Genomic DNA, 72089 nt, shown 5'->3' on the forward strand with positions numbered 1-72089 from the left:
AACCCAGATGGGAACAAGACCATGCTTACATGCAGACTTGAGTTCGATTGCACAAACAATACAACGGAATACGAAGCCTTGGTGCAAGGCCTATACAAAGCAATCGGCTTGAATGTTAAGTATCTTCAAGTCTTTGGAGATTCCGAAATTGTCATCAAACAGGTACGTAACACCATACATTGCCTGTCAAGTCATTTAAAGCACTATCAATATCTAGTACAAGATCTGACTTCACATTTCATAGCATTCAATATTTCGTCAATCCCAAGACTCCAAAATGCGAGCGCAGACCTGTTAGCTAACGTAGCCTCTAGACTGATTCCCTCTGAAGATTTTAGTCCCGATAGGTTTTCAATAGAATTAATCTTTAAACCATCCATCCCTGACAACATCACCAACTGGAGAGTATTCAATGACGATCCAGACATTGTAAATTTCCTCACTTCTGAAGGATCCTACTCAAATCAAATAATTGACGAAGACCATCATGATCACCAAATTCAGCAAAATAGCACTGATAACGCTATACCTAAATCGGTGGTTAAGTTAGAAGATTTATATGATTTGAAAAGTCGGTTTAAAAGGTCTGCCAATTCTAAACTCTATAGTTCAACTCTGAACTATGAATTAGTGAACCTAGGAACCGATCAGAAGCCGCAAAACGTTAATCTAGGCCACGGCCTAGCCCCTGAAGAAAAATCAGCATATATCCATCTTCTGAGACAATTCAAAAACGTTTTTGCGTGGAATTACGATGAGCTGAAAACATACAACACTTCTATCATTCAACACACTATCCCTATGATTGACAATGAAAAACCTGTACAGCAGAAGCTCCGAAAAATCCACCCCAACTTAGAAAATCAGATAAAGACTAAGCTAAATAAATTGTTGAGAGCCAGAATAATTTTCCCTGTCAGACACTCCAAATGGGTATCCAATATGGTGCCTGTTAGGAAGAAAAACGAAGATATTAGAATCTGTATTGATTTCCGGAATCTCAACAAAGCCTGTCAGAAAGACAATTTTCCCCTCCCACGTATGGAGCAAATACTACAGGCAGTAGCGGGCTCAGAATTAATGTCTTTCCTGGATGGATTTTCAGGATACAATCAAGAGCTGGTACATCCCGATGATCAGTTGAAAACCACATTCCGAACCAAGTGGGGCACATACGCATATCGGAAGATGCCATTTGGTTTGATCAATGCCGGCGCTACCTTTCAGAGAGCCATGGACATCGCGTTTAAAGGTTTGGTCAATAAATCAGTAGTGATTTACTTGGATGATATAATAGTGTACTCCAAGAAGCGAAGCGACCATCTCAAAGATTTGAAACAGATCTTTCAAAGATGCTTAAGGTATGGAATTTCACTTAACCCAAAGAAATCTTTTTTCACATTAAGTGAAGGGAAATTGCTCGGATTCATAGTGTCAAAATCTGGTATTCACATTGAACCTGACAGAATCAAAGAAATTTCCGAAATATCCATGCCCCATAACAAAAAGGCCATGCAATCTTTCCTTGGACAAATCAATTTTGTAAAAAGGTTTGTCCCCGATTTTTCACGTATTATTTCTCCTTTACAAAATATGATAAAAAAGAATTCAAATTTTAAATGGGGCATAGATGAGCACGAAGCATTCAACTTGATCAAACAAGCTATCATCAACGCTCCATCTTTAGCTACCCCAAATTTTTCAGAATCTTTCATCTTATACACTTTTGCCTCAGAGAAATCTTATGCCACGATTTTGACTCAAGTAAATCAAGAGAAGGCGGAAGCTCCAATCGCATTCTTTAGCTCGAACTTACAAGGTGCTGAACTCAATTACTCAGACATGGAGAAACAGGCTTATGCTGTTTTCAAAGCGATCAAATATTTCAGACCTTTCTTACTTAAAGCCCATACCAAAGTCGTAGTCCTGTTTCCAGCGGTAAGAAGCTTGTTGGTACAGAAGGATGTGGGCGAAAAGAGAGCAAATTGGATTACCGCTCTACAAGAATACGATCTTGAGATCAAACCAGCAAACATCGTAAGGAGTCAAGGCTTCTGCAAGATGTTAGCTGGAGCATCGCAAATTCTTGAGAACTCATCTGAAGAGGTACACACGTATGAGGTAAGCCTAAACGACGCAGAATCATTATATGCGGACACCATTTATTATCTTAAGAACGAGTATGCTCCATCACACCTGGATCACACCAAGAAAAGAGCTATGAGGTTGAAAGCTAAACAATACCAGCTCATAAATGATGTTCTGTTTAAAAGGAATTATGATTCTGTACTTCTTAGGTGTCTTGAGAAAACTGAAGCCGAAAAGGTTTTGCAGGAACTCCATGATGGACCAGCTGGTGGACACTATGCTGGAGAGACTACTGCGCATAAAATCTTACGTGCAGGATATTATTGGCCCACGCTGTTCAAAGACTCATACAATTATGTAAGGAAATGCCAAATCTGCCAGACTGCTGCAGGGAAACAAACGAAATCATCCATGCCACTACAGCCGGTCAACATCGAGCAACCATTCAGCCAATGGGGCTTGGACATAATAGGTGAGATCGTTCCTCACTCTTCTAAGCAGCATAGGTATATCCTCACGGCAACAGATTATTTTACTAAATGGGTAGAAGCAGTTCCTCTCAAGGCAGTTAATTCTGAAAACATTATTGAATTCATAGATCAATTTATGATCACTAGGTTTGGATTGCCAATGGCCTTAATGTTTGATAATGCATCATACTTTTCTGGAAATGCAATGACTGAGTTTGCATTAAAAAGAGGGTTCAAATTGAAATATTCTGCTAATTACTATCCGCAAGGTAATGGGTTGGCGGAATCAATAAACAAAAACCTAATCAGGATTATCAAAAGAACAGTCAACCAAAACCAAAAGAATTGGCACAAAGCTCTGGTAAATGCTTTATGGGCAGATAGAATCACGAAGAAAGCTTCAATCGGCACTTCTCCCTTTAATTTAGTTTATGGGAAAGAAGTGGTTCTTCCAACTCACTTAGTCATTCCCTCTTTGTCTTTAGTACAACACATCGATGAAGTATCTACTTCCTCTTTGCAATTAAGACAAATGGAGATAATCAAACTAGAAGAATGCCGAGAACAAGCTAAGAAAACCCATGCTCACCACCAAGCGCTAATAAAATGCTCTTTTGACTCAGCCATCATAACCAGAAAGAACTTTCAGATGGGAGATTTAGTTTTGAAATGGGATAAGGCTCATGAAGAAAAGGGCAAACATATGAAATTTCAGAAGCTATGGCTTGGTCCTTTTCAGATTGTAGAAGTCATAGGCCCATCGACGTTTATGTTGCAGGATTTGGCAGGTAGAAGAGATTCTTTGCTTGTGAATGGATAGATTCTTAAAATGTATTTTCCATAGAAGATCACTCTTCTATTTTTGTAGGATAGTTTTAGTTTCTTTTATTGTGTTTTTCTCTTCCTTATAAATAAAATCGGTTGTAAATGGTCATTGAAAAGGATTCATGAAAGAGCACACTAACTCTCTATCAGATTTTGATTTCACTTGTACAAATAGCAAAATTTTCGAAAAATCTGATTTTTATTATTGACAAATAGAGTTAACTTTAGCCTGAATAATGATATTAGTTTCAACCTTTCAAAAGACTTTGATGAAAGCAACCTTTGGTTAAAAATTGTTTTATCCCAGCACAATGAAAGGTATCATCAATAATAAAATAAATATTCTCTGCAAAGCTGTTATTTTCAAAACTCTATTATTGTCGTCCAGAGCTTTCTTAAGGAAAAACAATGACTTCCTCCCTGCTAAAGGAAACCGCAGCATTTAGAGAAACAATCCGAGAAAACACTATATCTCAAAGAATAAGAGGTCTCATCACGAGCCGGCTTATCATGATCACATATATTATAACTTGCTGACTTTGCCATTACTGTCTATCAAAACAGGGCAACGACTCAAGATTGTTGCAATCAAAAGGCAAGGGGTCTCATCACGAGCCAGCTTGTTCAGCAAAAGTGTAAATCAAGTGAATGACTTTGTCATAATTTGGCCACCAAACCAAGACATTGTTCTTTAGAGAATAAAAAAAAAGAAAAAGTGTCAAAAAGGATTTTTCTCTGAAGTGTTGTAAATAACCTCAAGCAGGAAAAAGGATCATTGCTGGATAACATGGTAACCCTGTCGAGGCTATGGACGCTTGCGGGCAGCAGAGGCTCTACCTACGACAAATGAGCATAGTTTAAAGCCAGTACGCAGAGAAGACCTTATTTTATCTTTAAAAAAGGACCAAGTAATGTCTGGTATGAATGCAAGAACTAAGCCTAAAGGAAGCAGACAATTGGAATAAAAGAAGGGTTGAAACAAAGTATCATTGACAGGATGAGGGGTAATCTACTCTATCTGTCCATAACAAAATTTAGACATATGAAAATTTTTCTGTTTCGGAAGTGGAAATGTCAATAGAAAAGCAGAGATAACTGGTTCTTCACAGTGAATTGCCATTGTTGTGGTCACCAACAACCCCCCTCTTTGTTAAGTATTAGCAATAATATCAAGCAAAGGGGGACCCTTAACAAAAAATCCCAAAAATATTTTTATCCAAATTTTTGTATTTAACTCCCTAAAAGCTATATCGCATCGCAAAAAGAGAGTGAAGAGTTTTCCTATGCGCGTAAATAGGCTGCAAAGAAGCGATGCGAAATTCATCGCATCGCATATTTTTGAAAGCACCCTTAAAAGAAAAAACCTAAGGAATCGCCGATGGTCGATATGCGACGTCGCATATCGCAACGTCGCATAGGCAGAACACAATGACCAAATGGAAATTGCAATATTGCGATTTTCGATCTGCGATCTTATAAACTGCGATTTGGCGATTTGCGATCTGCGACGAATGAGACTATTAATTCCTGCGATGCGAATCGCAGAAACCACTCATCGCAAAGTTTCTTCGGCATGATCTGTAAACCCAAAATTGAGCGCGCACCTTAAGGCAAATTAATGATCGCACGCCTGAATATCCAAAGATCATCGTGTTGCGTTTTTTGAAGAGTCAAGTCATTATGAGTGTCATGATTATGCATTCATTAGAGTTTAAAGCTTTCATGTCAATCTTTTCGTCATGTCTCTTTTCCTTTGCGTAAACTGTAAGGCAGTAACTGATATAAATCTATATGCAGGAAACATCTAAGGAAAAGGGGAAAGCGCCAATACCTGAAGAACAGAGAGGAGATGCCTTCGCAAATGAATACCGCATGTAGCAGAGCCGTGGACTCCAGAGTATCACTCCATAGACACTGATGAAAATAGACTATCCAAGACTCAGAGTCAAAGGCGCACAAAAGCAGCATGTTTGCAAAAGATCCTGAAGCTCAGATTGGATAAAGCAAAAAGAAAAACGCTGAAAAGGGATGATGCTTCAGAAAAGCCTGGAAGAAAGAAGGGAAGCAATTTTCAATATGTAAGATTGTTCAGGCAACAAAATCCCTAACTCATTGAGTCATTCACACGGCCGGAAACCGAAATAGCAATAGCACAATCATTTTGAAAGAAATCTGGTTTATACTAAGTATACACACAGCAAAAAACACCCAGCCAGAGGAAGATTTTCAAAAATATCTTCTAGTTTGTCAGAAAGAGGTGCCAGCTTTTGTTATTTCTACTTTTATCGCCCGAGCAAAAGGAAAAGACAACCAGCCGACTCTTTCCAGGCGAACGTCACATTACTTACAACACTAAGGAGCAGATACAGAAACAGTTAGAAATTAGATTCAATTTTTAGAAATAAATTTGCTTTAGTAAAAGGGCGGTCATTTGAAGCCGTTCCCTAAATTTGTGTAATTAAGATTAGTTAGTTAGTAGTATTTAACCCTTCTCATGGCATTTGGAGAAGGGTCCGGAAATTTGTCAAAAAACTTGTCCTTAGAACATGCACTTTTGCACCCTCGGAGGGGGTTTTTGATGAATGGATGGATCGAGATTTATTTATTTTTACATTTTAATGTCTGCTACTGATGTTTCACTTCTGTACTCTTAGTAGATGTTAGAAGTAAGTAGAGATAAATCGTTATTTCTTGAAGTTTGTGAGTGAAAATCAGTGATAAATGGTACTTTTATCTCTTGATTAATTTATGATCATATTCTTAGAGTGATATACAGCTGAGTTGTTTATATGTTAATGTATGAATGTCTGGATTACCATTTGGCACTTTTGTACGGTGGAATCATTTGTTTGTGCTTGACATATGAATAACTGATTATGCGATATGCTGTTCACGACTGTTTTTCCTAACTTCTTATGCAGAATGGTTTATCTTAATTGATTTATATTCTTATGATAGCTGAATGATCTTTATTACCAGTTGTTGTATGAAATCTTTTTAGATCGCATACCCCGGGTTAGTATAGATTAGATGTGTTGTTTTTGTTAGATTATAGTAGCATAGAGTCAGTTTAGATTCTAGAATTAAATTAGTTTAAAATTACCTTTAGATTAGTATCTTAAAAATCTACACACACACACACACATTTTTTAGATTGGGAAGCTGGTCCCATTATTCCCAGTCGGACCCGCTACACCAAACGGGCAAGGAGCCGCCAACCAGGTTCCCGATCGGGTGGGTATCCCCCTTGTTGTTGACCCGATTTCGGGGCCCTCAACAGGAAACAATGATGCAAAAGTAATAAGTTGATCAAGAGCTTAATTAGACCCCTACTAGCCATGCCAAGCATTTTTTCAAACATATCATCAATAAGTAACCTACATGTGTAAATAGCATAATTAAGTGTAGGGATGTCATACTTATTTGAGAATCACCATGAACCATTATTTCATCATGTCATTTGTTGCCTTATCATTTATTAGGTTGTAGATACATTATCCATTCAAATACAAGTAAAAACACGCTGAGAGCCATTCATAGTTGATGTTACAAAATATACATATAACCAGCATAATAGGAACATAAATATCATAAAAATATCAGCCATAAAAATCCATATATAGATCAGTACATTTACATGGGAAAATCATGGAAATGGACTTCTCATTAATGAATGCAATGAACCAACCGTAGATAGGACTGTCATGTTCCAGCCGACAATAGATTCGTTGAGCCAAGTCTCTCTTCAACCAATCATCCTCGTTCCATATTCCAAGCATGAACATGGGACTCGTAGAACACATCGAAAACACCAATCAACATGGAAGCCACCAGAGTTCTACGCCTACACCATGAGATATTTGAGTGCCTCCTAGTCTTTCTGGCTTTACCGTGCATCCAGAGTCTAATCCAGGGATCACTGGTCCCTACACTGACACATACTCTCCAGGCTTTACCATGCATCCCATCCTAGGATCATTAGGCCCAACATAGAGAAAATCCACCTCTTGGCCTTACTGTGTATCCCACCAATTACTGAAAAGGATTCCTAGGCCCATTGAGTCACACAATATGGCTTTATCGCAAATCGCATGAGTCTTGTTCATGGGTTACTAGGCCAGTAGCTTTGTGATCCTCAGTCTGGTTCAGGGACCACTCAGACCATGTGTTTGTCAATTTAAAGGTCCACCCTACTCAGCTTCAAGTCCAGTCCGACCATCCCACATAAACTAAATCAGAGAACCCATCCCATCAAAGCTATTGAGAAATGGCAAGGCTAGGATGTAAATAATGTCATACCTGGAAAAACCCATGCCATGGTAGAAAAGAAACAAATGCAATCCCATGCATTGCAAATATAGCAAGGAAAATACACATGTAAGTTGATACCTACAATGAAGCCTGCTATAGCTACTTTATCCTGCCTTTCCCTGCTTGATCTTTACTTCCTCTTGCCTTCTTTTCCTTTCTTGCTCCAATTCCAAAGTGCTCCAATAAAACTCTAAGTGTACAAGAGTGAGAGAGAGAGAGAGAGAATAATGAGAGAGATCTAAAACCGAACTGACAAAATCCTGCCCACTGATCCTCATAAGCCTTTCTATCAACGAGGCCTCTATTTTCTTCATTTTCCATTATTTTCCTTCAATTTCCTCCTCACATACAACTTGTGACCTTTCACCTTCCTTTTCTCTTAATTTCCTTTATTTTCATAAATAAAATACCAATAAATTCCTCATGCCTTTCCAAAGCCTTAGCCATTGCCTTTGCCAATTTCCTTAGCCATAAACAACCAAATGAACACCCACACCAGGATGTCCTACCCAACATTCATCTTGGAATACGTGTCCCATCAATCATCATCTTATATCTGAAATTTCATGGAATTTTCACCAGGGTTGTTACATCTGATATCATGGGTGACTTGAGTATGGATTGACGTGAAACTCCCTCAACATAATCTTCTTGATCTCACTACAATTCGATACATATATATTATCCCTGAATCTCACCAAACTAGTTGTCGTCAGACGATAGTTTTCATCCTGATCACCTGTGCATGTACCGGCACTTGTACCTATACTTGTTCATGTACATGTATCTACACCCACACATGTGTCTGAACCTATACCTACACCCATACCTGTATTGTGTTGTAACTTGTGAATAATATCCATGCACTTGACATATCATTGACCTGCTTGCAATATACTATCTTGTAACTCTGTCCCATAAGATCTCATAACTGCTATGTGCTTTACCTGTATCTTCCTGCTAAAAGCATCTACAACTTGATTCTCCTTTCCTTTGATGTATATTATCTCAAAGTCAAACTCACTAAGGGTGGCCAACCATCTCACTTGCCTAGCATTTAGATTCGATTGGTCAAACAAATACCTCAACCCACTGTGATCACTCATCAGTATAAATATCCTACCAAGAAGATAGTGCCTCCACATCTTCAATGCATGTATGATCATTTCTAGCTCAAGATCATGCATTGGATAGTTCTTCTCATTCTCATTTAGTTTCTATGACTCATAGCACAATACCTGTCCTTCTTGCATGAGAAGTCCACCAATTCCTCTCTTAAAAGCATATGTACACACTACAAAAGCCTTGTTTGAATCTACAACCTTTAGCACTGGTGCATGTGTCAACAACTGCTTGAGCTATTCAAAACTAGCTGCACATTATTCTATCTGTTTGAACTTCTTACCTTTCCTCTACAATGATGTGAGAAGATATGAAAAGCATGCAAAGTTGTTGATGAGCCTCCTGTGACCACCCTCCTGTCACATCTACCCAAGTAATTAGCCAACCGAGGTAAACATCTAATGAGAGAGGCCACTATGATATGATTCAACCTCCTTGGCAACCTTAAGGAAATGGAATCGACAAAACACATCAACCATACCTTCCACATCATCAACAACAACCCTAGGAGACATCTTAGCCACTCAAAAATCGTGCCCCTGGGTCCCACTCATCTTTTCTTGTTTTTTTTCCTTTGGATCCTCTCATGCCATAGGCATGCCAATGTCTAGAGACCTTTGGATGCTCTCATAGGCATGTGCGCCAGCATCCAGGGACTTTTCCCAGTAGACCTATGCCAGCGTCCGTGGAATTGATGGAACTTTTCTATTCCATAATTTTGGCCACTGCCCAGAATTTGTTGTAACTTGTGGAATCCATTAAATACATGGTGACAAGACTAATAACGAAAAATGTAACCTCGGGACTAGGCCTGACCATCTCCAATGAGGACTGAGATTCTATCAAATACTTGGAATCAATGGAACCTATAGGTCTAGGATACTACTTGTCTGTATTGCATGAGAAATCCACTAAGTCCTTTCTTGCAAGCATCTGTACACAGGACAAATCCTTGTTCAGATCTACAATCTTTAACACTGGTGCATGTGCCAACAACTGCTTGAGTTGTTCAAAACTAGTTGCACATCTTTTGTCCATTCCAAATTCTTACCTTTCATCTACAATGATGTGATAGGATATGCAATCTGTGAGAAGTTTCTGATGGACCTCCTATAATAACCTTCCAATCCCATAAATGATATCACCTCATCTACATTCTTAGGAGCAAGAGAACCATACACAAACATGAAAAGCCATGCATGTCAAAACCAGTTAGGAAATCACACATGCAATATGTTACCTGCTAGTATTCCTGTTGAAGCTACTTGGTCCTTCTCTTTTTTGTTGATCCTTGCCTTCCTTCCTTTCCCTTTGCTTTCTTTTCCTTCCTTGATCCAAAGCTAGATTGGTCCAAGAAAACTCTAAGTGACCAAGAGAGAGAGGGAGAGAGAGAGAATAATGAGAGAGCTCCAAAGAAAGCCCCTTTTTTGTGCCTTCAATACAAATCTAACTAAAGTCATCTTACAATTATATCTCCATTTTTCATCTGGTGAGAATATTGCCTCATTCTTTAGTAATGGTTTACTTCTAGACATAATTACACTAATACTCTCAACATATGTGGGGCTATAATATATATTAAGAGGAGAAAACAGAGGTCAAACTCAATCTTATTGTCAAACATAGGTAAATATATATATATATATATATATATATATATATATATATATATATATATATATATATATATATATATATATATATATATATATATATATATATATGTATATATATGTATATATATATGTATATATATGTATATATATGTATATATATATATGTATATATATATGTATATATATGTATATATATATATATATGTATATATATATGTATATATATATATATATATGTATATATATATGTATATATATATGTATATATATATATATATATATATATATATATATATATATATATGTATAGTGTATAAATGTAATTCTTACATTGTTGGATTTTTTTGGATTAACTCCACCATTTTATTTCCCCACCTCCATGGTATCATTTCATTCCATTAATTCTTCATCAACTACTTTCAATTTTCTAAGTTCCTTGTCTTTTTCTCTCAATTTCTCTTATGTATCATGCAATTGAAGCTATTGGCGAACCCCCAATAGTTGCGATAAAGGGATTAGGGGATCCTTTATCACAACCATAAACCCTAATGCATTTAATCCCTTAGTCAAGGGGGCCCAAGGGTATATTTGTAAGGGAATTGGGATTAAATTTGGGGGTTCATAACATTAGGAGAAGTTAAATAGTATGAAAAAAAAGGTGGGAGTGGTATCTTTTTGTCTATTGAATGGGGCAAATGGGAAGTCCAAGCATGGTTTGGTATGATCTATAATCCTATCATTAGAGAATGAGAAGGCAACTTAGGACCTAATGTCATATGGGACAAGGGGCATAGAGGGAAGACAACAAGAGAAATCAACAGGGGAACCCCCAATAATGGTGATAAGGGGATTAGGGGTCCCATTATCACAACCCATAAACCCTTAACCAATAGCCACTAAATTCCATATGCCCTTAACCCCCAATCAATAATCCCTTAACCTGTAATCTCATAACTCATAACCCATTAACCCCTTGACCCATTAAACCTTAAGGCACTAACCCCTAACCTCATTTCCACAAACCCCTTAAGCCATCAGCCCTTATACTCTTAACCCATGACCCTTAACCCCTAACCCCCACTAAGACTCTTCTTTGGACTATGATATTCATAGCAATTAAGAGTGGGAAAAGGTACCCATCACTAAATATTTTTGGTAAAGAGTCTTTATCAATATTTTTATAAGATTTTCTTAATTTATCAAATGTCTTCAGGAAGCTCCTGGGAAAAGCATTTATGATTGTGACAAGGATGAGGAGGAAGAAAATATTGAGGATGAAATTTAATCCAAGAAGATGATGAGAGTGATGGGATTTTTTTTGTACCCAATGGATATCTTTCTAAAGATCAGGTAAATTCTAGTGAAAAACATGTTTCATGAGGTTATTTAATCATGAGTACTAAAAATCATTTTCAATCATTCTAATATTTATTTTTTTAAGCCCAATTTTTCTTGGGGGTAATTGAGGGTTCATATGTTCGTAGTGTTGTTGGAATTTACCTCAAAACAGGGTTATTATGGAAGTAAGTATATAAGTTGTCTGCAACCATTTAGTTCCATTGGGGATGTATATGGTTGAAGATATATTTGTTGGCCTTGATGACTCTTAGTAATATTGATTTTATATTGGAGTTTCAAAAATACATAGGAATTATATATGGTGTATTGGAGTTTGAAAAATACATAGGATGTCACAAATAATCCTACACCTCAACTTACCTCATCTTTAAGACACCTTAAAACTCTACTAGTGGTTTTTGCACTAAATGTGGGTATAATCAACTAATAAAAATTGGATCTTAGAGAAAAAATTAGGGTAACGAAACAATAAAACATGGATGAGTTTCTCTATAGAAGGCTCTTCGATGCCTTTGATGTTTTTGCAAAAACAATTAAAATAGTTTAACAACTATAACATTTAAACAAGGAACTACCAATGAAATTTGAATATGATGAATCTATTCATAAACCTCATAAACAAAGATTCTCTAATCAATCATTTGTTCTCAAGTTGGACGCATTCCCCATTTAATCTTTGATTTTCGATCAAATTTTGAATGCAAGATTATGATCCCCAATGCTCCACCTTTTCTTCATGTTCTAATAGAATCTTAATTTCAGTGCTACCAAAACATATAATAGGTTATCAATAACTCTTTTCTTGGATAGTTACATGCCACAATGCTTTGGTGATATAAAATCTTCTTTAGTCTTAATGACATTTCCTTTTCTTGGAATTCTATAGCCCTCAAACATTCTAATCCCATGTTTTCACCATGCATTTTCTATATATGTTGACCTTTTTCAACATTCAAGATACATATAAAACCAAATTACTTGAAATCAATCACCAATCACCATGAAATTAATCATTTGTACATAAAATAGATTGAGAACTAGAGGTAGAGAACTAAACTCTAGTATATAAAAGACATCAAAATGATCTTTCCCATCCTTAGTATAACTCAATAGATCTAGATAAGAATACAATTAAACCTAGTTCACATGAAATCACACAATAATTTTTAGGAACATAAGCTAGGAGATGTGACCATTCGATGGGACTACAAATTTCTTTTCTAACAATTCCCATTGCTACATTATCATGATCAAGGGATTTATTTATACATTATTAGGCAATCAGATACAAAACTCTCCAGATAAATTCAAATTCCCTAAAATCAAACAACATCCTAACTTCTACCTAAAATTGCTAAAATTTCCTATCCTAAAAATGTAATTAAAAATTCTATAGAATTATAGGGAAACAAGGAAACCAACTTCCTCTTCTAGAAATATCTAATATATTCACAAGGACAAATATAAATTTTGAAATAAAGTGTTCAAATGATGCTCTTGTAGCAATAGCTATCAACATATCATCATAGGCCAACCCCTTTAGCAATAGTAATACCAATGTCCTTTACCTTGAAGGAACTCCTTACATAATTCTCTCTTAGATCCTACCAAGCATGACAATTTTTAGTAAAATGAATGTTCACCCTTCAAGATTCTATCTTCATGGCCTAAGATAAGGCATCCCTCTATGTCACCCATGACTATTTCATTAATGGTACACTATTAAAGAGAAACAAACTTTGAATGGATCATTATTTGTGTTGAGTTTCATGGATAGTATAGGAAAGTTTGTTGATCAAGTTTTGTAATTTTTCATCATACTCCTGAGAACTTTCTCCAACCATTTTCTTAATCTCCTTTAGCTTAGTCAAAATTTATTGTTCAATGTTTAGCCTCTAGAACTTAGCTATAAATCCCACCTTTAATTCATTCAAGGCCTTAGCTACACCATAGGGATAAATCTATATGAACTTCATGCACCATTAGAGAAGCTTCCCCCACAATGTCATTAGGAACTTTATCGACTTAGAAACTAGCACTATAATCCTTTTCACCCTCTAGATAAATCTACATAAGAACCAATGTGGTTTTACATCACCATCACCCTTTATAAAGATCTTGGAATAACTATAACCATATCGTTGGTTGGATTATTCACCAAGATAAAAAATTATGGACCTATTTGAATAATCAAGCCTACTCCCCTACTTGAACTAAAATTCAAATGTAACATATGGCACTTATGCTTTTATTTTCACCTTCATTTTGTTTTTCACTAATACTATACCCCAAATACTAAGAAAAGGTGCTTTCAAGTCAAAAGTATAAGAAAAAGTTGGGACTACCTCTATACTTTTAAAATTCATAGGGGGATTGGTTTGGATTAGATCCACTTTTCTTAGGTTGTAGCATGTCTACTACTTGACCTTCCTCTAGCTCAAAAAATTAGAACACATTACCAAGTGTTTCTTCCTCTTCTTATTTTGTGATGATATGTCTCTCCATAGGCTAATAAAAAAATTACAAACTGAAGCTTCCTTTTGGACAACCATGATCCATCTAATAGAACATGCTCACCTCCTTATGTCATCACTGCTCTTTTCTCTTCAAAATTTCTAGACATATTATCACCACCTATTCTTCTCTCCAGGATCTTTCCAATTATTAAATCCCCCTATTTGAACAAATGTTTGGTATCCTCTTGACACCTTTGAAACTTTTTGAACTCTTTTACTTGTGCCTCCATGTTTCCATCCTCACTAATAATCCTCTTCACTACCATAGTATTGTGACAAATCCCCTTCATTCTATTCATCTACCACTTCTTCATTATTGCATTTTGATTCAAATCCTATTTTTCCCTCTTTGTGCATGTGCTTACTACATGACACCTTATTCTCTTAGTTATTCAATATCAATCAATCCATTCTAGGTCACCTCGAGGCATTGGTGCTTACACTTCCATGGTTGGAGAACTAAAAGACACGTAATCCTCTTCCACAACAAAATTCTTTATCCATGTCACAATCTCCTCAACCAACCTTTTATGAGCTCCTTTCTTGAACTACTCCTCTTCTCTTGATTTTAAAGAACTAGTTCAACTCTACTACAATCTCAATATTCTAACTCTATATGGTAATTAACACAATTTTATTTTTCTCCTGGCACTTTCTGATTGAACTACTACAACAAAAGAAAACTATTGGCATTCTACTAGATCTCTCTTCTTCTGTTTCAAGCCTCTACCATGTGTGACAAATCAAGATCATTGAGTTCCATATCCTCTACGACATCTTTCTCAACTACGTTTTCCACTTATGTTATGATTTCTTCATGAGGTGAGGGTTTTTTCTTGTTTTCCATATTATATAGGAGATATAGGGTACAACTATATTTTACATATTAATCAATATTTTTCCAATGCTAATATATCTACCTTTCAAAACCATAATTTGTAGACTATCTTGATTATTGATCGTTGTCCTGATATATCTCTAAAACTTGTACCATTCTAAATTTGAAATTCCCTTATTTTCAATCTTGTCAATGTCAGTTTGATGTCAAATTTATATTGGTTTACTTATTTGTAATGGGTTAATAATGGAAACACTACTATAAAAATACCTTTAGGAGTGTTTTAGGCTTGCGACGGTCTTGTCAAAATAGTCTCTATTTTTTTTAGTGATTTAAGGGAAATTTTTGAAAACTCCCTAGAAAGTTATGAAAATTACACTTTTTTTTAAGGGGCGGGGGGGCACTAGATACATTTGATATTAGAAAATATCACATAGTTATTTTACAACATTTCACCACCACTTACAAGATCAAATCAACAAACATCAGTTGTCACTAGATTCATCTAATTTCATAAATCTAGCATATTTCTTTTACACCATAAAAGCTTCTTACATGAAATAACAATGCTCAAGTAGTTAGGAACTTGTAACTTTTCCTTTACTAGTATATTTCTACATTGGTTTTATCATGAAAAATCATAATCTTGTTAAATATGAATAATACTAACAAATTCCTTCCCAATAGTAACATACATAGCCAATATAGATTCACCATGTGACCTTCCATCTAGGCCAACAACGACAATGAGAATAGTGTTATTTTGATGGCCAAAAGCTACAAGAAATTGCAATCCCTGAGGCAAGTGAAACTGAGGGAAGGACCACTGAAAGCTAAAATACCTTCGAGGACTCGTTCAAAATGTATGCCTAATGTTCATATTTGATTATTATCACATTTTATGTTTGAGATTACCTTGCACAAAAAACACAATTATACAATGATATTAATTTTAAAAAATCAAAATTGAATTATTACCTTTCATAAAAGAAAGTGAAAGATGTATTTTAAAGAAAAAAAATTATACAATGATATTAATTTAAAAAATCAAAATTGAATTATTACCTTTCATAAAAGAAAGTGAAAGATGTATTTTAAGGCTTTATTTGGGTTGGGTTGCTTTCTTTTTAAGGTTGTATGTAAGGTGATTGCCCAATTCATTAATGGTGACGACAACGACTATTTCACCGGGTAGTTTCACCACCCAACAATAGTACTACACCTATGCTTAACCCATCCATCGATCCATATCCAAATCCAAATTCATCGTCTTCCCCGAAGACTGCCAGTGAAAAATCCTCATTGCTCTACGTATCATTCAACATGACTTCGTATGTTTTTCCTTGTGGCACAGAGTAGGGTTTCCAGGTTTACAACTGTGATCTGTTCATAGAAACCTTTAGAAGGGACTTCAACAATGGCGGTATTGGCATTGTGGAGATTTTATTTTGATGTAATATTTCTGCCCTCGTGGGTAGAGATTCGAATCCCCAGTACCCGCCCAATAAGGTCATGATATGGAATGATCATCAGAGCCATTGTATCGGAGAATTATCCTTTTTCTAGGTTTACAACTGCGATCTGTTCAGAGAAAGCTTTAGAAGGGACTTCAACAATGGCGGTATTGGCATTGTGGAGATTTTATTTTGATGTAATATTTCTGCCATCGTGGGTGGGGATTCGAATCCCCAGTACCCACCCAATAAGGTCATGATATGGAATGATCATTAGATCTATTGTATCAGATAATTATTGTTCAGGTCTAAGGTTCGATCCATGAATCTGAGACGATCAGATTTTGGTGGATTGGAGCACAAAATTTATGTGTATAATATCATGGATTTGAAGTTGTTGTATCAGATTAAGATGATGGAGAAACAGAGGGGTTTTTTTGTTGTTTCTCATGCTCCCAATAGCTTCGTGTTGGCCTACCCAGGCTTGCACCATGGGCATGTGAGATGCGAGCACTATGGCCTCAGGAGGATGAAATTCAAAACTTTTATTGGTTGTGTGGGGCCTGGCCCAGGTTCAGCATTACTTAGCCAAACAAATCCCTACACTACTGGCCCTTTTGGCATCAGCCCATGGAGCGCAGACTAAAGTCTCACCCAAAGCAGTATGGGGGGATGTTGGAACCAAGTTTCGGCACCATGAGATGGTAGTGATGTTGGTTTGTACCCTTTGTTCTTGATTTCACATAGGTTGTTAAGTTCTAGGGATCTGTCAGTCTAGCCCTTTATTATGCCCTCCAATACCTCCATGAAGGAGTACAAGTGGCCTTTGCATAGCCCTATCCTATAGTTCAGGTACTTTCTCGCTACTATGACAGCGTATTGTACGAGTTCCCAGTTATCTTTAAGTGTTTTATTTATCTTACTAAACAATCACAATTAGCACCACGTAAATAGATATTCTTACTTGCGTTCAATTAACCAACGTAATTACATACATTCTCACATCACATAAGAATTTTAAATGAAATCCGTACAAAATATGACAAGATGCATTAACATGAAGCAAAGACACAAAATTTGTAGAACGCTTCTCTTTATTGATATCTTCATATGATTACAGACTCTATCCACCCTACGCAAATAGCTACAGGGGCTCGCACACTCAGCTATGGACTTCCACCCTAGGCCTCTGCACACTCAACTACAAAGCCTCTACCTATGCTATGACCCGAAACTTAGACTTCTCTAAAGACTTCCTCCTTATCGCTTAAGATTTCTTACTTCTCAAGCTCTTTAGAGCTTACTCACTTAGCTCTTTTTATGCAATCCCATGGTCCACGGACAAATGACTTTACACTTTACAAAATAATGGTAGATAGCCCTTTAAGACTCATGACACCTTCGTGCTTCATGACCACAAAATGTGGAGACCTTACAACTTTATTACAAAATTTGACCCATAACATGGGCTTTTAGCCCCACAACTGTCCTTGGGGGATCTCGTTCCCAATAGGCCCCCAGCACAAACATCGTGACTCACCCTCAAGTCACTCGGTGGGCGCAAAGATCTTAGTGCAAAGACCTCCCATCTCAACGTGTATGACCGCAACCTCGGCAGTGCACTGTGCAGCCGCTTGCTTTGCTTCTTCAACCATCTGCTCGGTCACTTCTCCTGAACTATTGATCTTAAGCTTTTGCTGAGTTTCCTGTAGAGTCACAAGCTTTCCTTCAATAGAGGCCATAACTGCATAAGCCTCATCCAGCTAAGGCTTCAGTCATGCCTTCGGCACTGCTTCCTTGTGTTGTGCTACATCCACCCGTTCTTTCAATTGCTTGGCCTCTTGTAGCTTTGTTTGTTTCTGTGTGAGCGCGACGGTTCATGCTGTGCCATTGAACTCATCATGAAACTATTGTAGTTCTAGCGCTTCTGTATCTAGTCATTGTACATTAGGGTCCTCCTACAAGATCGTCAGGACCTCGAACAACTGCTCAAAAAGTTGTGTGTAGTCTGCTATTGCACTGTCAACCGCCACTATTGCCTCTGTGACAGTGGTTGCACACTGCTCCTTTACTTCTGGCGAGGTTGAAGGCTGGGCCTTCAACTACAATTCAGTAATCTGAAGGTTCAACTCCAGCTGAATCTGAGCCATATTTGTGTGAGCATCACGCTCCCCTGTAGCCAGCTTGCGGACGTGCACCTCGAATGCTTCTTCCTCGGGAATGGCCAACTCTGTGACCATTCGGCATGCCTCCTCTATGACCTCAATGATTTGTTTGGTTTGAATAGTTAACTCGGTCATGATGGCGGTGGCAGAGTCTCACTGTAAGGCCATCTGCTCATTGTTAATCTGCTACTCGTTGATCACCTATAGGGCGCAGTACTCATGAGCCCTTAACTCTGCAATCACTCCATCCTCCAATAGGTGGAGTGCCTCACCAGGGAGCACTACTAGATTCAACCCTACTCCCTTCAGGGCACTGATAGTGGGCCTGTCAGCTTCATTCTCCATGGTCAATGCTCCATCAGGCAGTAATATCGTGTTAGAGACCTTTGCACGCAGCATCTCAGCAACTTCTAAAGTGCTGATAGAAAGATTGGTCAACATCGTGCCAGCCTGTGATGCGTGGGTCTGCAGATCCTGCAGACCTGTCTAGATAGCCCCTAATATTAATTGTTATTATTTCTCAAACTGTTGTAGGGCCTCCGCGGTGACATCCCGCACCGTGTCGCCAATGTCATGCAAATCACCCTTTGTGAGGGTGATTGGGTCTAGTGATGTCTTAGTGGCCTTGGATTTCTTCCTGGACTCTCCTTTCTCCTACTCCTTTGGACACTTGATGAGGGTGGATGTCACCTATGGGTTCATGTCATGTTGCTTTGTCTGCTCGTCTATCTCTTCCTCTGTCTCGAGTGAAGACGACCTCGCGCCTTTGTCAGGGCCTCGCTCTATTCCACCTATTTTATTCTCCGTTTATTGAGTAGCATCGTGCTCCTTCTGGGCCTTGTCAGTAGCCTCCTTCTTTCTCTTTTTGGGAAGCTGCGTCATCTTGAGCTTGGCCTCCTCCTTCTTGCACTGCGTGGTGGAATTTCTCCCTCCCACCGCCAAGTCTGTTGTAGTGCGCCATTCTGCCAACCAACGATCAAGTACTATATCAATGGCATCATCCATTGCCAAGTAAGACAAGTAATACCATATCTGCACAGGGTCCTTCCGCGCCCTGATGGACACATGGTGAAAATATGCCTTAAACTCTGCATAGCCCTATAGGTTGGCAAACACCTCATGTGACAACCGCGGTTTGTGATTTATGGCCATATGGATGTTCATCTCCATCAAGATCCAGAAGATCTTGTTGTTCTTGATGCATTGTGCATCCTTGGTCACCCACAACAAAGTGTACTTCGCTACTTCTGGTAGGTCTGGTGTGACTGAAGGGAATTGACTATCCTCTGGCAGCTCCCATGCTACCAGCACAATAGACAACAAGAGCCACACGTAGTGGAACGGTTTTCTGAGATCCTATGCCTCGCGTCAGTTCATAAGGAACTCACCACAGAGATAGTGCACCTAATTGAACTGGACTCCTTTGGTGCACTAGGCTACTAGCTCGACGACAGGCATCGACACCTCATCAACGTGACACTTCTTCATCATCTTCCCTACCAAAATCTGTGTAGCCACCTTTATAGAAGGGTCATTTATCCTCTTGACTTCTTCACTAGCTTAAACTTCTCCTTCATGGCCTCCACAAGGGCCTGCTCACCACCTTTCCCGCCAAATACGGTGGCCGAATTTTCTCCTGTGTAGGGAAATTGCGTGATCCTATGGAGCAATCTATTAGTGATGGGTATTGGCTCCTCCAGCCACAGACACCCATCATGCACCAAGCGTAGTAGCTGCTTGATGATCAAGACTAAATCAGTGTGCGGTTGTAGTGCGGTACCCATAGTAGGTTTAGCAAACTCGCCTTGCCTACTCCTCTGAGCCACTTCTATGGCTCTAATGCGGTCATCCTAGTGGTTGTGTCAATAATGTGATGCATTAGCTGCTCGGTTGCCAAGTGCGGGAACTTCTCATGGTCAACTAAGTCCAAGTCTTTGAGCTTTAACAGAGGAGCCCACCCCAAGCGCAGTCTTTCGAAGACAATCTCATCGAGCAGTAGAGGGGTTTGCAAGGGGACCTTGCTCTCATCGATATCTTTTGGCACCTTGGTCTTGCCCTTGTGTGAAGGGATGTACTCAGGCAACTAAGTGGTAGGGTCAGCACCCTGGACTTCAACTTCCTCCACATCTATCCCCAAGTCCTTGTCATTCATCGGGATGTCTTCGATTTCCTCCTCCTCCGGCTCTAGATTGATGGCTTTTCCATTTTATTATGCAGTGGACTTGTCCTTCGGTGGATTTCGTCTTGGCAATGCGTGCACTGGTATTGCAGGCTACTTAGCCATTTTATCCTTTGCGCTCTCCATCGTTGGGGTTGGCTTTGGTCTCAGCATCCTTGGTGATTTTGGAACTTCCGCTAATACTTTGGCAACCTCTGGAGCAGCTTCTTCGACCTCCATAACAATTTCCGGCACCGACTCCTCTACTGTCATTGCTTCGATATCCATAGCTTCTATGGGTGCCGACATGATTTTCTGCAATAACTCCTGTGTCACCTTCGGCAATGTCTCAAATAATGAACTGGCTATCAGAGCTTCGAAGTTCTTGCGGTTCATGTGCACCTGAGAGCTCAACAACTCAATTCTCAAAATGCCAAGTGTTCTTCACTGGGAAGACACCTATAATTTACAGGCCATTTTGAATTCAAATCCAATCATCCCCCCCACATTCGCTTCATTAATGCGAGATTGGCAGCAAATTTTCAAGGATTTGATCCATAAATTTCGTCTTAAATGTCGACCACCCACTCCATTTGGCCACATTTATATCGTCAAATCAAGAACAGTGACTTTAACGGTCACTTTCCGGCTAACCTGCGCGATTTCTCCTTGGGTAGTGCAGCTTCCTTCGCGCTACCATGAACCCCATGACACTTCCTTGATTCACACAATCCTTCAATCGTGTAGCTCCCCAACCTGGGTAGTGTAGTTTATAGTCTCGTGCCTCTTTTTAGCTTCCTAGAGCGCTAAGACTGTGCTACCTACATATAGTCACATGGCCGAACCACTAGTGTATGGCTTCAATCGACTACCATTCACCTTTCTTGGGAAGGGATATCCATTCAATTTGACCAACTGAACCGCTCCACCATTGGTAATCTCCTTAATGACATAAGGTCCTAACTAGTGCATTCTGAATTTCCCTGGAAATTTATCAAACTTACTATCATATAACAAAACCAGGTCATTTACCTTAAAGGCGCACAGCTTAATGTGCCGATCATGCCATGCTTTTTCGCGCTACTTTTGGATGTGTTGGTGAAAACCAACTAGAAATCTCTCTTCCTCAAGCTTAGCCAGTTGTGCGAGCCTCTCTTCCAGGGCTCCATGATCCATCATACCTATGAGTGCTGCTATGCATGGGCTAGGTACAATGTATTCCATGGGCATCACTGCTTCAACACCATATACAAGCCTAAATGGTGTCTGTCCAGTCAACTTCTTGCATGTTGTCCAATAGGTCCATAATACTATGGGTATGTGCAGGTCCCAATCACTTCACTGAGCATTGCAAATGTTGGTCAGCACATTCTCCCGCACTTTATTGAATGCTCCCACTGTTCTGTTAGCCTACGGGTGATAAGGCATGCTCTTCTGGTGATATACCTAAAATTCCTCCATCAGTGCGCTAATCGTCTCGTTCAGAAAGTGTGTACCATAATCACTCATCAAAATCTTTGGACACCCAAATTGTGTCAGTACATACTCAAAGAGGAACATTGTGGCAATCGTGCCTGTGCAATCCTTCAGAAGTTGTGCCTCCACCCATCGAGTCAAATACTCCATCATGGTAATAATGTACCGCGCTCTCGTCTTCTTCCCTTGGGGCTGAATGGGTCCCACAAAATCTATCGCCCATTTCTCAAAGGGTTGTAATGTCATCTGTGGATTCAAAGGCATCTCATCCCTCCATGATTGCCTTCTAGTCCTTTGACACACATCACACACTTTGTAGCAAGCTTTTAAATCCTGATGGAGGGTTGCCCACCACAACCCTGCACGTATAATCTTATGCGCGATCTCTCTCCCTGCATAATGTCCTCCTGTGGCACCCCCATGAGCATCTGCGAGGATACTTCTCCTTTCAATGATGCCCCCATTTTGTACAGATGCCTGGCAATGATAGAAAAGTCTGCTGCACACACCACTAAATCCTTCTTCTGTTGGATGGTGTAACCTTCCAGGACAGTTCCTATCATTAGGAAGTGTATGATATCTTCAAAATGACCATCTGCAACGTGCACTACAAATAGCTTCACGTCAGGAAATCCCTCCTCCAAATTAGTGGGCTCTCCCCCCATTTAGATGTGCAACAGATGGTCTAGTCCCACATTCAGTCATCTAGGCTTCACAATAAATTCAAAATCATACTCCTGGAACAATAACAGCCACCTGCAGATTCTCCCCCCTAACACAGGCTTATTGACCAGGTATTTCAACGTGGAATGATCTGTATACATCTTAAAATGGCCACCCAGCAAATAGTGTCTAAACTTCTGGAGTGCGTATACCATGGCTAACCCTTCACGCTTGGTGGTGGAATAGTTCTTCTCTGCCTTGGATAACCTTCTTCTTGTGAACGCTATAGGATGGTCCAAGTCTCCTCCACCGGCCTATGTCAATACTGCTCCCAGCGTTATACATGACGCATCAACATGTACATGAAACTCCTTCTTCCAATCCAAGAAGACTAGAATCGACATTGTGACCGTCTTTTCTTTCAATACATCCAAGATTTTTTTACAGTCCTCATTCCAGCAGAACGTGACATCCATTTTCAACAACTTTTCCATAGGTGCGTGATCTGGGCATAGCCCTTGACAAACTTTCTGTAATATCCAGTATGTCCTAGGGTGGTGCGCATTTGATTCACACTCCTTGGTGATTCCAAGTTAAGTGTCACCACGATCTTCTTGGGATCTACCATTAGTCCCTGTCTATAACCCACATGACCCAGCAGGGTCCCAAAAGGAACACAAAACAGGTATTTCTTTAGATTGAGCGTGATCTGGTATCGTCAACAGGTATCCAGCATCAGGCGCAAACTTGCGACATGGAATTTCACCAACCCAAACACAGTCCAGTCATCAAAGTACACTTCCATGAACTTGTGAATAAATTCCTTAAACGCAACAATGACTATGCGTGAAAAATCGCAGGTGCATTCTTCAATCCAAAGGGCATTACAGTGTACTGAAAACATCCCCACTCAGTCACGAAGGTTGTCATGCTTCTATCCTTTGATGCAATTTTGATATAACGGTACCTAGAGAACCCATCAGTGAAGGAATATGCTTCTTGGCCACCTACATTGTCCAACACTTCATTAGTGAACGGAGTTGGGAAAGGATCATGTACACAAGCATCATTCAATTTCTTGAGATCTATGCATATCCTTGTTTCATCCTTCTGCTTCTTTTCCTATACCACCATTGGAATTACCTAATCAGATTCTTTTATGGGCTCAATGATGCCTGTCGCAAGCATCTTGTCTAGCTCTAAGTGGACCTTCTCCTTATACTTCGGATTGAGATGGTAAGGTCTTTGCTTAACCAGCTTCGCGTCGGGCTTCAACGTTATCTTCATAACACCTAGGTCTCCTATTATCCCTTTCAGATTCGTGAACTTGGTAGGGAACAAATCCTGGTATTCGTGGAGAAATTCAGCGACCTTATCCACCATCACGTCATCCCAATAATCTCCAATCTTCACAAATTTGGGCTCTGCCTCTGTACAGATATTTACCTATTTCCTTTTCAGTGGCATGGTTATATCAGGATTCTCAATCCGTGATCCCTCAACCTCACAGTGACCTTCTGTTTGATGGATGTTAATCTTTTGCAGATCCTCATCTTCTTCTTCAGCAATCACATTATAGCATTCCAGTGCGTGGCTCAGCTGAGTAGTCCAATCAGGTTGAATCAGGTCCAAAGGATCCTGCAGTAACCTAAATATTGTTTCTTTCACTTCTTGTAGCACCTCATCAATACAGTCAAGGCCGTCTTCAAAGTTGAATGTCATTATGAGTCCTTCGTGCAGAATATCCCATTCACTTGTACCATGGAGGAGCTCTCTTTCCCAGTACCAATTTGTTGAGATGACATCCAAGGTGTGATAGAACAAGTGCACCCATTCAGGTTGGGGCTTCGGTTCGTCAGCCTCAGTCCATTTGGCCAAGTGTGTGGGCGAATTGTCCTTCCCGTCATACTTGTCTGTCATTCGTACTTTCAGCTTCCCAAAGCATGTTCTCATCATCCTCCTACATTCATGCCAGTCATCAAAGCTACCCTTGTGTGTACCCCACCATCTTGTGGGCATAGCATACAGTGCCCAATCCAAAGCCTAAAAGTGCTGCTTTTCTAGTACTTCCCTCTCAAATGCATCCAAAAATACATCTACATCATTTAAGCCATCATAAGTGGGCAGATTCCTTACTTCTGATGACACACAATGCAGGGACCGAGTCATCATGTTATAGCTCAGTGTGGTTAATTCATCCAACCGATTTTTCCAACACTCTAATTCTTCATTAGAGTTCGAGGTGCAGGAACTCTCGTGATCCCATGCAATTCGTCCATCCATTTTTGGATTCACCCAATCTTGGTCTCGCGTTGTTATCTTATAGATACAGTCCAAATCGTCATCACTCTCATAATCGCGGACTAGTTCAGTATAGCGCAATCCTTTAGTAGGATCTAGCGGTTCTATTACACCGAGAGATTTCTTTTCAAATATCATCTTTCACTTCTTTAGGTTGATTACCCCGTTCATATCAATAGCCCATCAATTCCAAGGAGCACAGGGTAGGGGTTGATGTCATCCACAATTTATATTACTTCAAAGTCAGCCAACGTGCTCGCACCTTCAATATCTACAGTCACCCCTTGCAGTCACCCCATGGGGATGATATTTTGCTAATTTTCCATCCTTAACTGAATTAGAGACCACTGCAGTGTAGGTCTTTCGATCCGCTCCCAAGTCTGCTTTGGTAGGATGTTCACGTTAAACCCCAAATCCAAAATAACGCGATCCATTTCATACTCTCCTATCTGTGTGGTCAGTCTCATCTCTCGTCCTGTCCTTGTTTTATGCTTACCAATCTTTTGTACCACGTGCGGTTCACTTGGAGTGTTTTTGGTGCATCTATTTATAAGCTCTTGTAATCCCTTCACAACCTTACTATCGCGTAGCAGCTTCATGCAGGCCTCTAGAAAGTTCATAAGCTAGAAGGGTCCATCTCCTGATCTGGCTTATCCTTGCTCCTTGAGGTGGAGGCATCAACAAAGCTCTTCTTTGCTTCCATGAATGTTTCATGTGAACGCTCCAAATCAAATTCAACCTCCTTTGCCAGATCTTTGCGAACCCATGCATTGTCTTCAGGCTATTTCCCCTTATTATCCCCTATTTCAACTCCACTTCGGAGCACTAATTCACAATCGGATCCTCTTTGTGAGGCTCAGACCTCATCATCTGCGTATCCTCACTATCAACATAGGGCAATCCTCCATTTCATGATCAAACAGAGTGAAATATTTGTACGATGAACGTGTTGGGTTAGTGAAATCATGGGCATAGTGTCCTGGTCCCCCGAAATTGTAGCAAATTAGCTATCCCTGACCTCTGCTAGGTCCTCCTCCGCCTCTGCCTCATCTGCGCCCCTGAAATCTTATTCATGCCATCCCTGCACTCTGGTCAGGGGGCCGCATTTCTTTCTGAACCCTGTAGGCAGGTGTTATATCCATCATCAATTCATAACTTCTGCAGTTGCACTCATCATGCCCTACAGACCTACAAAAGTTGCAGAATAGTTGTTGCAGTGTTTGTATAAACTTCTGCAGCAAATGACAGTTATCCATTGTATGTTTTCTTGCTACCTGACATATAGCGCACCACAACGCAGGCCCCGTGCTTATTCCTGCTTGATCTTCTGGACTCAAAGGCATCGGTCCTCCTCCTGCAATATAGTTCACAAATATTGGGCAATGGTATTTGTCATGTCTCTTACCCTTGCATTTCAGGCACCATACCTCTTTTCGCACCTTCGGCTGAACTGTTCTATCTAGCTTCAAACTTTGCATTTCAAGGAAAATATTTTGCAACTGCACATGGATCTGTTGAACCCCCACATTCGAATCCTGCATCAATGTTTCATGCAGTCTCATTGCAATGTCCAAGGCCTCTGCTTGAGTTGTTATCTTCTGTTGTGATGGCGCAACCCTTAGGTCTGGCAAGAGCGAAGCCACGAACCATTCGCGGTGTTTTCCATCTGTTAAGTTCATATTGGCTTCGTGGATTTTACACTTCAATCTCTGATCCAATTCCCAAGGTGTCTCACCTAGTTTCATTTCGATTTCTTTGAACCCCACAATTGATTATGCTTCAGATTTAGGCCTATTGAATTCTTTATTCAACGTGGTCTAGATGTCTACCACTCTAGCATTTACATTATCATTAGATTATTTAATGTACCAGGTTAGTGTGCGGTCCTTCAGAGGACTAAGCAGTGTTACCTCCTTCATGTGATCATCTGTAACACCCTAAGCTTCCCACACAGTTTTCACAACGAACCAAAGTTGGTCCGGGTCCTCATTTCCTAAGCCTTTGAACAAAGGCAACTTCACTAAATTTTCCATGTCGAACTGCAGTGGAGGTGGAGGTGGTATGGGTGAAGTCACAGGTGATGGTGGTGAAGTTGGAGGTGGTGTGGGTGGAGGTGGTAGTCATGGGAAACCTTGTCTTATTAACTAAATTTCACTTCACAGAGAAGCCTGTGCTACTCCCTCTTCATCACCTAATGGAGGTGAAATCAATGGACTATATTCAGGACCCTTTCTCCCTTCATTCTTGTAAGTCTTTCCACTTCATGTAGCTCTGAACATCAAGGTAGATGGATAACCTGTTTTTCACATAGTAAAATCTTAATCCAGGTATCCAAAGACTCCAAGCACTTACCTCCCAGACCTTTGAAAAAGCATCGCTCCACCTCGCTTTAGCTAACTGAGGTATCGAACACGAATTCAGTCACAAACCCTCCTATGATGCAATTGAGCCAATGATTGACAGCATGGATGATCTTATCCTCAGAGGCTTCCAATCTCTGTACTAACTCCGGGGTCCAGACAATAAGACTGTCAAGTCTCCACATTCCTTGGCTATCCGTTAGCTTCGCGATCCAATCATATAGCTCAGCCGGAAAGGAACATAAAAATATCTCGCGGATCTCTGTATATAGGTACCTGTCCAGCTACTGTTCCTTTTTCAGTCATGGATTTCTTTTCTCTTGTGCCGCAAATTCGTGGATATTCCTATCCAACCAATCCCCGATCTCTTTCTTAGTTGGATTCTAGTCATACGACATCACACATGTCTTATGTAGATTCTGGTCCCAGCAACGAAACCATTTGTTGGTTGTGTGGGGCCTGACCTAGGTTCAACATTAGTTAGCCAAAAAAATCCCCACACTACTGGCCCTTTCGTCATCAGCCCACAGAGCACGGATCGAAGTCTCACCCAAAGCAATATGGGGGTATGCTGGAACCAAGTTTCTGCACCTTGAGATGGTCTTGATGTCGGGTTTTACCCTTTGTTCCTACTTTCGCGTAGGTTGTTAAGTTCTAGGGCTCTGTCAGTCTAGCCCTTTATTTTTCCCTTCAGTACCTCCGTGAAGGAGTACGAGTGACCTTCACACAACCTTATCCTGTAGTTTAGGTACTTTTGCACTACTCTGACAGCGTATTGTACAAGTTCCCAATTATCTTTAAGTGTTTTATTTATCTTACTAAACAATGACAGTTAGCACCACGTAATTAGATATTCTTACTTGCGTTCAATTAACCAATGTAATTACATACATTTGCGCATCACATAAGTATTGTAAATGGAATCCATACACAATATGACAAGATGCATTAACAGGAAATAAAGACACAAAATTTGTAGAATGGTTCTCTTTATTGATATCTTCAGATGATTATAGACTCTATTCGCCCTGTGCACACAGCTGCAGGGGTCCGCGCACTTAGTTGCAGACTTCCACCCTAGGCCTCTGTGCACTCAGCTGTAGAGCCTCTACCTACGCTACGACTGAAACTTAGACTTCTCTAAAGACTTCCTCCTTATCGCTTAAGACTTCTTACTTCTCAAGATACTTAGAGCTTACTTACTTAGCTCATTTTATACAATCCCATGGTCTGGAGACCATGGGTAGATCTTTACAGCTGACTTTACACTTTACGAAATAAGGGCGGACAACCCTTTATGACTTATGACACCTTCACACTCCGTGACCACAAAATGAGGAGACTTTAAAACTTTATTACAAAATTTGAGCCAAAGAATGGGATTTTAGCCCCAAAACTGTCCTTGGGGGATCCTGTTCCCAACAACTTCCCATGACTCTGGCATCACCTGCTTTGCACTCACAATTCATGGAAGCCTCGTTGCGACTGCTAGTACAAATGGGACTCTTATAAGGATCTTCAACACCCTAGATGCCACTCAATTTCAAGAGGTATGGGTTCAATCTCTACCTATTTTCTTTGAAACGTTTATGTTGGCCATTAAATTCCCCATCAATCCTTAGTTAAAGTCTCATTCTTTGAAGCATTGACCTTACAAGACAACTTCTTCCATAGACAAGGGTTAATCAAGATGACTTCTTTGTAAATATTGGTATTTAATGATTAGTGTTTTGTTCTGGAGGGTTAATAATGATATTATGTATTATATCTAATTGATTGATCAATTGAGGAAATTTTCCATGCCTAAATAATGATAGGTGAAAGTTGTGAACAAAATTATAGGGTTTTGAGTCATTGTTGGACAATAATGTAGGTTGGATAAACTACCATTAAAACTTGTTAGGCTTATTTGTGCCTATTTTTATGCTCTGTCGGGCATTTCTATTAAGAGTAGAAGTAAATTTCTTGTGTATTTCAGCCCATGTGAATGTGTTTGAACATAATTTTCTTGAAAATAATCTTGTAGCGGATACAATTTTTAGTAGCAGGTATTAGGCTACATAGTTTCTTATGCTTGAGGAAGGAGAATGAAGTAACTTGTATATAGTTAAATATAATTATGTTTATTTGATAATGCAATAAGTTGAATTTATAATCCATAAGCATTGAGAAGAACAAGGTTCAGAGCCTGCTGTAATTTAGGTATCATAAATTCAATTGATTTTTATTTCAACCATTACTATTTTGTTTGTATGCTTTAACTTTATCAGGTTAATGTTTTTTCATTGTTTTCTGTGTTTTCAGTTAATGTTTTTTCATTATTTTCTGTGTTTCCATTTTATAAGTAGTATGTTCCTTGCTGGAGAATAGTTGGTAACTGCTAACAGAACCTATTGTTTCAAGTGAAATTTAATTTTCTAAAACCATTGGATTACTCAAGTTTCAGTTGATATGGATGATTGTTATATGGTTGCATTTTTTTTAATAGCCATAAATATTATCAGGTCATAACATAGACATTTATATGTTTTGTAATATTCAAAAATTAAAATTGAAATCAAATTTTGTGAATGAAATTTGGCTTACTTAAAATAGAGGAGAATAGCACTGAAATATTTTTCAAAATCTTTGAAATAGAAACTTTATGGATATTAGAGAAATGGATGTAACTCAAAAAAATGTATTTATAGACAAGGGATGGGGACTTTAACTTAGATTTGATTCACCATGAGTGGTAGTCTTTGTGTTGTTAGGAATAAGCAAATCATATGAGAGAAATGATTAACCAGCGAAAAAAACACATAAATCATGCACACATTGACACACAATTTACCTTGGAAAACCCTTATAGGGAAAACCAGCCAACGTTATCATTGTACCCTTGAGAAAGGCCAACCAATTCTCCAAGCCAATTACAATGGAGTATCCCAAGCCTTTTTAAAGGCTTAATTACATCAAAATCCAAAGGCTACCAAAACCATGGCTCGAAATCCACCACTATTGACCTTAAGACAATCACTCATTTACCAATTTAAAGTTAACCTAACATTACCCTCTTTAAAGACTTCACTACATCAAAACCCATGGGCAGAAAACGATGGCATGAAATCCACCAATGTTGACATTAACATAATGATTCATTTAACAAATCAAGATTAACTAGTGTTCTCCCCTTTAAACTTGACTTGGGATAATTATCCATGTCTTATCCTTGTCAAATTTTTTAACCAAAGTATCTTGGAATCTGGTGTGCTGCCCCACCTTTTAGTCTAGTCTTTATCGGTAATTCGCACATGTGACATCATCAATAGCCAAAGAAATTGCAGCAGGTTAATTGCCTTGGTGTAGAGGCATTTTAATTTTTAACATTTACAAATATTTTTCATTTTCTCCAGATTCTACAGAAAAATGTGTTGTGGATCCTAGAGGAGGGAATCTATCTTTGTTAGTAATCATTCCTTTAGTTGCAACAAACCCCAAGATGGCATAGAATTCTTTTGAAAATAAGTGGGACTTCTTTAGCAGGGAATGCACAAAATTTCGACCCAAAGGTATATCAATATTTCATGGTTGCTTCTTAAAATCACTTCCTAGATGGTTGAATGGAATGTAGATACTATTGTTGTACAACTGTATCTCTAAATAATATTACCATAATATTACCCACTTCATTGCCTAAATATTAAGGGGCTTGGTTTTCATGGAGATTATTTGACAATTGGAATTTCATCTTCTTTTTGCACAGGTGACATCATCAATAGCCAGAGAAATTGTAGCAGTTAATCGCCTTGGTGTAGAGGTATTTTAATTTTTAACATTTATAGAAAATTTTCATTTTCTCTAGATTCTACAAAAAAATCTATAGTGGAGGAGGGAATCTATCTTTGTTAGTAATTATTCCTTCTCAGGTTGCAATTGTTGTAGGAGGGAGGAACTTCTTTTATGGAGCTTCATGGGTGCCATCTACAGGTCTGGATAGAGCTTTTGCAGATCAAATAGGGTGATGTAAAATTACCCCCGTTTATTCCAGTTTTGTTGTGTTTTCTTGTGGATAGTTATATTTTGAAGTCCTTTCTTTCTATATTTATTAAATTTCATTTTGCAATGAATTTTGATTTTCCTTATAAAATTGTCTAAATAATACATAACTCATGTTAAAGTATCAACAACCTAGGATATTGTTTGAGACATGCTATTTCTTGTTTATGTTTTACTGCAGATAATCATATATAGAACATCTTATTGCTAGTTAAATGAGATGCATGGATTGTATCGTTATTTTTCCAAGAGGCTTATAAAATTAAATTCACTATACCCAAAATTTTGAAGGATATTGATGCATGCGTTTGAATTTTGACATTATTCAGTACATCCTTTGATGGAACTTAGACCTATATTCTTTTATAAAGTTGTCCAAATCCATGTAATTGAACTCATAACCTTGCAGTTGGAATATTTTATTGATTGAGACTGCAATGTGTTATATTTGGTTTCATGGCTCAAAGGGTATTCATATTCTTTGTCTGTGCATCAATGTTTTAAAACTCAAACTTGGCTTTGGAATTGGTCAACGGTCAATTTGGACTTGGACTTGGACCTAGATTGACTAGGACTGATCTGATTTCAATGATTTGGTTTAAAAAAATGTAAATTTTAATGAAAAAATATTTTCCAAAGATTTCAAACCATTAGAGACAAAAAATGCAAAGTCTACTCATGTATATACCATGTCAGGGTGAATATATCAAAATGGTACCAAGTGCAATACATATCAACAAGAAAATACATAATCAATGAGGCTTTTCCTCTCTAAGTGGCCTCAAAAGTCCAAAAAACACACAACATGCTACTGGAGTCTGACCTACTACATAATACATTATTACATAGTACATATCATTGACCAACATGATCAACCATCAAAATCATCACCATTTCTTGGAATGTGATCCTCAAGATGAGCTACAAAATCATTATCTACCTCAAAGTATTCAGACTCCTCAGGGACATCTACAATTGCAATGGTTTTAATAGTACTAGTAAAAGCACAAACTCAACTAGCTTGTGCTTGCATGTGCCATGCTCAATGCTATGTATGCTCCTATACTAGTGGATCTAGATCCAAACCAATTCCCCCCAACTCCAAGTGATCAATATCAAAATCAAGATCAAACTCTACTGGGTGAGACTCCTCAACCCATTCTGAGGTTGGATCAATATCATACAACATAATGGGATTTGTATAATGTATTTTTTTTAGCAATTGGTTGTCTTATTCAAAGGTTGTATTGCATGAATATGATATCATTTATCTTATTTTGTTCCAAATGGTTTCTCTTTTTCGTGTGAAGCCACTCAAAGACAAAACAATTGTGCATACACTTAGAAGCATAACAAGTTTGGCTTAGGACACTAGCTACCAACTGAATCCCACCAATGTGTTGCAAATACAAATTTAGTTCAACAAATTATATTGTGAATGTGGATAAAAAGTCAAGTATATAAAGTTTAAACAACCAATCTTAAAAATACTTTGGAATTTCTTACCTGGTTGGTCCACATATTTTGTAATCCTTTCTAGGTTTTTTCCAAAGGTACCCAACTCACTGTAGTGAGAGTATTGATCCATCGATGTACTTCCAGCTATTTTGTCTCATTAGGGACCATGTGCTCCAAGCATGTATGTAATCCATCTTTGACCTCCGCAGTTTGATCTTCCCCTAAGTGAACTCTATAATGATACTCAGTTGCATGTATAGGGCGATGGAATTGATTTTTCCATTTGTTATCAATGATGTCCTAGATAGGCCCATACTTATCTACTCTATCTTTATAGGTTGTCCTTATTTTCTCTTTTTCTTGATCCATAGCCTCATAGATGTATCCCATGAACAACTTCCCCCATCCACCAATTGCAACACCTTAACAAGAGGCTCACCAATTTCCACAAATTTATGATTGTATGATTCATTCCATCAATCCATCCATCTAACATATGTTACTTAACCAAATGAAGCTCTAAAATCCTTCAAGTGTTCCTCTATGGCTAAAATCTCTTTTGCAAAATAAATCCTCTCAAGTCATGCAAACCAGGGCCTTTGAAGCCTTTCTTGCAACAATAACAAAATCCCACATCGGTTGGTAATGAGGAGAGAAGGAAGCATTGAAGGGGATATCTGAATCATGCTAGCATCTTGCTATGTATTCACAAGTAGCATCTTTGTATTTCTTATTCTAATGGGTATCTAAGGTGGAATGAGTTTGACATGGTTGGGAGCCACTAGCAGAGTTGGGGGTTGGTGGGACATAACTTTGAATGTTCTTCATTAGGCTGCCTATTATCACTAGCAGGGGAAGGGACATAATGGAAGGGGTCCAAGACATTGGTATAGGGGATAGAGGAAGAGTCTTCAACCTCAAAATCAAAACCAACATTTTCTCCCATTGCAACAAGTTTCCTCTTCCTCTCTATTTCATTATTTATCTCCTTTTTCCTACCCTTGTCTTCTTCAAGTTTTTCAAACTGACTTTGCATCTCAATTCTAATCTATCCAATCTCCTCTAATGGTGCCTTGCATGGGGAAACTTGGCCTCTTATACCAGCCAAATGTTTTTTTAGCCTTTGAATCCCTATGTTTCTTGCAAAAGTTGTAGTACATCTCACTATAGAAAACATCAACATGGATCCATGTAGGGTCTTTCACTCTTGGGACCATAGTAAATGGAAATAAATATCCAAATATGCAACATTGAAAACCTACTTTAAAATTCAAAGTTCAAGTTTCAAACTAGTAGAACTATGAACTATGGAAGGTCAAGTAAAAAAATACAAAGATAGATTTGAAATCTGCATTTGAAGGAGAGAAAAAATAGGGATGAACATCATATCCACATTTTAAGGACAAAAAGGAAAAGGGACAAACTTTCCATTTGACTGTTTACATACTTGGGAATAAGAAGAATGGATAGTGGGCACTTCCAAGCTTGAAAATGGGTTGTAGCCTCCTCCCTTAGATGCCAAATATCCACCACAAATAGAGAAATATCATTGATAAACAAGGTTTAGCCTCTAATATCACTTTGAATCACTACTCTTCAATGTTTCTCAATGTTATCAGAGTCAAACCAATGACCAAACTGACCAACCCTTTGAACCAGGAAGGGAAAAAACTAGACCAAAAAATTGGTCGACCAAAAACTATATAAAATAATTCAAATTTTAAAGAGAAAACATATATAATCCAAACCATTTATACAAAAATATGTAAAAGTTATCATTTATATGGAAAGAGTGCATATAACCAAAATAGCTCTTAGTGTAATACATCTGCAAACCAAAAATACATTAACAAAGATTCTCTAAATGGCCTATAACGTCAAAAGAAAGGCATGCTACGATAAATACCTACATATCATCAAAATCATTTCCTATATTGGGATTCTCATCATCAATATCACCCTCTAAGCATTACAATGAGATAGACATATCAAATTGTGATTTTGTTTGAATGATGGGTACATTTTTACTAGGGTCATGATAGAGGAGAGCCCTCGTGTAGTGGCTAGAATTGTGATTGGTCTGATGGCTTCTCTGGTTGTTGCGTTGTCTATTTTGATTTCATTTTTAGCTCTCATGATAGGAAGATAAGGGGGGAGTTTACAAATGAGTTTGAGGAAGAAGAAACAAGGGAGGGCAGGTTGGTCTTGTTTGAAGGTGGGGAGCATGTCATTGTCGAAGATGTTCTGAATGCAACTGGACAAGTATTCGGGAAACAAGTTATGGTACTGTGTATAAGGAAAATTTGGTTCAAGGAGGTACTATTGTGCTTAGGTTTCTTAAAGAAGGCACTATTAGAAGAAGGGAATTATTCTTGCCTGTAGTTACTAATTTGGGGTGTCTCCAACATTCACATAATAATTTAGGTCGTCAGGGAATTTTTCAAAGAGGAGAAAAGTTGTTGGCCTATGATTATATGCCCAAAGGTAGTTTGGTCAATCTTCTTCATGGTTTAGGTAGGCAACATCTAAGTTGGGTTCATAGGTAAAATATTGCTCTTGGAGTAGCTTGGGGGCTCACCCATCTGCATACAGGGCTTAAAACACCGATAATTCATGGAAACCTTAAATCTAAGAATTTTTTGGTTGATGAATACTATGTATCCCATCTCACAGATTTTGGGTTGGCTAGGATGATGAGTTCTAATGTTGAGGCCGAGATGATGGCGACTGCAAGTCTAGAAGGCTACAAGGCTCCTGAGCTTCAGAAAATAAAGATGGCTAATACCAAGACTGATAACTACAACTTTGGTATTTTTCTTTTGGAAATATTGATGGGCAAGAGGCCAAGTAAGAATGCCTCAAATGAGATTGTGGACTTGCCTAGTATTGTGAAGGTTGCAATGCTTGAATAATGCACCATGGAGATTTTCAACATCAAAATTTTGATGGGAATTAGGAGCCTGACAGATGATGAATTGCTTCATGCTCTTCAAGTTGCAATTGGTTGTTATGCACCTTCACCTATTGTAATGCCATATATTAAGGAAGTTGTAAATCAATTGGAGGAATTAAGACACAAAATGCATTCTCCTTTATACATGCCTAGAACTGCTCCTCTACATTAGGCATGTACCTATTTTTTATTTGATTGTCATCTCCAATGGCATTGTGTTTATTAGAATCTTATGATGTTCTTGTATTGATCCCCTTCGTATGAGAGTGAGACCTATACACAGATACATGTATCGTTAGTGTGAGATACGTAACAACTAGTTAAGTTTTTTTATGATGAATATTGTTGATTTGTTGACTGAACAACTTAAGTGAGGTTGCATTCCTTACACGTTAATCTCTAGCAACTATTTTGTAGGGAATTTCATTCCAATTTGGGGATAGACTAGCCTTATAGCCCCTCTAAGGGATAAATGTGTAATTCTTGGAAATGGAAATGCCAAAGGTCTGATGGACCATTAATTTTTGTCCACAATTTATTATATCCCTGAATGTGAGTGTGAATCATTTGAATATATTGTGCATATGCAGTTGTGTTTGTGGTTGAGGAAGACATTGCAAACTTGCAACGTACACAATCAAGGAAGTGGATTATCCTCAAACTTTGAATAAAACTCATATTGAAATATTGCCAACCCTGATGATAATATGTACAGTTTGGCTCATATTGTCTGTACAGGAAGAGACTGGATTTTAACCTTTTTATGAAGCCTTCCTATGGGGATTATCTTGATTTATTGAAATGTGTATGCTCCAGGAGGGCTAAGAAGGGAAATATACTCAAGATGGGTTTGTGGATATCCATGGATGGTTATCTATAAGGAAAAACATAGGAAACTGGAGAGCTTGCCCATTTGTTTTAGGTTCTCCCTCACCCCTGCCTTGTTTGTGTTTGAATTTGGGAAATTCAGTAAAATATTGCCACACTATATCGTTAAAGCATACCCATTATGGATGATCTGATATGCACTGCAGGGAATGACTGTTGTGAGCGATTGACATACTATTGTATTGACATAAATTTGGTGAGTTATTTGATTACAAAATTACATGAGGGGAATGTGGATGCTGCAAAGAATGTCAACAATTGGTCAGGCACGTGCTATCTCACACCACTTTTGGGGGTCGTTTCGGTTGATGCATACTGGGGCCGATACTGAACAATTGTTGTTTTCTCAACAATTTACTTTATTTTATGTTGAAACCTTCCCAACTTTTCTCTTGTTTCAAAGCATTTACTCTACTATATGCTTAAATCTCGCCCAATTTTTTTTGGTTTTCAAAGCACATTTGATTCTATTTTGCAAATCTATTTTTATCTTTTATTGTTACAAAGAGAGAATGGACATAGATTGGGCTAAGGTGCCAGGTATGAGGGGTATCTATTTATCTAAGGTGCTAGAGAGGTAATTATTTGGCTAAGGTGTGAGGTCTGAGGGGATTAGGACATCTATTATGTGAATGTTGCTTGGGACCTATACTTAGTCTCACCACATTGAAACTTACACCATGCCCTAATGGGGCAGACCACAATAAGAATGGAGCCTAGTGGATGACTTAAAACTCTGTTGCCCTAACCAGTGAACCAACTCCCCAACAAGAATGGAGCTTGGTGGATGGCTTAACACTTTGTTGCCCTGAACATTGACCAACTCCCTATTGGCTTATTTTTCTATTATTAATTGATTAATATATGACTGATGACCATACTTTAACATTTGCAGGGAATGACAACCTTGACAATTTCAACCTCTGTTTCTACCTTGCAACCTCCATATTGCACATATCATCTGCCCAAAGGAAACAACACTTGAATATGTTGTATTTTTCCTTGGAATATACCTGATTGCATTAGGAACTAGAGGCATTAAGATCTGCTTGTCTTCTTTTGGGGCTTATTTTAGTTCATTCATATTATAAAATGTTCAAGAGTCTTCCCTGAAGCCATGCCAATATGCAAAGATAATTATTATTGTGAAATTGTTATAGATTGTTACTTTTCCTTTTTTGTTGAACTTCTTTATGTCATTCAGGTCATGGTATTTTGGAATTGAAGGGAACTCATTAGTACCAAAGTGAAATGTTTTGGTTCCTACAATGAAAAGCCTGAAGTTCTTAATAACCACATGTTTTTGTTTTTTTGTTTTGTTTTTCAACACATAAACTATTATGAAAAGGGTATTTTCAACTATTTCTTAGTTTTACATAATACATTCACTGTTAGGATACAATATATGTTTTGGATCATATAGACTGAAAAATTAAGTATTGGAACATTTATGCAGTTGGTTTCTACCATTTATTTCTTTCTTTTATTAATGTATTGGAAATTAAAGATAATTGTAGTGCCTAGAAAACTTTTGTCTTTGGATTGAATGTTGATCCTGTGCCTATCATGCCATTTATACATAACATTTTTTAGAAGATCATTGTATTGACATTTTAAGACCTTTGTTACTTTGCATCATATTGTGGTGTGCATTTAGAACCCACTAGTAATTTGAGAGTTTTATTTGGGAGTTTTAAATTTTGATTCAAGGTTCATGGTTATGAAATTATCGTTATTTTATGCTTGGATTTTATATGTTTATAATTTTAGAACATTAATTCAACTAAGGTTAGAGTCCTTATAGATGATGCTAGATTGTTTGGATAGAATGCCTATGCCTTTGTTTTGTTGTGTCATCAAATGATCATGAAAATAACATATCTATTTAAAAATGAGCCTTCCCCTTTACTTTCAAGAGCTTTTACTAACATGTGACCATAGTTGCACCAAGTACATGTATTGTTGAACTTACTCTTTAGCAGAAAAGTCAAAATAGTCATGACTAAAATATAGGTGACTGAAAAATAAGCACAACCTTTCTTTTGATATCCTACTTGAGAGTTGAGTTTTAGCCTAACAATCTCATTTTTTGCCACATATTGTAGACTTGAACTATTCATATCAAATTGAAACTGTAGTTTCATTTTTCACAGATCCAACAACATAAACTTTTACAAATGAAAAAGTTGATCATCTCCAAGAGGCTTCCTTATGCAATGTTTTTCATCTTTCTAACTTGCGGGAAATAGCCACAAAACTAAATATTAGGTCAGATGCAACTGTGCATTTGATTATGGTTGGGAATAAGCACGCCTCTTCAAAAATTTCAGTTGTCACTCACTAAAATTTTGTGTATTTTTTCGAGTCCAAAAGCCACTGAATCATTTGTAAATTTGTGGGAAATAGCCACAAAACTAAATTTTAGGTTAGTTGCAATTGTGCATTTGATTATGGTTGGGAGTAAGCATGCCTCTTCAAAAATTTCAGCGATCATTCAATGAAATTTTGTGCACTTTTTTGAGTCCAAAAGCCACTAAATCATTATGTAAAACTATTTTGTCATGATATTCAATGTTTCTGTTGAAACTGTTGAGTTTTATTAACATGGCATGCAAAATGAATGACTTGTACTTTGGATGCATGGACAAAATGATGTTTGAAGAATGTGGGTTTGCAGAAACACTTGTTTCCTTGGAAGTATTAATTCTATTCTTTGAAATGAGAACACTAAAATGACTCAGGTTACATGTTTAACATTCCCTTTTATTTCAAAACAATATTTTGTTCACATATTTAACTATAGTCTACATAGACAATGGCGAGGAGATGATTAGTTCATTTAATAAAACTAGAAAAAATCAAGTTATGCATAGCATACCATAACTATGGTCAATAAGTTCTGGCCGTCTCCCATGCAATTATGAGATGTCACATGAAACCCAAAAATTATTCAATAATGGTAACAATTAATTTGTAAGAGGTTTGGATTTCGACTTGCAAATTAGAGGGGTGCACAATAATGTAACAATTGTCACATTGACATTTTTATTCAATCTTATTGTAATTCTTTTGTTGGAGTTTGATTGAGGTATAACTTTTATTTCTTTATTTTTAAATTTTAGTTTGGACCAGAGAGGAAATTTCCTAAGGGGTGAGGTTGACCCTCTTCTCAGGGCATGCAAGGGTGAGGTAAATATTATTCACTCTATCTCTCATAAACTCGAATCATATTTTTTTTGAAGAGAAGGTGATTTCAAGCATGTTTAGAGCCATAGGCTGAGATTCAAAGTTTTTTGCAAGTGGCCAGAACAAACTTTCAAAGTCATGGTGATGAAGCATGTACTTATGATAATACAAGAATTATGTTTGAATTTAGCCTTTGTAGCTTCAATTGGTTTAATTTCTGAATCAATGTTGGGGCTCTTGTTTCCAACAGCTTTATTATATGGTTTGAAGATAGTGTTGGGTGGGGATGTGGGTTTCCTATCCCTAGAATTTTTGTGGGATTAGCTATAATAATTTTATTTTCTGGGACACCACTATATAGACTCCAAAAACCTAGAGGCAATCCCCTCACACGGTTATGCCAAGTAATAGTTGCAGCATTGCATAAATTGCAAAAGGAAGTCCCTCAAGATAGTTCAATGCTATAGGAGGTGCAAGACAAGTGTTCTGTTATTCAAGGAAGCCAAAAGATAGAGCATACAAATGATCTCAAGTACTTCTCTTATTCTTTTTTTAACTTTGAGGGCTGATTTTATATGATTATTTTATTTACCAAAATAATTGCATTGAAATGAGCATTGTATGTCAGATAGTTTCAAGAGTCTAGAACTACAAGTTGACATAATTGTAGTATAAGAAAAATGATAATTATATATATATATATGTATATATATATATATATATATATATATGTATATGTATGTATATATATATATATATATCTATATATATATATATATATATATATATATATATATATATATATATATATATATATATATATAACCCATTAATATTTAAGATCCAACTTAAAATGGTTGTAGTTGTCTTGACAAAGCAGTTATAATAACATAGATGATATTCAGGACAGTGGATTTTCCAATCCTTGGAAACAATGTACTGTGACCCAAGTGGAGGAGCTGAAGATTTTGGTTCATATGTTTCCCATATGGGTGAGTGGCATTGTATTCTTTTTTGTTTATGCTCAAATGTCAACAATGTTTGTCGAACATGGCATGACCATGGACACCAACATTGGTTCCTTCGAAATTTCTTCAGCATCATTGTTTATATTTGATATAATGAGTGTCATGATATGGGTTCCAGTTTATGATCGCATAATTGTGCATATTTCTTGCAAGTACACTGGAAAAGAGAGGGGGTTTACAAAGCTGCAATGAATGGGTATTGGGCTGGTCATATCAATAATTTCTATTGCAATAGTTTCCTTGGTTGAAATCAAGCATTTTGATATTGTCAGAACTCTCGATTTGGTCCATGATATAGTCACACCAATTTCCATGACCATTTTTTTAGCAAATTCCTTGGTATTTCTTGGTGCTTCAAATTTTTTTTTTCTTTATAGGGCTGCTATAATTTTTCTATGATGAGTCTCTTGATCCAATGTGCAACTTGTGCAATGCTCTTTCTCTTCTTAAAATAGCATTAGGAATCTATTTGAGCACCTTAATTGTTACCATTATCACTTTTGTCACCACTAAAGGAGGAAAACAACAATGGATACCTGACAATCTCAATGAAGGCCATCTAAGCACCAACTAAGAAATACTGGGGAATTCACCAAAAAACTTGTGCAATTATCTTTCTCTTCTTACAATAGCATTAGGAAGATATTTGAGCACCTTAATTATTACCAACACACTTTTGTCACCACTAAAGGAGGAAAACAGGGATGGATACCTGACAATCTCAATGAAGGCCATCTAGCCTACTACTTTTGGCTTTTAACTTCCCTTAGCTTTCTGAACTTGTTGGTATACATCGCTTGTGTACACATATACCAGTACAAGAAGCAAAACTAGGGCTAAATTCCAAATTACATGTGATGCATTACAATTATCCATGAGTCATTTCTCTTTGGTGAAGTGATTACATAATTTTATTTAACATTATATTGACTTGTAAAATGTTTAGTTGAATGTAATTAACCTTTTATCAGTGTTACAATGTTAGATATAGTGGTGATAATACTAGTTTTTCATTAATATTGATCATGGCATTTTTTTATATCTTTACTATCATGTTCTATTTTCAAATTCAAATAGAGAAATGAACTTATGTTGGAAACATCAAAATAAATTGGAGAATGGCCTAGAGGATATGCAAGATTTTTGGTGCTCAGTTATATTGTGGGTAGATGTTCATATTATACATTGATATTATGCCAGATGCTATGCTTATGTACACTTCTCTTCAATGATTATTTGTTCTTGAACTTTTTTGGATGATTTGTAGTTGGACTCAAGTTTGCAATATATTGAGGTGTTATCTAACATTACTCATCATTAGAAACCTCTTCAATTATTTGTAATATGTATGAGATTTACATATCAACCATGCAAAATTGTTGATGTAATACTATTTTTTTCTTGTACAAAACACTAGTCAAAATGATAAAGATGCCTAATTTGACTAGAATGACACTGAATTTACTTGATAGATTTGTGTTCTCTTACTCTTATCCGCGAAATATTTTCCTTCCCTCTCCATTGAAATATGGCAACTAAATAGCCTATGATGTGCTAATCATGATCATTCAACCTACAGAACTTCGTATAACCCCAAAATATTACACAAAATAATGTACGAACTGTTGCCTTCCACATTCCCCCCAATCTTCTTATCAATGTTCCTTTGCACCTCTTAGTGCAATTTCTAGTTGTATTGTGTAGTTATTTTTTCTTTGAGGTTTTTATCTTCACACCCCTTTGCTAGTTGAAGTACTTATGGGAGGACATAGTTATCATTAAGAGGTAGAGAGTGATTTCATTGTATCCATGCAATTGCATATTTGGATACTTTTTCTTGGTGTGGATTTGGAAGTGTTTGAATGCCCCTTGGATATTTTATTGGTGTAACAGATATTAGCCAAACTTTGTGCTTACAATTTTAACATTTGTTTAGTGGTTACATTTCAGGATCCTTGTTAATGATCATTGTATTTTGACATCATGAATTAATTAATAATGAGAATAGCTCCCAATTCATTTTCTATACCCCATAGAGATTATAATTCATGTATCTTATTATTCATAATTGCATCATATATACTCTTTGTTTTTACTTTTTGGCATGCAAATAAATATTTTAGGGGTAGATTTTTATGCAGTCACAATAGATTTACATGATTCACAAGGTGAGAAATCAATCTTTGGTGTAATTGTAGATTTTATGTTTGATAATTATAGGTCATTTATAGGCTATAAATATCTTCAAAGTTTCACTTCTAATCTAGTATTTAACTGAACATATTATCTTATACGTAACTATTTTCCCCTACACCCACTTTACATAACTTCCATAACCATTAGGTAGGGACCTACAACTTCGATGCTATTTTGTTTGTTTAGTAAAAAAAATTGCTAAGATTTTACAATGTTTTATAATTTATTGAAATTTGTAGAATTTACAGTTTATAAAGTTTCAAGGTCTATGTTTTTAAAGTATAATTGTTTAAAGGGTGCTAGCTCAATGAAATAGCACCTGCTTTAGAAACAGGAGGTTGGTGGTTTGATTCCATTCTGCCTTGATATTTGTAAGGAATCACAATGATCATTTTTTGGTGAAAAAGGCTCTTTTGACCATCATCGATATGTTTATGGTCAAATTTTTGGACCATCACCAAAATATGAAATGGTGACAGTCAACGAACGCCATTGTATATATGCATAAATAGTGACAACCATGAAAGGTCCATCACCATAAATCATAGTTGTTCATATGAAATGGTGACGGTCACTATCTGTCATTATAATTATTGTTCTTGACGAACCTTGAATGTCACCAATGAGCTTATGGTGACATTTTTTGACCTTCACCAAAATATGAAATGGTGATGGTCAACAAATGTCACCATATATATGCATAAATAGTGACAACCACAGAAGGTCCATCATGATGAATCGTTGTTATTCATATGAAATGGTGATGGTCAATGTCCATCATTATAATCATTATTTGTGATGAACCTTGAATCTCAACATAACACCTATACTTTTGGTGGCATTCATTTTTTTATGATGGAGGCTAAAGTTTGTCACCATTTCTTATATGAAATGGTGGAGGTCACATTCCGTCATTATAAATCATTATTGGTGAATAACCTGTTGGAAATAATATTGAGAGGGGGGGGGGGGGGGGTAAATCAGTATTATCAAATCAATTAATTTCCTTTTCACAATCATATTTGTATACGCTACTTCGGCTATGTGAAACTGTGTATATACGCTACTATGTCTAAAGAAACCAACGTATATCAGAAAACTTAAGATTCATTAATTGTTTGATCTTTAATCAGTGCATCAGTACTTCATTAATCATAAGAACAGTAAGCAGGAGCAGTAAAACAGAACAGATCATCACACACATGGACACAAAGATATAAGGTGGAAACCCAATGTGGGTGAAAACCACCTGCTGCAATTTGTCTCTATCTTCTTTTAAATTAGAAACTTCCTTTTACAATGATTCTGTACTGGTGCAGTCTTATACCAGTACACAGGCTGCTACCTGCAGAAGGCTACAACCTTCTCTCGTTCTCCAGCTTCTCTTGGAAGGGAGCTACAACCCCCTTAGCTCTTGTACTAGCTAAGGTACTAGTACATAGGTGCTGACCTACAGAAGGCTACAACCTTCTCTTTTCTTCCAGGGACCACGTTTCATAAATTTTCAGACTGGATCCATGAATATCAATCAAACATCAAGTATATCTGCATTAACCAAACTCCTTTGTACAAAAAAATACTGAATCAACCAATAACTTCTTAGAATGTTGTAACCAGAAAACAATACTAGTAACCAAACACCAATTCTGAACCCAGAACACTACAGCAATAAACAGAAGCAGCTAAAACATATTTCATGAGATGTACGCTACTTCAATATGTGAAACCTGCGTGCATACGCTTCTGTATCAAGGCCAACCAGCGTATATGTTGTTTTAAGTTAGTGAACCAGCGTGTATACGTGCCTCTGCTGCGCTGAACCTGTGTACAGATCTATAAAAGATAATTTATCCTTTTTACTTATTCAGACATTAGTTATACCCAGATTATCATATTTATAGATCACGTCATGCGCCAAATATAACAGATCAAAAATCACACAAAGATACTTCTCTTCAAACTGCCTTAAGATCTTGACCCATCAATAGGACTTATCCTTCTACTTGTGCTCAAGTTCCTCCTTGATTTAGATCTAGTTATGCACCATAAACCAATGACAGTATTCTAGATCTTGCTCTTCATAAGATATTCAATACTTCAGTTGATCCCTTGCAAAATGATCTCCTTCCCTTTTTATAGACTTAGGCCTTACTCAAACCATGGTCCAAAACCATAGAGCTCCAATACTAGGTACTCAATACCTAGGTTCAACACTTTGGATGCAATACCAAGGACCAAAACCATAGGTTCAAATATGTTGGACTAAATACCATGGACCAACCATACGTTTTCCCACATGTACGCACTTTTATTTGCATGAAAGTGCGTGCATACATATACGTGTCTTTTGATCGGTACACCTATGTGTATACGCGATATTGTTAAGAGGAACTTGTGTATACCTCATTTTCTTTCATTCTGAGAGCCTGAATTGTGATCTTCCCTTTGAGTGAGTTGCCATCAAGGACAACACCTGTGCCATAGTGCCAAACTTGTGTCATAATGCCAACAATCTCCCCCTTTGGACTTGATGGCAACCCCAAGTCACTCAATAGAAAAGAAGATGGTACTTTGGGACATGAGGTCTACAGGAAGAAAACTCATACTGATAGCTATCTTCATGCTGACTCTTACCATCATCCCTCCCAAAAATCCGGCGTCTTAAACACCCTGGCTGTGAGAGCTTTCAGGATTTCTGACCCTGATCACATAAAAGATGAGATTGAACACTTAACCTCTGTCTTCAAAAACCTTGGATACAAGGAGTGGAGCATCAAGAAAGCTATAAGAAGGGCTCAGGATAGAGCCCTCTCTGAGCATTCCCCTTAAGACAAGAAGGAATATCAAGGGAAATTTTACGTTCCATACATCCAAGGGATTACTGATAAGATTGCAAAAATCTTAAAGAATAATAACATAGACACTCAATTTACAACATGTGGAACAATAAGGCAAATGATGAGGTCAGTTAAGGATAACATTGATCGTCAACAACTCAAGGGAGTGTACAAGATCGATTGCTCATGTGGCAAGAGTTATATTGGGGAAACAGGTCGGTCTCTGAAAATAAGACTTAAGGAGCATGCCGCTGACATTAAGAATGAAAGATCTCACACATCGGCCCTTGCAGAGTACTCGTCCAAGACGAAACATCATGTGTGTTTAGAAGACGCCAAGGTAATTGCAAGGGAGGACAACTATCATAAAAGAAAAATCAGAGAGGCCATTGAAATTATGAAATTCCCTCAGAACCTCAACAGGGACAATGGGAGTGAAATCAGTGGAAATTGGCTTCCTCTCATCAAGCAAATAAACCCCCGACCCTTGGAAGCTGAAAGTCGGAAATAAGGGGTCTTTCATTTCGAAGTTTAATTAATTAATTAAATCAATTAAAACAAATTAATTAATTAATTAAAACAATTAAAACAAATTAATCTAATTTAATTTAATTCAATTAATTTAATTTAATACAATTAATTATATTAAATAAAATAAAATAAAATTAATAATTTAATTCTTAATAAAATAATTAAAATAAAATAATTAAAATAAATTATGATATAAAAATATAACTAAAAATAACTTTGATTAAAAAATTAATTAATATAACAAGATGTAATTAAGATTATATTTGAATAAATATTAATCAATGGATTATTTGGAATTAAATTAAATTAAAACATTAGGAGATATCTTGGTTTTTATTGATTTTAAATTAATTAAAAAATCAATATCAATTTAAATAATATATTAATTTAATTTAATCTATTAATTAAAAATTTTTAATCAAATAAATAAAAATTTTAAATATAATAATAAAAAAAATTTAGAATTAAAGCTTTGGTTTTATTAATTAATTTCTTTAACAATCTTAATTAAATTTAATATGGTCTTGTTAATTGATTAAATTCTAAAATTATTTATTAAAAACAAATAAAATTAAAATTAAAATTAATTAATTAATTAATTTGATGAATTAATTGATTAATAGTCAATTAAATAAATTAATTAATTATTAATGGATTAATCAATCAATCAATTAATTAATTAATCAATAATTGATTAATTAAAGGATGGTTAGAATAATTTTATTAGATAAGAAAGGAATTAATTAATTAGACTAATAATGAATAATTAATAAAAGTTAAATTTTTTTGTAATTATTATAAATAAAAATAAATTAATTATTAATAAAAATTAGGAATCATGTGTCGCCCTTTATAAAAATTAGGGTTCTTGGTTTATTTATATCTGGTCGCAAGGCTCTCTTCTCTCAATAGTTTTCAATCATATTCTTTCTGATTTGTCCTGATGATGGACCCCCTTTGGGGTTTGAAACGTTGGGAGAATGAACTGAAAACTGTGGATAATCCGGATCATGAAAGTACAAAAAACTTCCACAGAAGCTTAAAATCTAACATAACTTCCCTGTACGGAGGGGAAACATGGAAGGAGATCTGTCTTCTCGAAATCCTGAGGATAAAAATTGAGAGGAGAATTGCAGACCTACAATTTCTGAAGCAATGTAGGAACAAGAAAATCATTCCTCCTTTTGCCAGGATAAATCACAGACTATTTAATCATTATAATAATAAGTCTTTTCTGAAATTAAGTTTGGCCCTAATTCGAAGTGAAATTAAAAGAACCAGAGCAGCTTTAGACAGGCTCAATCGCTTGGCCCTTTCCTTCCACCTGAAACTAACTTTAAAAATTAGCTTTGATCTTTGGAAAATAATTGATGCAAAAGCTGCATTGAAGGCCCAGTCAGAGGGTAGAATCGCCAGGGAGAGACAGTCCAAGAAGCTCGCCAAGTTGGAGGAAGGTGTGGGTTTTAATGCTGTAAGCAGAAAGTTGAGCATGCCAATCCCCTGCTCAGTTAAAACTTCCTGCGCTGCTCCCATCAAGATAACAGCGGAACATGTGATCCCTGACTATCACAACCCTTCATCAACAAAAGATCTGGACAGCGCTGATACTGAAAGAAAATACGCTGCTACTGAAAGAGAATACGCTGTTTGCATTGAGCAAGATGTTCAAACAGCAATACCAATGGATATCAATGAACACGCTATTCAAGAGCACCCAGTGATTAGCAATGAGCACATTGTTCAGATAATGCACGCTGTTCAACCAGCAAACGTTTCCAGCAGCAATGAAATTGTGGAGTACGCAGGTAGCATAGTCTCCTGCGTTGAGGAGCACACCAACAATAACCCTATGAATCACGCAGGTAGCATGACTCACACTGTCCCGGATGGTAATTGCAGCAATAGAAAAGATCACGCAGGTAGCATGACTTACGCTGTCCCTGATGGTAATTGCAGCAATAAAAAAGATCACGCAGAGAGTAGGACTGTCCCTGATGGTAATTCCTCCAGCAGCAATAAAAAGAAACATCACGCAGGTACCAGGATCCCTTACGCTGCCCCTGATGATAATTCCTCCAGCAGCAATAAAAACAAAGATCACGCAGGTAGCAGGACCTCCAGCAGCAATAAAAGTCCATCAGAAATTGTTAGTAAGGCTGTGGAAATTGGTCGGGCTGTAATTAATGACACCAACAACATTAATAGTGATGCTATAAGAATCATCAATGATTATAATTTATTTAAAGGTGTTGGAATTAAGTATACCGAGAACATAAAAGGTGATGCTAATAGAATCAATGGTGATTATAATATTTATAAGAATGGAAGCAACTCTGAGGGTAAAGATCTTGATGCTGAAACCAATTCAAGCCATAAAGCTACCAGTGATAATTCTGAAAATGATAGGTTTGCTATGGGGAACCCCATTGCTCCCAATAAGCATGATAAAAGAATTGTGAATCTCTCGTCTATAACTCTCAGCTCTGAAGAGATCAATATTCTGAGCAAGGGATTGGGATTTGCGGTGTCACCTAAGAACATTCCCTTTGAAAGCATCATTTGCAACATTGAGAATGGGACTCAAGGTCTTTCCTCAAACGACAGGGAGATATTAAGACAAGAATGTGCCCTAGCTATGTTGAAGTCTAAACGCCCAAAGAGTAACTTGAATAAAGAAGGGCGAGAGGCTCTTAGATCTCTCAGAAATAATGATAAGATTGTTGTTCTTAAAGCTGATAAAGGTGGCGCCACCGTTGTGTTAAATAAAGAAGATTACATTCACAAAATGAATGAGCATTTGAGCTGTGGAAGTTATAGAAGAGTCAATTCCAACCCCATTCCCAAGGTGATAAAGCAGGTCAAGAAAGCCATCATGGAAACCAACCTAGATGATAAAATAAAGAAGAAGCCGATTCCCTCGTGTGAGGTTATTCCTAGAATATATGGGTTACCAAAGATCCATAAGGAAGGGGTTCCCCTTAGACCAATTGTTAACACCATTGGTTCCCCTACCTATGAATTAGCCAGGTATGTAGCTAAAATCCTAAAACCTTTGGTTGGTAACACTGACTCTTTTATAAAAGACTCAAGTGATTTTGTAAAGGTTATTAAGAATAAAAGGGTGCATAAAGATGATATTCTTGTAAGCTTTGATGTCGTATATTTGTTTACAAAGATTCCTCTTGATGAAGTTGTTCATGTTATAAAGATGGCCACCGATCCTGAAACAGCGAAGCTTGCAGAAATCTGTTTGCGGTCCACTTTTTTCAATTTCCAAGATCACTATTATGAACAAATTTCTGGAGTCGCCATGGGTTCCCCGCTCTCACCTATTGTCGCCAACCTATACATGGAGTACTTTGAAAGAAAAGCCCTTGGTTCATTCCACTTGAAGCCAACATGGTGGAAAAGGTTTGTTGATGACACCAACCTAAATTGGACTCATGGTAAGGCAGAACTTGAGAAGTTCTTCAATCACCTTAACTCTATATCTTCCGAAATAAAATTTACAATGGAGCTTGAGGAGAATGGTAAGATCCCCTTTCTAGACGTTCTGATCAATAGAAAAGAAGATGGTACTTTGGGACATCAGGTCTACAGGAAGAAAACTCATACTGATAGCTATCTTCATGCTGACTCTTACCATCATCCCTCCCAAAAATCTGGCGTCTTAAACACCCTGGCTGTGAGAGCTTTCAGGATTTCTGACCCTAATCACATAAAAGATGAGATTGAACACTTAACCTCTGTCTTCAAAAACCTTGGATACAAGGAGTGGAGCATCAAGAAAGCTATAAGAAGGGCTCAGGATAGAGCCCTCTCTGAGCATTCCCCTCAAGACAAGAAGGAATATCAAGGGAAAGTTTACCTTCCATACATCCAAGGGATTACTGATAAGATTGCAAAAATCTTAAAGAAGAATAACATAGACACTCAATTTACAACATGTGGAACAGTAAGGCAAATGATGAGGTCAGTTAAGGATAACATTGATCGTCAACAACTCAAGGGAGTGTACAAGATCGATTGCTCATGTGGCAAGAGTTATATTGGGGAAGCAGGTCGGTCTCTGAAAATAAGACTTAAGGAGCATGCCGCTGACATTAAGAATGAAAGATCTCGCACATCGGCCCTTGCAGAGCACTCGTTCAAGACCAAACATCATGTGTGTTTAGAAGACGCCAAGGTAATTGCAAGGGAGGACAACTATCATAAAAGAAAAATCAGAGAGGCCATAAAAATTATGAAATTTCCTCAGAACCTCAACAGGGACAATGGGAGTGAAATCAGTGGAAATTGGCTTCCTCTCATCAAGCAAATAAACCCCCGACCCTTGGAAGCTGAAAGTCGGAAATAAGGGGTCTTTCATTTCGAAGTTTAATTAATTAATTAAATCAATTAAAACAAATTAATTAATTAATTAAAACAATTAAAACAAATTAATCTAATTTAATTTAATACAATTAATTTAATTTAATACAATTAATTATATTAAATAAAATAAAATAAAATTAATAATTTAATTCTTAATAAAATAATTAAAATAAATTATGATATAAAAATATAACTAAAATAACTTTGATTAAAAAATTAATTAATATAACAAGATGTAATTAAGATTCTATCTGAATAAATATTAATCAATGGATTATTTGGAATTAAATTAAATTAAAACATTAGGAGATATCTTGGTTTTTATTGATTTTAAATTAATTAAAAAATCAATATCAATTTAAATAATATATTAATTTAATTTAATCTATTAATTAAAAAATTTTAATCAAATAAATAAAATTTTTAAATATAATAATAAAAAAAAATTAGAATTAAAGCTTTGGTTTTATTAATTAATTTCTTTAACAATCTTAATTAAATTTAATAGGGTCTTGTTAATTGATTAAATTCTAAAACTATTTATTAAAGACAAATAAAATTAAAATTAAAATTAAAATTAATTAATTAATTAATTTGATGAATTAATTGATTAATAGTCAATTAAATAAATTAATTAATTATTAATGGATTAATCAATCAATTAATTAATTAATTAATCAATAATTGATTAATTAAAGGATGGCTAGAATAATTTTATTAGATAAGAAAGGAATTAATTAATTAGACTAATAAGGAATAATTAATAAAAGTTAAATTTTTTTGTAATTATTATAAATAAAAATAAATTAATTATTAATAAAAATTAGGAATCATGTGTCGGCCTTTATAAAAATTAGGGTTCTTGGTTTATTTATATCTGGTCGCAAGGCTCTCTTCTCTCAATAGTTTTCAATCATATTCTTTCTGATTTGTCCTGATGATGGACCCCCTTTGGGGTTTGAAACGTTGGCAGAATGAACTGAAAACTGTGGATAATCTGGATCATGAAACTACAAAAAACTTCCACAGAAGCTTAAAATCTAACATCACTCAAAATCATTCTCCCCCTTTGACATCAAGGGAAAAGGGTTATGCTCCCCCTGAATACACGATGAAATCTCTGCTCTGCTATGCTGTCCAAGCTCCCCCTAACTGTAGGCAAGGTCTGAAAGAAGATGTCCTACAAAAGAAACATTAATTTATACATTATAAAAGACCTTCCTATCACTAAAGACTCATACATACATCCATCTCCCAACCAAGTGGGGACTGACTCATCTACCCAACCAAGTGGGGATACACCAAGAATTTACACATGATAACAACAATAACATTACTTCATCCATCCTAGGCATAGTGGGGAAACCAAGATAGGCCATTACATGGCCTTGATAAGAAAAGAAATACATGACATAAAGACGAAATATCTATAGCAAGACTAGCATCTGTCAATCATCAATCATCATAACCCTCAATCATCATTCAGACCAGCAACCATGCTCTTCCTCATGCACCTGTTCCACTTGAAATTAAAACAACTGTGAATGTAAACCAAGATCTTTTAAGATAATGCCAACAATGCATTTTTAGAAGAGCATATGCTCCCCCTGAACCTGTGCTAGATGGTCTCTGCCAGACCTATATCAGACTCTTTTCATCCTGAAGCTGGCCCACCAACATATACGCGACTGTATCTTCATAAACCAGCGTATGTACGCGGATACTCCTCATGAAACTTGCGTACAACCATTTTTCTCTGAAACAGACAAGATTCAACAGCGAGATGATGCGTCGACTACACCCAGCTTCTATTTGAGGTATTCAAATGTCTCCTTGGGCGGTGGTTTGGTGAGTATATTAGCAACTTGTTCCTTAGAGGGAACATACTCCAATTTAACCTTTTGTTCAAGCACTTGTTCCCGGAGAAAATGATACTTGATAGGTATGTGTTTAGTCTTTGAATGCATGACAGGATTCTTTGAAATACTAATTGCACTTGTATTATCACAAAAAATGGAGATAGGTGGAGTACAAGTGATTTGAAGGTCTTGCAATGTTTGCATCATCCAAAGGAGTTGTGTGCAGCAAGGTGCAGAAGCCACATATTCTGCTTCAGTTTTCGATAATGTGATTGAACTTTGTTTCTTGGTGAACCATGATACTAATCTGGAACCCATAAAGAATGCACCACCACTAGTGCTTTTTCTATCATCCATGCTTCCTGCCCAATCTGCATCTGTATATGCATGAAGTGTGAGATATGTATCTCTAGGATACCATAAGCCATAGTTTTGAGGTCCTTGAAGATACTTGAAAATTCTCTTAACGGCTTGAAGATGAGTTTCCTTTGGATTTGCTTGAAACCTTCCAACTATTCCCACTACATGCATAATGTCTGGTCGAGTACCTGTTAGATAGAGCAGACTACCAATCATGGATCTATAGGTTGGTTGATGTACTGTTGCTGATTCATCATTTGCACTGAGGCTGCATCCTGTTACCATAGGGGTACACACTGGTTTCGAATCCTCCATCCCATATTTCTTCAAGATTTGCTTGAGATACTTGGTTTGTGATAGAAAAATGTCGTCTTTTTTTTGTTGGACTTGTAAACCAAGAAAATATGTGAGCTCACCAAGCATGGACATTTCAAATTCTTTCTGCATCACCAAGGCAAAATTTTGACTCATGTCTTCTTCATTGCTACCAAAAATGATATCATCAACATACACAACAAGTATTAGGAACTTATCATTGTCAATTTTTATATATAGATTGTTATCTATTGATCCTTTTATAAAACCTTATTAATTGAGGTACTTATACAACCGATAATACCAAGCCCTTCGAGCCTGTTTGAGGCCATAGAGGGTCTTTTTGAGTCTGCATACAAGTTTTGGATCATTTCCAAGAATAAACCCATCTGGTTGTTCAATATATACTTCTTCATCCAAGTCTCCATTTAGGAAGGCAGACTTCACGTCCATTTGAAATACTTTGAACTCTTGAAAGCTAGAAAGAGCAAGGAACATTCTTATGGCCTCAAGTCTAGCAACTGGTGCAAAAGTTTCTTCAAATTCTATACTTTCTTGTTGAGCATACGCTTTACAAACAAGTCTGGCCTTGTTTCTAATCAAATCTCCATTTTCATTCAATTTATTTTTGAATATCCATTTTGTTCCTATGACACTCTTATCTTTTGGTTTAGGAACCAACTCCCAAGTGTTATTCTTTCCAATCTGTTCAAGTTCTTCCTCCATGGCCTTTACCCAACATTCATCCTTGCATGCCTCTCTTACATTTTGTGGTTCATTGGAGGAGAGTAATGCTAGATAACTTGAAGCTTCTAAAATGGTTCTTCTTGTTTGTACACCTGCCTCCTTTTGCCCCAAAATTTGGGTTTCTGGATGATTCTTTTGAACGTACCTGGATGGAGTCTTTTCTTCTATTCTTATATGTTCTTCTGGTGCCTCATGGGTTTCTTCTTCATCATGAATCTGATTTGATGTTGAAGGATAGTCTTCATCATCTTTGAAATCTTCAGATTTTACTTGCCTAGGAGTGTTCCCTTCTTCATCAACCACTACATCAATACTTTCAACAATTTTTCCAAGTCTTTTATTGTAACACTTATATGCTTTGCTATGAGGAGAGTAACCAAGGAGAATGCCTTCATCTGCTCTAGGTTCAAACTTGCCAAGGTTTTCATCAGTCTTTTTGATGTAGCATTTACTTCCAAAAATTTTGAAGTATTTAACTGTGGGAGTCTTACCATAACAAAGTTCATGAGGAGTCTGAGTGTTGTTTACCCAGACGTTTGTCTTGTTGAGGATAGTAATGGCAGCAAATGCGGCTTCACCCCAGAAGGTTGCGAGAGTTCCAAACTCATCAAGCATAGCACGAGCCATTTGTTGAACCGTTCTGTCCATCCTTTCCACTACTCCATTTTGCTGAGGGGTCCTTGCAGTAGAGAATTCCCTTCTTACTCCATGTTCTTCACAAAAATCGAAAAATTCATCTGAGGTAAATTCCCCTCCTTGATTAGATCTGAGGCATTTGATTCTACGATCTGATTTGTTTTCAACCAAGGCTTTGAATGCTTTGAACTTTTCGAAGGCTTCATCTTTATGATTCATAAGTCCTAACCAACACATCCTTGGAAAAGTTGTCAATGAACAATACAAAGTATTCTTCTCCTCTAGGAGACGTTTTCCTAGATGGACCACATACATCAGTATGGACAAGTTCAAGTGGCCTGCTAGCTGATCCTTCCTTCTCAGGGAAATTAGTTCTGGTTTGCTTACCAAACTAACATGATTTTCATATTGTATTGTCTGGAATTCTAATGTCAGGGAGATCACGAACTGCCTAATATTTGCATGCTTTCCTTATCTGAGAGAAGCTTAGATGCCCCAATCTTCTGTGCCATAGCCAGTGTTCATCATTCTTGCTTAGATAGCATTGTTGTTGTCCTCCCTTGAGTATGTATAAATTATTTGGAGTTCTTATGCCTTTGATCACTGTTTCTCCTGTATCAAGCTCATGAACAATGCATCCATTTGATCGAAATATTACTTCATTTCCTTGATCACACATTTGACTGACACTCAATAGATTATTCTTTAAGCCATCAACATACATAACATTTCCAACCTTGAACTTTTCTTTCAAAAACATAGAACCTTTACCTTTTATGAGTGCAGGGGTGTCATTTCCAAACGAGACCTTCTTTTCCTTTTCTAAGGCACTATATGATTTAAGTTTTTCTCTATCACCTGTCATATGTTTCGAGCATCCACTGTCGATGTACCACTGATTTTCCCGTCCTTCCACATATAAGGCTATCCCACATCGTTCTGGTTGCGATTCTTTCTTTCTCCATGTTTTAGAATTCAATGAAACTTGCTCCTTCTGAGTTGTTTGCCGAAACCTACTCCTGCATTCGGAATCTTCATGACCGAAGTTGTTACAAATAGAACATTCTACTTCATTCTCAAGAGCAGAAAAGTTATTGTAGGTCCTTTTCATGATCCCAGTCATACTCCTTCGTTTTTGAGCTTCTCTAGTCATGATGGTCCTGTAGGCAACAAATTGAGCAGCTTTGTGACCAAAGTTATGACAAGAGAAACATTGGCCATTGAAGAAATTTTTGCGATTATCTAACCTACCAACCAAATGATTGTAGTTTCCATTGACATCCATTCTTGAGGCAAATTGAGAATGATTTACCTGTGGTTGGTTGAAGCTTATGTTCATCCTTGAAGTAGATTGCCCCCGATTTACTTGGTAATTTTTGTTCATTCTTGAAGCAAATTGTCCCTGATTTACTTGGTGATCTTCATTATGCTTTTGCTGTCGATTGTCAACCTGTTCACTTTTTCTTGTTGCATTAAGATAGATTTTGGAGGTGGATGGAATCTGTGCTTGCTTCTATGCTTGAGACGCTTCTTCAGTATATCCAAGACTTGTCTTGATTGGAGGAGAATGCTGCACTTTGATAATCTCATCTAAAGTTTTAGATCCCTTAGCAAATCTAAGATTAAGAGCTTTTGATTTCTCAATATCTTTTCTAAGTCCCACAATTTCACATTCTAACTTTTCATTGTGTTTTTCTCTTTCAGCAAGTTGGAATGTCAGAGTATCTATAATCATATTCTTTTCTTCTAAACAAATTTTGAGTTTAGAAATTTCTTCATAAAGGCCTTCTTCATCTATAGCATCCAAAAAATAATTATCTTCAAAAGCCATCAAAAGTCTATAATCATTACATTGTTCATCTTCATCACTATTTGAATATCCATCACTGTCTTCATGTGTATAATAGCTCTTCTTACTTACATTCTGTTTTCTATTCCATCTAACTGGTTCCTTACCTTTGTCAAGTTTATCTTTATGAGGACACTTGGCAGCATAATGACCAACTCTTCCACAAGCAAAGCATTTGAAAGGCAGCTTACCTCTAAATCTTCCAGTTCCCCGTTGAAGGTTCTTGACAAAATTTGATTCTTCCTCTTCTTCTGACATATGTCCTGACTCATTGTAATCTCCTTTTCTTGAGGCTTTGAATGTAGCTTCTCTCCTGTCTGATGGTCCCCCTTTTCTCATTTCGTAAGTAGTTAGAATTCCGTGCAGCTGTGACATGGTAATGCTTTGTAGATTCTGTTTTTCTTCTATGGCAGAAACTTTTGAATCAAACTTAGGAGACAAAGATCTTAGAACCTTTTCAACCAAAACAACTTCTTTTATTTCTTCACCCAAGTTTTTCATACAATTAACAATCTCATCTATATGTAGGAAATAGTTAGCCATGGTTTCATCATTATGCATTCTCAGATTTTCATATTGAATTCTGAGAGTTTGTAGTTTTTCTCGTTTTACCTATTCATCTCCTTCATAGCTCAGAACAATCTTGTCCCATATTTCTTTTGCGGTTTTGAGCTGCATAACCTTGACGAATTTTGATTGAGATAGGCTCCCTAATAGAGTATTGACAGCCTTTGCATTTGTTTCATACTGCTTCTTACCACCCGTATCTATAGGAGCTACTGATAGAAATGTGTATCCTGTTTCCACAATATCCCAAACTTCTGTACCAAGCGATTGAAGATAGGCAGTGATTCTTACCTTCCAATAGACGAAGTTGCTCCCATCAAAAATTGGTGGCCTGGTTGATGCTTCTTTTTCGTAGTTTGTCATGATGATAGATCTTCCTTCAAGCAATCAAGCTTCTTCTGAAGGACCTGCTCCGATTCCAATTGTCGGAAATCATACTGAGAGGGGGGGGGTGAATCAGTATTATCAAATGAATCAATTTCCTATTCACAATCAGATTTGTATACGCTACTTCGGCTATGTGAAATTGCATATATATGCTACTATGTCTAAAGAAACCAGCGTATATCAGAAAACTTAAGATTCATTAATTTTTTGATCTTTAATCAGTGCATCACTACTTCATTAATCATAAGAACAGTAAGCAGGAGCAGTAAAATAGAATAGATCATCACACACATGGACACAAAGATATAAGGTAGAAACCCAATGTGGGTGAAAACCACCTGCTACAATTTGTCTCTATCTTCTTTTAAATTAGAAACTTCCTTTTACAATGATTCTGTACTGGTGCAGTCTTATACCAGTATGTATGCTACAACCTGCAGAATGCTACAACCTTCTCTCGTTCTCCAGCTTCAATTGGAAGGGAGCTACAGCCCCCTTAGCTCTTGTACTAGCTGAGGTACTAGTACGTAGTTGCTGGCCTACAGAAGGCTACAGCCTTCTCTTTTCTTCCAGGGATAACGTTTCATAAATTTTCAGACTAGATCCATGAATATCAATCAAACATCAAGTATATCTGCATTAACCAAACTCCTTTGTACAAACAAATACCGAATCAACCAATAACTTCTCAGAATGTTGTAACCAGAAAACAATACTAGTAACCAAACACCAATTCTCAACCCAGAACACTGTAGCAACAAACAGAAGCAGCTAAAACATATTTCATGAGATGTACACTACTTCAATAAGTAAAAACTGTGTGCATACGCTTCTGTATCAAGGCCAACCAGCGTATACACTGTTTTAAGTTAGTGAACCAACGTGTATACGCGGCTCTGTTGCGCCGAACCTACGTATATATCTATAAAAGATAATTTATCCTTTTTACTTATTCAGAAATTAGTTATACCCAGATTATCATATTTATAGATCACGTCATGCGCCAAATATAACAGATCAAAAATCACACAAAGATACTTCTCTTCAAACTGCCTTAAGATCTTGACCCATCAATAGGACTTATCCTTCTCCTTGGGCTCAAGTTCCTCGTTGATTTAGATCTAGTTATGCACCATAAACCAATGACAGTATTCTAGATCTTGCTCTTCATAAGATATTCAATACTTCAGTTGATCCCTTGCAAAATTATCTCCTTCCCTTTTTATAGACTTAGGCCTTACTCAAACCATGGTCCAAAACCATAGAGCTCCAATACTAGGGACTCAATACCTGGGTTCAACACTTTGGATGCAATACCAAGGACCAAAACCATAGGTTCAAATATGTCAAACTAAATACCATGGACTAACCATAAGTTTTCCCACATGTACGCGGTTTTCTTTGCATGAAAGTGCGTGCATACTTATACGCGTCTTTTGATCGGTACACCTGTGTGTATATGCGATTTTGTTAAGAGCAACTTGCGTATACCTCATTTTCTTTCATTCTGAGAGCCTGAATTGTGATCTTCCCATTGAGTGAGTTGCCATCAAGGACAACACCTGTGCCATAGTGCCAAACTTGTGTCATAATGCCAGCAATCTCCCCCTTTGGACTTGATGGAAACCCCAAGTCACTGATCAGGTGCTCATGTCCTAAGTGTCGTAAAATGCTCAAAATTTAAAGTGTTTAGAACTAGTTCAAAGTTGTATTACTGGAAAGTACTCGTCTTCCCGATTCCGGCGCCACAAACGGTTTGAAAAATGGTCGCCGTATGAGGAAGTTATGGCAAAAAGAAGAATTTGTCCATAACATTAGAAATTTTAATTTTTCAAAAAAAAATAAAAAAGGAATATTCCGCCTAGCACGAAATCCGAGGCAACCACCAAACATTAAATGTAACTGCAGTTAATTTGGCGGAATTTTGGTAGGAGCGCCAAATTTGGCAGACCCGCCATAATTGGCGGAGCTATCTAGAGTTAACTAAAGTTAGCTGGAGTTTTTCTAGGGAAAAACTGGAGAAACTTTAAATGGCCATAACATTGGCTAGGAAAGGCGGTTTTGGACGAATTTTTTTTTGATTTTGGGTATTTTAGACTTTCTGAAGCCATTGGTGGAGCTCTTACATCCATTTGAGGTCATTTTTAGGTGTTTTTTCTTCGTGGAAGTTCTAGGAGCCATTAGGGCCAAATCAGTTTGGGAGCTGCATTGGGAATTGTGCAGCCAGTGAATGTGGAACGAAGGTCATTACTAAAGGTTTCAGCATTCTGAATCCATTTCTACATCTTTTTTTTTCCTTTTGAAGCATTCTTTTCACTGTTTAGCTTCAGGGAAGCTTTCAGGGCCACTAGGGCCATTTCAGTGCATGAGCTGTTTGGGGGCTCTGTTCATCCGTTTTTGGTGATTCAAAAGCCTATGTCTACTATTTTCGACCTTCTGAGTCTAATGGTAGAGGTTTTAGAACCAATTCAGGTCATATTCACCTCGAAATTCTCCATTCAAGTTTAAAGGGCCACTAGGGCCAATTGGGGAAAGTACTGTATAAGATACAAAATTCACTGTTTAGTGTTTGGGAAAGAGCATGTTTGGCTAATTCCTATCTTCTGATTCTGTATTTACAATCAGGTTTGTCCTTTGAGACACCCATATTCTTTTATTAGCCTTTGTAGCAATTTTAATACAAGAGGACAAGCCTAGTTGGAGAGGTTTGGTCCAACAGATGTAGCCTAGAGGGGGGGGGGGGGTGAACTGCTTTATCATTTTGATGTCTTTATTTGCTGCAGATGATATGCTAAACAAAATTGATATAAATTATTTAAACAGCAAAAATACATAATTTGCATACACACATAATCACCTATTCAGCTACAGAAAGTTACTTGTCTTATTCCGCAAGACCTTAACCTTCAAGTATGTGTATTTCAAAGACTTCTAAGTGTTTACTTTGTTATTTCTTTAGGCAGAGCCTGTAGAGGGCCAGGTAGCCTCTGGAACTCATCCTCTTTTTAGAGGTGACATGTCCAGTGAATGCCCCTATAGACTATCTATGTATAAGAAATAAGAAGTTTATACATTTTTAGAGGTCATTTGGAGTGTCTAGCTCACAGTTGAAATTATTGGAAATGGATACCTTGCACCCTTAAACAAGTACATTCCATTTTCAGATCAGTCACTCAAAATCATTGTCCCCCTTTGACATCAAGGGCAAAGGGTTATGCTCCCCCAGAATACATGCTGAAATCTCTACTCTGTTGTGTTGTCCAAGCTCCCCCTGACTATAGTCAAGGTCTGCAAGAAGATGTTCTACAAAAGAAACATTACTTTATACATTATAAATGACCTTCCTATCACCAAAGAATCATAAATACATCCATCTCCCAACCAAGTGGGGACTGACTCATCTACCCAACCAAGTGGGGATACACCAAGAATTTACACATGATAACAACAAGAACATTACTTCATCCATTCTAGGCATAGTGGGGAAACCAAGATAGGCTGTTACATGGCCTTGATAAGAAAAGGAATACATGACATAGAGATGAAATATCTAAAGCAATACTAGCATCTGTCAATCATCAATCATCATAACCCTCAATCATCATTCAGACCAGCAACCATGCTCTTCCTCATGCACCTGTTCCACTTGACATTAAAACAACTGTGAAAGTAAACCAAGATCTTCTAAGATAATTCCAACAATGCATTATTAGAAGAGCATATGCTCCCCCTGAACCTATGCCAGATGGTCTCTGCCAGACCTATATTAGACTCTTTTCATCCTGAAGCTAGGCCCCCAACATATACGCGACTGTATCTTCATAAACTGACGTATGTACGTGGATACTCCTCATGAAACTTGTGTACAACCACTTTTCTCTTAAATAGACAAGATTCAGTAGCAAGATGATGCATCAACTACCCCTAGCTTCTGTCTGAGGTATTCAAATGTCTCCCTGGGTAGTTGTTTGGTGAGTGTATTAGCAACTTGTTCCTTAGAGGGAACATACTCCAATTTAACCTTTTGTTCAAGCACTTGTTCCCAGAGAAAATGATACTTGATAGGTATGTGCTTAGTCTTTGAATGCATGACATGATTCTTTGAAATACTAATTGCACTTGTATTATCACAAAAAATGGAGATAGGTGGAGTACAAGTGATTTGAAGGTCTTGCAATGTTTGCATCATCCAAAGGAGTTGTGTGTAGCAAGATGCGGCAGCCACATATTCTGCTTTAGTTGTCGATAATGCGATTGAGCTTTGTTTCTTGCTGAACCATGATACTAATCTGGAACCCATAAAGAATGCACCACCACTAGTGCTTTTTCTATCATCCATGCTTCCTGCCCAATCTGCATCTGTATATGCATTAAGTGTGAGATCTGTATCTCTAGGATACCATAAGCCATAGTTTTAAGTTCCTTGAAGATACTTGAAAATTTTCTTAACATCCTGAAGATAAGTTTCCTTTGGTTTTTCCTGAAACCTTCCAACTATTCCCACTGCATGCATAATGTCTGGTCGGGTACCTGTTAGATAGAGTAGACTACTAATCATGGATCTATAGGTTGGTTGATGTACTGCTGCTGATTCATCATTTGCACTGAGGTTGCATCTTGTTACCATAGGGGTACACACTGGTTTCGAATCCTCCATCCCATATTTCTTCAAGATCTGCTTGAGATACTTGGTTTGTGATAGAAAAATGCCATCTTTGTTTTGTTGGACTTGTAAACCAAGAAAATATGTGAGCTCACCAAGCATGGACATTTCAAATTCTTTTTGCATCATCAAGGCAAAATTTTGACTCATGTCTTCTTCATTGCTACCAAAGATGATATCATTAACATACACAACAAGTATTAGCAACTTATCATTGTCAATTTTTATATATAGATTGCTATATGTTGATCCTTTTATAAAACCTTGTTGATGGAGGTACTTATCCAACCGATAATACCAAGCCCTTGGAGCCTGTTTAAGGCCATAGAGAGCCTTTTTGAGCCTGCATACAAGTTTTGGATCATTTCCAAGAATAAACCCATCTGGTTGTTCAATATATACTTCTTCATCCAAGTCTCCATTTAGGAAGGCAGACTTCACGTCCATTTGAAATACTTTGAACTTCTGAAACCTAGAAAGAGCAAGGAACATTCTTATGGCCTCAATTCTAGCAACTGGTGCAAAAGTTTCTTCAAAGTCTATACTTTCTTGTTGAGCATACCCTTTACAAACAAGTCTGGCCTTGTTTCTAATCACAGCTCCATTTTGATTCAGCTTATTTTTTAACATCCATTTTGTTCCTGTGACATTCTTATCTTTTGGTCTAGGAACCAACTCCCAAGTGTTATTCTTTTCAATCTGTTCAAGTTCTTCCTCCATGGCCTTTACCCAGCATTGATCCTTGCATGCCTCTCTTACATTTTGTGGTTCAGTGGAGGAGAGTAATGCTAGATAACTTGAAGCTTCTGAAATGGTTCTTCTTGTTTGTACACCTGCCTCCTTTTGCCCCAAAATTTGGGTTTCTGGATGATTCTTCTGAATGTACCTAGATGGAGTCTTTTCTTCTATTCTTATCTGTTCTTCTGGTGCCTCATTAGTTTCTTCTTCATCATGAATCTGATTTGATGTTGAAGGATAGTCTTCATCATCTTCGAAATCTTCAGATTTTACTTTCCTAGGAGTGTTCCCTTCTTCATCAACCACTACATCAATACTTTCAACAATTTTTCCAAGTCTTTTATTGTAACACTTATATGCTTTGCTGTGAGGAGAGTAACCAAGGAGAATGCCTTCATCTGCTCTAGGTTCAAACTTGCCAAGGTTTTCATCAGTCTTTTTGATGTAGCATTTGCTTCCAAAAATTTTGAAGTATTTAACTATGGGAGTCTTACCATACCAAATTTCATGAGGAGTCTGAGTGTTGTTTACCCAGACATTTGTCTTGTTGAGAATAGTAACTGCAGCAAATGCGGCTTCACCCCAGAAGGTTGCGGGAGTTCCAGACTCATCAAGCATAGCACGAGCCATTTGTTGAACTGTTCTGTTCATCCTTTCCACTACTCCATTTTGCTGAGGGGTCCTTGCAGTATAGAATTCCCTTCTTATTCCATGTTCTTCACAGAAATCAAAAAATTCATCTGGGGTAAATTCCCCTCCTTGATTAGACCTGAGGCATTTGATTCTATGATCTGATTCGTTTTCAACCAAGGCTTTGAATGCTTTGAACTTTTCAAAGGCTTCATCTTTATGCTTCATAAGTCCTAACCAACACATCCTAGAAAAGTCATCAATGAACAATATAAAGTATTCTTCTCCTCTAGGAGACCTTTTCCTAGATGGACCACATACATCAGTATGGACAAGTTCAAGTGGCCTGCTAGCTTATCCTTCCTTCTCAAGGAAATTAGTTCTGGTTTGCTTACCAAACTAACATGATTTTCATATTGTATTGTCTAGAATTCTAATGTCAGGGAGATCACGAACCGCCTGATATTTGCATGCTTTCCTTATTTGAGAGAAGCTTAGATGCCCCAATATTCTGTGCCATAGCCAGTGTTCATCATTCTTGCTTAGATAGCATTGCTGTTGTGCTCCCTTGAGTATGTATAAATTATTTGGAGTTCTTATGCCTTTGATCACTGTTTCTCCTGTATCAAGCTCACGAACAATGCATCCATTTGATCGAAATATTACTTCATTTCCTTGATCACACATTTGACTGACACTCAATAGATTATGCTTTAAGCCATCAACATACATAACATTTCCAACCTTGACCTTTTCTTTCAAAAACACAGAACCTTTACCTTTTATGAGTGCAGGGGTGTCATTTCCAAATGAGACCTTCTTTTCCTTTTCTAAGGCACTATATGATTGAAGTTTTTCTTTATCACCTGTCATATGTTTCGAGCATCCACTATTGATGTACCACTGATTTTCCTGTCCTTCCGCATATAAGGCTATCCCACATCTTTCTGGTTGCGATTCTTTCTTTCTCCATGTTTTAGAATTCAATGAAACTTGCTCCTTCTGAGTTGTTTGCCGAAACCTACTCCTGCATTCAGAATATTCATGACCAAAGTTGTTACAAATAGAACATTCTACTTCATTCTCAAGAGCAAAAAAGTTATTGTAGGTCCTTTTCATGATCCCAGTCATACTCCTTTGTTTTTGAGCTTCTCTAGTCATGATGGTCTTGTAGGCAACACATTGATCAGCTTTGTGACCAAATTTATGACAAGAGAAACATTGGCCATTGAAGAAATTTCTACGATTATCAAACCTACCAACCAAATGATTGTAGTTTCCATTGACATCCATTCTTGAGGAAAATTGTGAATGATTTACCTGTGGTTGGTTGAAGCTTTTGTTCATCCTTGAAGTAGATTGCCCCCGATTTACTTCGTAATCTTTGTTCTTTCTTGAAGCAAATTGTCCCTGATTTACTTGGTGATCTGCATTATGCTTTTGTTGTCGACTGTCAACCTGTTCACTTTTTCTTGCTACATCAAGATAACTTTTGGAGGTGGATGGAATCTGCGCTTGCTTCTATGCTTGAGACACTTCTTTAGTATATCCAAGACCTGTCTTGATTAGAGGAGAACGCTGCACTTTGATAATCTCATCTAAAGTTTCAGATCCCTTAGCAAATCTAAGATTAAGAGCTTTTGATTTCTCAATATCTTTTCTAAGTCCCACAATTTCACATTCTAACTTTTCATTGTGTTTTTCTCTTTCAGCAAGTTGGAATGTCAACGTATCTATAATCATATTCTTTTCTTCTAAACAAATTTTGAGTTTAAAAATTTCTTCATAAAGACCTTCTTCATCTATAGCATCCAAGAAATCATCATCTTCAAAAGCCATCAAAAGTATATAATCATTACGTTGTTCATCTTCATCACTATTTGAATATCCATCATTGTCTTCATGTGTATAATAGCTCTTCTTACTTACATTCTGTTTTCTATTCCATCTAACTAGTTCCTTACCTTTGTCAAGTTTATCTTTATGAGGACACTTGGCAGCATAATGACCAACTCTTCCACAAGCAAAGCATTTGAAAGGCAGCTTACCTCTGAATCTTCCAGTTCCCCGTTGAAGGTTCTTGACAAAATTTGTTTCTTCCTCTTCTTCTGACATATGTCCTGACTCATTGTAATCTCCTTGTCCCGAGGCTTTGAATGCAGCTTCTCTCCTGTCTGATGGTCCCCCTTTCTTCATTTCGTAAGCAGTTATAATTCCATGCAGTTGTGACATGGTAATGCTCTGTAGATTCTATTTTTCTTCTATGGCAGAAACATTTGAATCAAACTTAGGAGACAAAGATCTTAGAACCTTTTCAACCAAAGCAAATTCTTTTATTTATTCACCCAAGTTTTTCATACAATTAACAATCTCATCTATATGTAGGAAATAGTTAGCCACGCTTTCATCATTGTGCATTCTGAGATTTTCATATTGAATTCTGAGAGTTTGTAATTTTGCTCGTTTTACCTGTTCATCTCCTTCATAGCTCAGAACGATCTTGTCCCATATTTCTTTTGTGGTTTTGAGCTACATAACCTTGACGAATTCTGGTTGAGATAGGCTCCCTAATAGAGTACTGACAGCCTTTGCATTTGTTTCATACTGCTTCTTACCACCCGTATCTGTAGGAGTTGCTGATGGAAATGTGTATCCTGTTTCCACAATATCCTAAACTTTTTTACCAAGAGATTGAGGATAGGCAGTGATTCTTACCTTCCAATAGATGAAGTTGCTCCCATCAAAAATTGGTGGCCTGATTGATGCTTGTTTTTCGTAGTTGCTCATGATGATAGATCTTCCTTCAAGCGATCAAGCTTCTTCTAAAAGACCTGCTCTGATTCCAATTGTTGGAAATAATACTGAGGGGGGGGGGGGGGGAATTAGCATTATCAAATGAATTAATTTCCTTTTCACAATCAGATTTGTATACGCTACTTCGGCTATGTGAGACTGCGTATATACGCTACTATGTCTAAAGAAACCAGCATATATCAGAAAACATAAGATTCATTAAGTGTTTGATATTTAATCTGTGCATCATTACTTCATTAATCATAAGAACAGTAAGCAGGAGCAGTAAAATAGAATAGATCATCACACACATGGACACAAAGATATAAGGTGGAAACCCAATGTGGGTGAAAACCACTTGCTGCAATTTGTCTCTATCTTCTTTTGAATTAGAAACTTCCTTTTATAATGATTCTGTACTGGTGCAATCTTATACCAGTACGCAGGCTGCTACCTGAAGAAGGATACAACCTTCTCTCATTCTCCAGCTTCTCTTGGAAAGGAGCTACAACCTCCTTAGCTCTTGTACTAGTTGAGGTACTAGTACGTAGGTGCTGACATACAGAAGGCTACAACCTTCTCTTTTCTTCTAGGGACCACGTTTCATAAATTTTCAGACTGGATCCATGAATATCAATCAAACATCAAGTATATCTGCATTAGGGTAAAAGCATGTTAATGTGTCTCATTATATGGAAAAAGTAAAAAAGTACTCAAATAAAAAAAGATAAAAAAAAATAATATAAAAATATCAATTAAATGAGTTGAGTTTCATACTTGTTAATTATAAAAAATAAATGCTAAATTTGTAACAAAGCTAACTCACAATAAATTTTGGTAAAAGCTATAGTGAACCTATTTAATGGGTTTAGAAAATATAAATAATGATATAAAAAGTAAATACTAAATTTGCAAATAAGTCAACTGATAGTAAATATTGGTAAAAGCTATGGTTAATCACTCACAAAATATAAATAACTTGATGTAAAGTTAAATGAAATGCTAAAACTCTTTATATATATATAAATAGAAATAGAATTTCTAAACAAATAATTTTATATATTATATTTTGAATAATATAAAATACGTTATTATAATCATAATTAAAAATTTTATTAGAAAAAATATAAAATATATTTTAAAAAATTTCAAAAAATAATTTTAACATTTTGTTATATGTTATTTTCAAATTTCTATTAAAAAAAAATGATTTTATAAACTTGAAAGGGTAGTTTCTTGGGTCGCGGTTTTATATATACGAAAATATGATCATTTTTACTAGTATTTTAATAATAATTAAAAAATATGCTTACTTTTTATTTTTAAATTTGTTTAGCAATCTTTAGAATGTTTACAACACATCTCTTAATGAAATTGGAATTAAAAAACATAAATCAATAGAGAAATGGGGGGTCGCGGTTTTGTCACTACTTAAAAATTTATGTAAAATATTAATGATACCTTTTAAAGAAAATGAATAAATTAGATAAAAATTATATATTAAATTTTAGAAAAAATATGACATGAAATTGAATTTAAATTGACATGTTTTGTCTTCTTTCACCACCACCTAGTTTTTGATGATTTTGTGAATTTAAGAGTAAACATTCCAACTCCATTTATTTTTATAAAACTTCTTTGCCGCAAAAAGGGAAAAAGTGATACACATTAACATGCTTTTACCCATTAACCAAACTCCTTTGTACAAACAAATACTGAATCAACCAATAACTTCTCGGAATGTTGTGACCAGAAAATAGTACCAGCAACCAAACACCAATTCTAAACCCAGAACACTGCAGCAATAAACAGAAGTAGCTAAAACATATTTCATGAGATGTACGCTACTTCAATATGTGAAACTTGCGTGCATACGCTTTTGTATCAAGGCCAACCAACGTATACACTGTTTTAAGTTAGTGAACCATCGTGTATACGTGCCTCTACGACGCTGAATCTGTGTACAGATCTATAAAAGATAATTTATCCTTTTTACTTATTCAGACATTAGTTATAACCAGATTATCATATTTATAGATGACGTCATGCGCCAAATATAACATATCAAAAATCGCACAAATATACTTCTCTTCAAACTGCCTTAAGATCTTGACCCATCAATAGAACTTACCCTTCTCCTTGTGCTCAGGTTCCTCCTTGATTTAGATCTAGTTATGCACCACAAAACAATGACAGTATTCTAGATCTTTCTCTTCATAAGATATTCAATACTTCAGTTGATCCCTTGCCAAATGATCTCCTTCCCTTTTTATAGACTTAGGCCTTACTCAAACCATGGTCCCAAACCATAGAGCTCCAATACTAGGGACTCAATACCTAGGTTCAACACTTCGGATGCAATACCAAGGACCAAAACCATAGGTTCAAATATGTCGGACTAAATACCACGGACCAACCATAAGCTTTCCCACATGTACGCGCTTTTCTTTGCATGAAAGTGCGTGCATACGTATACGCGTCTTTTGATTGTTACACCCACGTGTATACGCAATTTTGTTAAGAGGAACTTGCGTATACCTCATTTTCATTCATTCTGAGAGCCTAAATTGTGATCTGCCCTTTGAGTGAGTTTCCATCAAGGACAACACCTATGCCATAGTTCCAAACCTGTGTCATAATGCCAACAGAACCTTAAATGTCACCACAACACCTATACTTTTGGCGATGCCACCTTTGGTGAAGTTTAGTTTTGGTGATGAAGGCTCTTTTGACTATCACCAATGAGCTTATGGTGACATTTTTTGACCCTCACCAATTTCATTTTTTCTTGTACTAAGTGTATGTCAATGTGCTGCTAAGTGTCCTTATAAAGAAAATAATGAAAAAAGAAACAATATTTCAAATAAGAATGTTAAAAGAGGTTTTACTAGCAACAAAATTTCTATATACTCATGAAGATAGTGAATATTCTTCCAATAATGAGGATGATTAATTAGATCAAGATGTTAATTACTTATGGAATTTGAAGAACAATGTGTAGATAAGTTTGATTCTCTCATAGCTTTCTACGAGATTTTATTTTATTTTTTCATCATTATATTTATTTGTGAAGTAGTATATATAATCATGGAGGTTGTTATCTTCTAAAACATAGTCCACATTATCCCTTTCGAAAGGCTTACTCATCAAGTTGTTCCCCAACCAAGGCTTATATGATGGAACCACCTTACTTTAATTAATCCATATAATGTGCAATATATATTTACATACCTATATAACACATATTTCATTAATTTTGGAATTAAATTGTGGATCTAGAATTTCAAAATACCAAATTCTAGTAATGTCCTTGTAATACATTTTTTTTTTTCTGTTTTTAATGAAATATGTATTATATGCATTTGTTATCATCTAGTGTAATGACATTTCAAAGGTTTACATATAACTTATGGAATGGGGTTTTGTTTTCAAAATAATACATGGGCACCTTACAACCTTAGGCTAGGATTTCTTTTACATTAATTATTATACCCACTCATTGTACCAAAGGCTGGTCAGATTTTAATCATTTGACTATCATATTCAACTCCCAAGGAGTGATAGCTCAAGTTTCAAAGAAACGAGGATGAATGGTTTTTAGAGATGAGTGTGTCGACTTAGACATTGCCACACACCCGTGAACCATGTGATATTCATGTGCCACCATACGCTATCCAGATGGATGATCTAAATCTATTGGTGAAATCCAATTGTTTCCAATGCATGGTACAAACCCTAGCCTTTGTTTTTGGGTGACAACACATTCACCATTTTGATTTCTTGTTTGGTGTCTAACACTCAAGGCACCACTCTACGGGGGGTAGAGATGCCTGAAACCTAAGTTGTCATCAAACCCTACTGGGGGTTATATTACTCTTTCCTTTTTTATTCAATGACATCACATCGGATAAAGGTATGATGAAATAGTGAGAAGCTTTTCACAATATTTTTTTCCAAATTTTCTAGGGGTCAAGTCTGACCAGGTTATTTTACTTTTCATTGCTTCTGGCCTGCGTACAAAGGAATATATTTCCCATGGATGAATACCCAGGGCTCGAGGGCCATCATTATCTCCATGGACCAATTTTCCGTGAAAACTTCAACAGGTAATATATTTGGTGCTTTTTTTATGTTTCTAGTATGTTTGTATGATTTCTCGCTCTAGGGTAAGAATTGTCAATTTATGGGTTGAGTATACATTTGCTTCTCCCAACTATTTTTATTCTTAATAGTTTTTAGTTATAGTTTAAATCCCTATGTGGTTATTTGATGGAATGGTTCGCTTCGTCCTAATGAGCATAGAAAGGTACTGAACTCCTTAGACATTGGGTTTATCTGTTTTATTCTATTTCTTTTTATTATCATGCTTCTAGTTTGATACTCTCGAATCGAGTCGTTCAAAATCCAAATTGGCATTAACATTTTTCTTATGGGTTACCATACCCTCTTACAATATGCTTATAATTATTTTCTCCACATTTTTCTCTATTAATTACAATTTTGTATATGTTTTGTGTATAGGGAATTATCTCCTTCCTCTTTGATGATAGGTAATTCACTCACCCGGATAAAATGTTGAGTTTCTTATTTCTAGGGTTGGAGATAACATGTCAATTTTTCTAATTATATCTCTATTTACTCCCTGCTAGGTATGAACTCCCTCCATAGGTCGGTGCTCATTGTGTCACATTTGGATTTTGTTGTTATTACCACAAAGGGTTTCGACGGTGTCATTGTTTTCTAAACTAGGGTTGAGATGTGATAGTCTATCATGCTCGTGTCACGAAATCTCTAGTTTTTTTTCTAATATAGGCATATGGCCCATCTCGCTTGTATAATGTAATTCTTCATGAAGTCGAACTATTGGAATGCTATAAAACTGGACTCATCAGATAACTATTAGTGTTAATTTTGGTTATGTCAGTAACTAAACCCTTAGGGTCTGAAGAATTATATATATATATATATATATATATATATATATATTGTAAGTTTGGTAGGACTCTCTGATTTTTTAGTTTACATGTTCATTATTCACCCCACTAAGGGGGAGGGTAGCACAAGATTTAAACCCAAGATCTTTAGTTCGGTGAGACCTCATTCCACGACCATCGCCACTTGAGCTACCCTAGGAGGACCTAAAGAATTATATACTGTGAGGCTCTTTTACTTTAATAAATTATTATTATTGTTCCTAAATTTTAATAATGGTCTTTTTTCTTGAATTTAGCTCATTTATTCTCTCGTTGTATGCATTCCGTTTTAGTGGTTGTGGATTTAGTGCAATACTTGACTAGTCTTAAACAAATTGTAAGAATGCTATGAAATTGATAA

The 72089-nt window shown here is 36.8% G+C and overlaps 3 pseudogenes; all 3 read left to right on the forward strand.

The window, feature by feature from the left end:
- Positions 1 to 15911: 15911 nt before the first annotated feature.
- On the forward strand, positions 15912 to 31726 carry LOC149157689 (autophagy-related protein 18d-like; annotated as a pseudogene).
- A 3527-nt stretch (positions 31727 to 35253) lies between these two features.
- On the forward strand, positions 35254 to 36343 carry LOC149157690 (putative kinase-like protein TMKL1 pseudogene; annotated as a pseudogene).
- Positions 36344 to 36643: 300 nt separating this feature from the next.
- Positions 36644 to 42107, forward strand: LOC149157691 (protein NRT1/ PTR FAMILY 8.3-like; annotated as a pseudogene).
- Positions 42108 to 72089: the final 29982 nt, after the last annotated feature.

This window comes from Pinus tabuliformis, chromosome 5_2 (genome assembly GCF_031772625.1).
Source record: "Pinus tabuliformis cultivar Carrire ecotype Pingquan chromosome 5_2, CPIR1, whole genome shotgun sequence".
Lineage (NCBI taxonomy): Eukaryota > Viridiplantae > Streptophyta > Pinopsida > Pinales > Pinaceae > Pinus > Pinus tabuliformis.